This window comes from Phaenicophaeus curvirostris, chromosome 2, assembly GCF_032191515.1.
Source record: "Phaenicophaeus curvirostris isolate KB17595 chromosome 2, BPBGC_Pcur_1.0, whole genome shotgun sequence".
Lineage (NCBI taxonomy): Eukaryota > Metazoa > Chordata > Aves > Cuculiformes > Cuculidae > Phaenicophaeus > Phaenicophaeus curvirostris.
Window position 1 is genome coordinate 82150108 of NC_091393.1, and position 72089 is coordinate 82222196.

The following is a 72089-nucleotide window of genomic DNA, read 5'->3' on the forward strand; positions in this document are numbered from 1 at the left end:
AAAGAAATCTGTATGAAAGGCCAGGAAGCCACTTCTGCTTGGTTACTCTTACACTAAGGATCAAAGCAGAAAGGTATCTCATTTCCATACATAACTTTGAAGTATTTTATAAAGAAACTCAGAAAATTGATCCTAAGAGTAGAGCTTATTGGGCTGCTTTGCATCAGAGGAATGAGTAAGAAACCTATAATGTCTCTTTGCTGGAAGATGTACCAAGACTGTATTGTACAGCCAACTTCTTCATGTGTATCTTGTAATTTTTGGTTTGTAAAGACCAAGAAAGAGTGGGACAGGCTTTTTATTGCCTTAGGATCATTTTTTTTCCTCTGCTGTCATAAACCTTCCATATGCTTCTACATCCATGTCTTGTTTTCAATTTTAGTGAAGGTTTTTATTTGGAGTCTCGTAAAATTATAATTTATTGCAGCTTCTTTTTATAAAATGGAGAGGGAAGGAGGGAAGTGTTGAGATAGCATATGCAAGACAGTCCCAAGGAATGCATTTGTGAATTTAAAGGATCGGTCAGTTTATCAGGCTCTGCTTGAGTTTATGGCAAATACTCTTTCTCATTCTCTAACCTGTGATCATGTATTCTCCCTGTATGTATAGGAAGGCTAAATAACTATCTAAGTGTACTAATATACACTTATTTTGAGGGTACAGAATTGAAGTGCTGAACTCCTAGCACTGTTAAGTAGTCCATACTAGTGCAGAACGTGTATACTGAAAGATGGTGTGGAGAACCTGCCCTCCCAATGTGCCACATCTGGCACTGCTTGGTAATAACTTCTCATGTGGTTTATTTGTGCATTATTGTCCTTGAATTCTACTTAAATCAGAAATAGAAATGCCAGCTTATTGAGTAGCTTCTAGTTTCACCAGCATAAAGGATTGCATCTCTACTACACAGAAAGTCATAGTCTTGTAGGGCAGAAACCAGAGCAGAAGGTCCTAAGATGCCAAGTGAACATACCAAAATCAACCTTAAGAGAGGTCTGAGAAACATCCAGGAGCACAGTGAACTCCCAGATCTATCCGCTTCCTGTGCACATGGACTCCTGCATGCAAAGGGACAGCCCAGTTGGGTATATCTGGTGGAGAACAGAGCATTGAGTATGCTTGAAGATACATGGGCTCACACCATCAATAGTTTTGCATTTTTACATTTGCTCTTTAGTTGGATAGTGAAACTGGTCTGCAAATTCATATCCTTCTGTTTAAATATGAAACTACCTTTTTTCAGATGCTGTTTGCATCCACAGCAGAATGAGGGGAAATCAGGTGGGAAGGTCTTCTCTCTATACAGTGTGCACCTATAGCAGATGGTTCTCACTAACTGACTGTTGTGGACTGACTTCCATCAGTGCACATCATTTGTTGAATACTCATAACAAATGCTCTCCCAGATAGCAGTGGTACATCTCTAGTCACTGAAGACAACTGCTCCTCTCCTAGGTCAGGAGCAAAGGGTTTGCCTCTGAGAGAACCGGAATACTTCCAGAGTTGAAACAGACCAATCCATGTTCTGATCCAGAAAATTAGGATAAGACTAGAAGTCTTGTTCTAAAGAAAGATTTCTCCATAAGGGAATAAAGTGTATCCCCTACACACTACCAGCACAGTTATTCTTCTTTGTTCATTTCCAGTGGTAAGTTAATTGTCTTAAATCAAAATCTCATGCTTCAAGTAAGGGAGAATCTGGGTGCTATTGTGTTAACTGTGGTTCAAAGTTTTGTGTAGCTGAAGTTTAAAAGTTGAAGTAGTCACTGACTTCAGGAGAATGAGCACATCTGTTTCAGCAAAGAACCACATCGCTTTTATATAACAACAAAATGCACTGAAATTGCTTGAAAAACAAATATCCGGAGTTAATGGCATATTGCATAACCTCTACAGAAGGTATCATCAGAAAAAAATGTCAAGTTTAAGAATTTTGTGCAAACAACATGTATGCTTTTGTGTATGTCATATGTCTGATAGAAGTGGAACATGTAAATACACACAAGTGAGTATTGTCTGAATGTATTCCTCTCTGTGAACCTCTTCCCACTCTATATATGTTATTGTATGCGTTAAGGTGTGTCAGTAATACACTTGTGTGGTTTAAATATTTGGAGAGAAGATCCTCCTGGGAAATCTCAGCCTGAGCACTGAAAGAGAAATCCAAGTCCCGTAGCACATTCGGAATCTGTTCTTGAACAGGCTGCAAAGAAATTTGAGAGAAGCTCTGCTGGAAAGAAACTGCTGGGCACTGGACCTTTTATTCCCTCTAAATGAAACATAGAAAAGGCTTTTAACTGCCTTTGCTCTGTAATAGCTACTTAACCTTTTTCATTAACATTAAGGGGAAAAAAAAAGAACATTCCAAGCAAAATTCCTGTTCAGAGTGAAAAATATAAATTAAAACAGAGTGCGCAACACACCCCCTTTTCTTTCCTTCCTGTTTTGTTTGGTGTTTTCTAGTTCTGCCTTTTGAACAGCTGAATGGGGGCTGGGAAAGTGTTTACAATATTTTCACATGATTGAGATGGCAGAGTTCTTGCACTCTGTGAAAGGCCTTCTGTTTTCAGATGGCATTCAAAGTTTACCATCTTTCCAGACAAAAGGAAGAGAGCCCGTTGCCAGCAGATGAGTAATGGGCATGGCCTCCGCACAATACCTCCTATCCAGTCCTAAATCTACATGGTGTTCTTAGGCTTCCCGGCTTCTCCAAAGCAACCTTTGTCTCTGCTCTGAGAGACCAAAACTGTTCATTGGGCGAGTGGGGATGCAGCCAAGGGGGGAAGGCTCAGTGACAACAGTTGCTCAGTGCTCACTGCCCAGTATCTGCCTTCTTATTATGCTACTATAATAGTTGGAAACCCATCAACAATTGGGCATCTTCTATACAAATATGTTGCAGACCATCTGTATAATTTTTAGTTCCAGAATATTCCAGAAACTCACTACATTTTATGTTTTTCTTTTTCTTGTTAACCTGAGGGGCTGCCCTGAGATAAGTGATTAAAGCAAAAGCCTGACATAATTACTTCAGAACTAAAACTGCACAGGACTTGTGAATTCCTTTACTTGTTTTGTTTTTTGTTATAAGGAACTTGAAAGAAGCATTTTCCACTGTTAATAATTTTTATGTTTTATTAAGTCTTTTTTTTGTTAGAAAAAGTATTTTGGTGAAAATGATTGTTAAAATAATCTTTCAAAATATTAGAGTAGACAGTTCTAAAGTTTTTCCAGAGAATTTCTACACTTGTTGGTGTTATAGAGGCGAGTAGGTATTTTTTTTTTCTTTCTCTTATAATGTTTCCTAGAGCTTGTCTGTTTGGAATTTATCTATGTACATATATGTAAACGTAGATTGCATTATGTGTGGGGCTTGTGTGTGTGTCTACCTGTGTAAAAGAACTTGCATTTCACTTTCACATACTATAAAGCACACTAAGAGAAGCTTTTTAAGAATTAAAAAAGCACTCATTAACTGCACTTAATTTTGACTGTGTACTCAGCTAAGAATTGTCAGTATTAAGTTCTTATTCTTTCATGCTAATTTGATGTTGCACAGACACTGATTTATTGTTGTCGGGGAAAATAGAAGCAAAGACATAAGAGGTGCTGGATTTCTTAAGGATTGGTTGTAGCTGGTATCAGCAATTTACTGCTTAACCTGTAGTAACCCATACTGTGGATAGTCCTGGGTATACAAGCAATGCATTAAGGGTATTAACAAAACTATTTTCTAAATTACCTGAGTAGAGTTCCAGGGTAACTAATTATATTCTTTGGACTTTTTTTTTTTTTAAGGAGTTGGCTGTTTAAAACAGCATTAAAATAATCTGGCTTCATTTCCTCTGCTGAAAGAGCAAGTCAGCTGAAATTTGGACTTTCTGCTGGAAGAGGGGGGAAAAAAAAGAGGTAGTTTTTCTTTTAAAGAGCATGACCATACACATTCAGCTTTGCTGCCTTTAAAGGGGACTTCCCTGTTTTAAATGCCCTTGAGCACAGAAATACCAACACCTCTTAATTGTTTAATATATTACAGCCTAAAACATTTACAGAAGTGCTTTCCAAGTATTTCACTGTTCCAGGTGTTTGGTCTTGCACCTCCTAAAATAATAGGCTATTTCCCCTCAGTTTTCATGTGCTTGGTGCCACAATGAGACATATGCTCTCTATCAAGGGAAGGGGAAATGAGGGAAGTAAGTGGGACTGCCTGACATTAGGGCTTGCTCTTGTGGCATACACAGACCTCTATGTCTTGCGTCACACAGCTTGTAAAGAGTGAGAATATAATGTGGCTTGTACTTGGACTGTAAGATCCAAGGAGAAAATATCATATTGCTAAGCATTTTAATGTCATTCTACACAAAGACCGCCTATCACTGTGTCCTCTGAGCAACACCACAAAAAGAATAATAATTCTAGTAATCAGCAGTGCTGAACATCCACCAGTCGATGATATAGCTATCTTGCAGCCATCTTAGAGCTATGCTCCAGCCTATACTCGTGTTGAGGTGGCATGTGACCGTACTTTGGACTGAGGAGAAAAAAATTATTCCTAAAAAACCCACAAAACCTTATTTTGATTTAGTTTGGGCAAAGTAAGATGCAACAATTTGCTTAAATAGTGTAAATAACTTATTTTTCAACTTGTTTAGCCAAATGAACTGAGACTATTCCCCGCTTTAGAAATAAATCTCTTCATATAGAGCACTTAAGGCTCCCTAGGCTGTGAGACTCTGCTCTGACATAACAAGACCTGAGCTACTCTGTCAATCTTATTTTCATGTTGCATTTCTGCTAAGAGTCTCGGATGCTGCCTGCTTGCAAGCTGTGCAATTCAGACGCTCACATGTCACAAGCACGGGTAAACTGAATACACTGTCATAGGCACTGACTGAAACTGGGCGATCAAAGGGACTTTGTCTGAAATATCTATTCAAAAAGTCTCCCTTCTCCTTCTTGAAAGTCTTACCTACTGTGCAAGTTAAGGCACGCAGTTTAAAGAACTGGGTCCTGAAGCCCTTCTCCTACTAAGTCCCTGTTAGGCAGCAGCAGCTGCACACAGTTTCCAGTAAGAATCTGGAAGGAAGGTGGCTCTTGCTGGCCCAGGGAGGAGATAATGCAAAGTTAAACAATTGTGTAAGACTGAGGACTGAATCTTTCTGTGGCTGCAGTTTCAATCATGCACTTGCCTGCTAAGTTGTCTGCCGTCCCTTTGAACCCATGTCTCCCATGTGACAGAGCAGTGATCTGGCTGCGGAGCCCCTAGACTAATATTGTTCTTTTAATCTCACAAAATTGCGTTATAAAAAGAGTTTGATTTACATGAGAAATTAAGTATAAGATCTGTCCTCATAAAGACGTTATACTATGAATGCTCTCTTTCTGCTGCCTGCAAGAATAGGTGGCTCAAGGGTGAAAGGGTAGCATTTACATTTAAATACACCTATTGGAATCACACAAACAGAAGGCTAAAACTACTGCTCCCTCTCTAAATGCTTTTAGAGTTTGCTGCTTTTTTTTTTTTTTACACAGCAACATCATTCTTTTATTTTTTCTTCTTCGATGATCAAAAACTGGCAACTAGATCCTTAAGATGTCATAAAATAAAACCAAGAAGATCTTTGTGGCAGCAGGATAAATGGATGAACCTTTTCAAACAAATTATTTTACTTTTCACCTGGACGTGCCCCTCAGATGGCGAAATCCAGATATGAACCAGAACTTTCTCTGCTGTAACACTAACTGGTAGTGCTGGCTGGATGTGATGCTGTTTACATTTCCCAGAGAAAGTGAAAGCAGTATTTTTTTGTGTCTGCCAAGCCCAGATTTACCCAGTGATAAAACAGAAAGCTCCTTACCACCTGGAGAAAACAGAAACTGAAACAGGGTGGAAAACACACGGTAACAGGGTGGCCTGAAATGCACCCACTTGACTCGGGCCAGGGTTTCTCCCCTTTCTTCTCTGACATCTTTTTCCCCTCTGCACAGTGATAGAGGCTTACAGGCTGGATTTGCAAAAATTCTGGAGCTGCCTTTGCTTCTTGGGTCTTCTGGTTGCCAAAAAAAAAAACCAACAAAACAAAACCAAAAAAAAAACCCACCCCAACAAAAAAACTGTGTGTTTTCCTTGGATTTTTCTACACACATTTGATGGCTCTTTTATCATGATTTTCCACCATCCAAACAATGGCCAAAACCAAACAGCATGTATAAATGACTTAAAATTACAATGTAGCTGGCAATCACAAATCAAGAGCTGCATTCAGAACAATTTTTGCACCGTCTCCAATTTGTCTTAAATTACCACATACATATAGCTAATAAGACTACTCATTAAATATGTTCCAGATGCCTCTGAATACTTAAGAATTTAAAGTTCAGATCTGGATATGGCATTTTTTTACTATCTAGCTAATATTTATTCCTTTGAATATGTATGTGAAACTGCCATCCTTGTATCTAATCCTGTATTGTGGTGAATCCTAAGTCACTCTTTGCAAATCTAATCAAATGACGGGAACTTCAGAATCTCTTCTAAGTGAAATGAAGTGACTAGATCTCCAAAATGCGTGTAAAGAAAGAAGAATTGAAGGAGTCTGTATCTCCATATTCACCAGTCCCTTATGGTTCATTTTCAAAGAGCATTTTGTTTTATTTTTTTAATCATTCTGGCCTTTACAACACTGTGTGGCTATATAAAACAAAAAAGCATGTCCCTTAGACCTCTTATCAGATAGGGTAAAACAGCTAAGTGAATGAACCTCAGTAAGACACATACTCTAGTATGTCTTCCTAGCTATCCTGTTATGAGAACTGTTGAATAATTTTTCCCTATATACTTTCTTCATTTTTTTTCATAATTTATGTCAACCACTTATGAGTCAACCTTTTCTCCAAACTGAGGAATCGTCTGCAACCTGAAATCTCCATGTAGAGAAGCTTTTCAACACACCAAATAATCCTTGTTGCACCTTGTTGCATCTCGTTGCATCTCTCCTCCTTCTGCTATGCTCTTGCAGAAGTTCGGGGATCAGACGTGTACTCAGTGTTCACCATGAATGTATAAAATGGCAGAATAACATCCTCTGCATTGTTCTTTCTTCCCTTCCACAGGACTCCTGACATCCCATGTGCTGTGTGCTGAGCATTAGCCTGATGTTTTCATGGATATTAAAGGTCCATTTTGTTCTCCTGGCTCATGGATACACAGGACCAAATTACCTGAATTCAGAAGATTTTATATCCTTTATAAAGCAGTTTAGACAACATATATTGCACATCTGTGTAGTTTAATCCTACAGTGCAATGAAAGTACTCCTGAGGGAGAAGTCCCTTCCAGCCAGGCAACAGTTAATATTATGTACCTCAGCCCATTAGGAATTCAGGCAAAAAATATCTTCTGAGGTATCTATCTGATAGGTAATAATCTGTTTTGTTTCCCTGGTGGGTGCTGAAGTGTTTCTGGGGCAGCAACATGGGAAATTCCAGGTCAAAGGAGGAAGCCTGTAGTTGCTTTTAGGTTCTCATGTCATTAGCCTACACAAGCAGAAGATGGTCCAAGTTGCTGTTTGAGAATCAGACATCACCATCCTAATTTAAACAATTTTATTGGATATGGGTCAAGAAATTTATGCTAAAAGTTTACTATCACTAAGTCATATCAAGAATAGATCAACTACAATCAACTACTCATTTCCTAGCTTGAGGGTGTCATTTCACACCCTGAATAAATAAAATACAGCCTGACCAGACAGAGGCTGTGAGACAAGTGCAAGCTCTACTCAGAGGTTAACCTGATTTCTCTCTCATGCCAGTTTTACAGTAATTTACTTCCATTGACTTTAGTGGAACAAATCCTGATTTATAGCATTGCTTCAGAGGGATTTAAAGCTGATTTATGCAACAGCAATGCTAGAGCCAGGTTTTTGGGAGTAAAGCGTGCTTGCATTGTGCATGCCACAGCACTATCAGTTCTGACACTCTAAAGAAAATATTTATTAATTTTTGATATGTGGACAACCCACTTTCAAGAAAATATTTAGGTTTCTTATTTGTTGTCTTACTTTAATGATTTAATGCCAATTAAATTTGGAGGTGGAGGGGTTTGTTGGGTTTTTGGTTTTTTTTTTTTTTGTTTTTTTTTGTGATTTGCCATTTACCAAGGTAATCCTGAAGTTTCAAATCAAGGTTAGAAGTTTACAGAGTCCATATTTGTGTGTAATTTTTGTTTGGAACAGATAACCTCAACTTGAAATTAAATTTCATAAGTTCTGTCAAGTGAAGAAAACCAAACCAAACCAAAAAAAGAAAGAAATAGTTATTTTAGAAACTACTTGGAAATTTGTTACCTCCTGTCACCTCTCCCAAGTGTGATTTTGACTTTTCTCACAACAGACTAGCATTTCATCAGTTTGACACTGTCTTGCATCACTGTAGGAGGCCCTCTGTGCTCTTTATCTCTTATTGACTTAATAGTGTAGAGTAGATAGGGTAAAAAATCTGAGTGAATGAACCTGAGTGAGGAAGAGGATTCGTGTTCTTAGCTTCACTCATGTTGACAGAAAATGTATTTTTACTGTTGGAAAGCTAAGTAAGCCAAACATGATACACTTGCAATCCACTGCTGGGTAGTTACAAGTCTGCCTGTGGGAGTCCTCCTTTAGGAACTATAGCTCTTGTGCACTAAGGATATGGAAAAGCACTTGTGCTTTTGATGTCTCTCTGATTTATCTCCTAAATTGCTGAAGCTCACCTTTCACAGTCCTTAGCAGCTAGTCTGTCACTAGGAAGCTGTGGAAGGATCTTATCTTTGAAAGCCAGCCCTTATCTTATCCACTGCATTGGCCATGTTCTTTGGAGAAGAGATCAACTAGCCTTCTCCCTTCTCTTCCCCTATAAAGGGATCTGAAGAGAGGCATTACCATCAGGAGTGCAGTGCAGCAGCGAAAACAAGGATTTTTTTTTTTTCCTGAGAGATGTTATTGCTTCTCAGTTCACAGCAGTTCACAGCACTTTAAACTAATCATCTTTCCAGAACACGTAAGCCAGCTGAGCCCAAGACTTGTATTCATGTTGTGATAATTTAATATTTTGAGTATTTCTAGTAGGGCCAGCATTTTGCAATATCATCTTACGGACAGTAATAAATAAACACATACCCCTTTGTCTCCCCAAACCCAACCTCCATCATGGTTATAAATCTGAAAGGTCTTGGGGACATCGAGGCGTTTATACATGTCAGGCTTAGCACAAGACAGACTTTGCTGAAAGAACCAGGTGGCTGTGCTCTACTTCTCTTCCTTTTCCCACCCAAAGATCCAGACTTTTGGGAGGGGAAAGAAATTTTTTCTTCTGTGCCTGGCTTGCTGGATGAGAGCCACATAGTTGTGGTCTATTTGCTCAACATTAGCTGTGCTGCCCGAGTGTGAAAGTAAGCATGGAGGGTAGATTCTCCCTGACTTCTGTGGGATCTGGAGCAGATCCATGAGAAATGCTACTGTTTTCAGCACTTCCCTTGCTCTGCCTAAGACCAGGCACACTGAGATATGAATGTTGTTGCAGCTGCCACATACTACATTTAAGCCACATGTTGATAATTATTGCTTTAAATGAGAAGCTCTTTAAAATGCTTGTTCACTTCCATCTAGAACCTACTGTTTTTTCCTATGTTACTAAAAGTGAGAGTTCCTATTTTTTATGTGAACAGTGTACCTGGAATTTACAGAATATCACAGTTTCAATTTATAAAGAAGACTATCCAGTTATCCATTTATTGTGCAGATGGCTTTATAGTAATAGAAAACTAGCCCCTAATTTGTTGAAGCAAGCTGGCCTATTCATTCTTCAATTATTTGTAAAATTTTATATTGTGGTTTGTGTATTACTTCTAGGACTGCTTCAGTCCTCTCCCCCCAAAACAGTGCTTTTCTTTAAAAAACAATGGGCTGTGTTGCATTTATGACAGCTGCATGGTCGAATAATGTTAATCCTGCCACCTTACTGAATGCCATGTCATACTGCCAATGTTTGATTGTTGGTTTCAGCAAGACTGTAAAGGAAAGGAAGACCTGGATACACTGACTACACACCAACTATTAAAATCAGAGACTTTTTCTGGAGCCACCTGGTATGAAAGACCCTAAATCCAAACAGCTAAGCTCTTGTACTTTCCAAGTCACAGTGGCAACATCCAAAATACCTACTGGAGATGGTCCCTGATCCAGGTTAATACCCAAGCTGTGCTTTGGCATTGTCCGAAGGAGTACAAGCAGGCTTGGGCAAAAAACTGTGCCAGGGACCAATTTAGCAGTATGAATGGTTTCAGGCCTGTACCTTGTTGGTCTATTTAGCTTATTTAGTGTCAGAGTGAAACTTCAGTAACTCTGCCAGGAGTCAACAGAAAACCCCTCTTGGCCTCAGTCACCAGAAGTCACTGAGAAGTATAATCATCAGTTTGTTCACCCTCTTCATGCTCCCCCTTTCCCCCCACTTCCATCTTTTACCAAATGTGTGCTGAAATGAATATTTTTTAAAATCTTGCACAGTAATAAAATTGGGTTGTTGCCTGCTAAAAAACTTCATGTTAGTTTTGAACTACCGAGAATATTCTCATACAAGCTGAGATTCTGGAAAAGCCAGCTTCAGCTTTCTTCCCTGATGGAGGATCTCCTATAGCTTTCAGCAAGTAACTAAGATCTGCTATGACTCAGCACCTCATTTGGATAAAAGAATGAAGAGTTGTGAGGTATTGAGATACAAACATACCAGGTGCTTGAGTCACATAAGCATGCTAAACTGATGTGAATGTAAAACTCCCTTTGATTTTTGTGACAACTTTTTTTCACATGTCTGGGAAGGGAATTTATTTTAAACCCTGCAAAACAGACATGAGTGTGTTCACCCCTGTATCAATATCTTTTCTCAGCCAGAGCACAGGGCATGGGTTTGGATAAGCCTGAAGTGTCCTGTAGTGTGAGATACTTTGGGAAGCTGGTGCTCTGTGTTCCTAGGGCTAACACTTTTGCATCTGGTTAACCCATTTAACACTGTCCTTCACAGTACAATATTCTATTTCTGCCTGCAGCAATATAAATAAGAATCAGGCAATTCATGCTATAATTTTTTCCTCTATTCTAAATGGCAGTGAAGGCCAAGTTGGTTTAAAAAGCTTGACATATAAAATGATTATATTAGGCCATGCTGCCTTACTGAGACTACAGAAAATTACCTACATGCATTGAATTAAACCATGATTTTCCAATGATCACAGCAGCAGCAGCAGAATTGGGACATTTTAATCATTGCGTTATCAGTTCAGTAGGTAACTGCTATACTGAATTACTACTCAAAATGAAAAACTATGTTGTCTTATCCAGAAGGTTTCTGGTTTCTAGCACTAGCGTTTACTTTTCTTAGAGCTCAGACATATGATTGAAGCACTGAAGCTGATAAGTACTGATTTCAATGACATTTAAACTAGCACATTTTTTGCCTCAGCTTTACTATAGGCTAAGAGTGCTGTTAATGCTGTTATTTGATGTGCAGCACCTTGTTGAACTGTGAGAACCTGATTGTGTGATTTTGTCCAATTTTCCTGTTGGGTTAAAAAGCCTCTTTGTTTCTTAATTGATCTATTCATGGACCAGCCTCATAAAAGAGGCTATGGAACCCTATGTGTACATAATCATACCTGGCACAGGCAGTGTGAATCTTATATAACAAAATGTTATGAAGAAAATAATATCATTCTTGCCCAGAATGATTTACAGAAAAAATAATAATTTTTTTCTGAGCTGGATTTTGAAAAGCAGGAAGCATGTCAAAGCAGGGGAGGAACATTTGACCTAACCTACTTTTGGTTGCCTTTCCCTTCTTTTCACATGTTACTTCTCAAGCTTGAAGCATGCTGCCATGGATGCTTGTGTATGGCAGTGGCTCTGCTCAGGCCTAGTGAGACCATTGCATCACCTAAGGTTTGCAAGGATATAATGTGTTTATTTTTACAGTCTGGTATGGAGAGAAGCTGAGCAGGCCTTGCATTTCCCTTCCACTGATAATGGAGGTGATGAAATCTCTGGGTGCATTCCAGGTGAAATTCTTGACGGCTGCAGGTTAGAGAGCTGCTTAATGCTCCTCAGGAAGTACAGGCAGATTCCTTTGATCTGCACTGGGAGAAAGCCTGGTTCTCCAATAAAAAAAAACCACCCAAATGCAAGAAAACACCACCAAAAAACCCAACAGAAAAAACCCCAACACCATAGTTGAAGTCACCTACGTAAAAGGTAAAAAAAAACCCAGTCTCAAACCAAGCGGTTGGACAGCCTCTGGAAATGGACAGAGGCATGATGGTCAATCCAGTAAGGAATATTTCTGTGGTCTTTTTGTGGGCAGAAGGGTCCAGGCTGTGCCTATGTGTGAGTGGCCTGTATTGTGCGAGGATGTAGCCCTGTGGACCATGCTGGTATTCCCTGCTGCTGGCAGACAGTATTACCACAGGCTTGATGTTTGTTTAAACTTCACAGGTTGTGAGCTGTGCCGTGCAGACATCACCTCAAGCTTTATCTCAGGCTCTTTTTGACCCTCTTTAGGTTTTTAAAACTGTCTCCTTTCAGCTTATATTCCCTCTCTTAACAATTCTCACTCTTTTTTTTTTTTTTTTTGCCTCTACTTCTACGACTGAACTCACTTTGCCAAACTCCCCACTCCACCATCTATCCATCCCATGTGTTTATCTTTTCTGATTGCTGAGGTACATTATGCTGACCTGCCTGGACAGAGCTCCTTTATCAGAGAGATAAACATGATGTCCCCCTCACATAGAGTTTCTATCATGTGTGACCTTTCATCTTGAACTGCCATGACCTTGTTTTCATTAATGATGTACTGTGCCGCTTGCAGAAGCCAAAAGAGAAAATCTTTTGTTTCTAGATAGAATACTGCTAAAGGACATGATACGGTCTTGTTTTTAATCCAGCTAATTAAAATCTGCATGTGCAGTGTAACTGAGAACGCAGCCTTCGCCCACCACTTTCCCACAGGCAGGGAATAAAGGCCTTTAGTGCAGCAGCAGCTAGCCACCCTTGGATAACAGAGAACAGAGACCACAATTCATCCCAGCTTTCCTTATCATATCCGCAGAGGGTTTTCCCCTCCCTCCCCCTTCCTCTCCATGGAATCACTTACTGTAGCTATGTGCCTCTATACATCAGTTCAGAATGTAATCAAATTAAAAATGTTAACTTACATTTATCTATGCTCCAGTAAGCATATATATATGTATATATATATAAATGGAATATATATATATATGAATGGAATATATAATTTATTCCCAGTAAGAAAAAGAAGAGAAAGAAAAAACAAAAAAAAAAAAAAAAAGGAAAAGAGAAAGGGAGAAATAGGGGGGAAAAAAAAAAAAGAAAAAAAAGAAAAAAAAAAGAAAAAAGAGAAAAGTGCCTATTTCTAATAAACTGTCAAACCTATTTATGTTAAAACTGTTCTGCAAAGTTCCAACAAAGTAATACAATTTAGCAGTTCACACTTACATATGTTCGTTATGTAGGCTTTTTTGGATTTGCTGGATGGCTGTGGTTATTACTAAGTCTGCCTTTTATGTATGTACATGAAGAGGGTACCATGGAATATTTCTGGGAAACAGTTTCTTGGTTAGTTTTTCATTTGTTGCTTTTTGTTGGGTAACTGAAGTGGGGGAGGGAGGAGGAAAGGGAGATCATCAGGGTGGGAAGAAGCAGTGAGGGCAGAAAGGGAGGCACTGAAACTGAGCCTCCACCTATTTTCTCTTTCAAGTCATGTTTTATATGATGATGATGAGGTCAACAGGGAGCACAAAAATGTGCCAGGAGATTAAAAACTTGGAAGGAGGTTGTATGACATGAGTAGAAAATACATTCCTGTGCATGTAAAGAACCTCTGCCCCTAATTCCTCCAGTAAAGCACACAAACAGGCTTTCTGTGGGCATTCCCTGGTAAACCGCACAAAGAGCTGTTCAAACAGCTGTGCCTTCAGCTAAACACCATCCACAGGCTGCTGCAGAAAATGCTGATTTTTGTGTGTTATCTAACCAAAATTAAGTGAAGTGTATTTACAACTAAAAAAAAAAATAAAGGAAGGGATTTTGAGTCCTGAATAAATATGCAACATCTCAGGAAATAAGTTATAGTTTTACTTTAGTTTCCTGTAATGAGTTATTAATATGTATGTTGTACTCAAGGAATGATTAAAGAGATATGGAAAAAGCAGTGTTTTGAAATCTAATAAAACTTATTAGGTGAGACCAGTCTAATTACAGCAACTAACACCATGCTTTTTAACACTGAAGTATTTTAAAAACAGACAACAGAATTATTAAAACGCATCAGAAGTACTATGCTGCCTATATATTAAAAGATGTTATGTTGATCAAATACAACAGTGCTTTTCATCATAACTTGGTTATCTTATGGTGACTTCTATAAGCACAAATAGAGGTCTGTACATTTTCCTGCATTTAGTGGCTATGGAAGGATAACGTTAAATAAGATGTAGCTACAACGATACTTATATAATGCTGATATATTATATTTATATAACACAGCATGAAATTACAGCAAACATGAATTTTTATGTACTCTGGAATTAGTGTCTAATCAGTAGAATGGTGATGGCCAAAAAGACATTTATTTGTATTTTAACAATTTAAGATTTTCTTTTCATGTTTGAGCAATATATGCAATAATTGCTCTTTGATAGTGACATCTGCTTTGACACAGTAAAATGGTCATTAATTTCAAGTCATGCATTTTTTTATAAAACGAATGCTTGCTTATTGCATAAGCATTATAAAATTTATGAAGCTTATGTTCCCTTTAAGTGTGCTAATCCTAATAAATATAGCGACTTTTTATTGTTACTCAGCAGTTTTCCTTAAGCATTAAAATTAATTTGTATTTTGCATGAGCATTTGTAATTTTTACCAGCAAGATGTGATGTTAAATATTTTCTTGTAACTCTGTGTAACTAATAACAAAAATTAGGGTGGTGATTATTTTTGTGACTCCCAACTGTTGTTGTAGAGCCCTTCTTATGCAGAGGGCACATAACAAGAGCTGAAAATACATCACATTGCTGTTAGTCACATGAGATAAATAGCATGGCATAAATTCCCTCTCAAAATTATCGAATGGTGCTGAACATCAGGTCATGCTAACGATCAGCCTTAATTGTGGGGCTTAAGTCCCAGATCTCCACAGTAAACATTTAATATATTGAAAATCAGGATTCCTCCAGCAAGTTCTTAAACCACCTACTGAAATCAAAATTGTATCTAAAAATTTTAGCTTTTGACAGGGCCCGAAACTGGTTAGGAAGTTGTTCTCAATACACTTAAGAAAAAATGGATAGGAATTACATTATTCAGTCTTGCATGTGGGACCTGAACTATAGACATTTTTGTTTATCTATGTTGTCAGGAACCATTTACAGGTATTCCTCGTCAGTGACAACATGGAAAACAAGACTGTGGTAAGACAGCATATCTGAATTTTTATATCAAATAATTTTCAAAGTTTTTAAGTTCCATTTCAAAATTTATCTCAATATTTTATATTTTTGTAGTTTGTATCTCTACTTTTTATGTCACTATTAATTTTCTGCACAGCAGATATATACAGATCTACCAAAATTAAGAGCAAATTCTGTGTTAAGGAACGCCAAAGATGGCATTTATTTAAAAAGTTCAAGAATGGATGTAGAAAGATCCCTTTAAAATGACCATTTTTCTTTCCTATGCTAACATCATATCAAAGCAAGTTCTTAAATCAGCACCAAAGTAATGAAGAGAGTAATTGTGATTAAATTTCTTTTGACACTGCAAATTCCTCTCACAATCCAATTCTCAGATTTCAGTGCATCCCTTCCAAATAAAAGCCATCTAGCCCAATTGTGCATGAGTGTTTTATAAGGTTAAGAAACAAATGATCCATTAACTATGCCCTTTCTACAAATGATGAAGACCATGGCAGTAATGCTTCATCCAAAGTGATGATTCAAGGAGACAGCAGGAGGCAGCTGCTGAATTGCAAACAGAAACGTGAGTCACCCTCTCTCTGGCTATTAAACAAAACAACAAGACAGTTAGAAATTACTTTCCCTACCCCCAGAGTAGAAGATGGGAGTTCATGAGTTCTGGCAAAATAACTAGGTAAGTTTATTACTAGCAGTAAATGGTAAAAGGGACCTGTGCAGAGTGATGTTGTAGCCACACAGGTCTGGAAATGGAAGGATAACATTGGTCAAATAATCATGCCAAAGTCAAGTTTACCTACTGATAATAATACCGTGTGAATGAAAAATTAGTTGGGAGCTTGGGATATAGTCTACCGCTAGCGTAGTAATAACAACAATAATTCCAATAATTAGTTATTAGTAGTGAAAACAGTGACAGCACTTGTTAGTCATAGGTAATTAGTTATCAGCAGTGGGAAGCCTGTGGTAGCAGCAAGAGCCCAATGGAAACAGGGGGTAAGTGCTTATTCATGGTATTGTAAAGTCTTCCTTCTGCTCATTTATCCTCGGTCTTCAGCATAACACTGAAACTGCAGTGCTTCCTCTCACTTATTCTCCATCTGTATTAAGAAGCCTTAAATCCTTTTAAAAAAAGACCTGAAATCTGCTTTTCAAAATGGGAGCTTGATGTTGTTGCCATTCATATTGGTTGGATCAGCATGCCTACTTACAACAACACCCAGGTCTTCAGCTTTCCCTGCAAGAAATTTTTTTCTGGATTGTACGTTCTTCTGAAATCAGGAAGACAGTTTTTGGACAGGTAGAGCATCCAAAGTTTAGTATTCTGGAATTGTGTCCACTAACAACTTGCCAGAGTTTGGACGTCTCAATCTGTTCACTGCCTATGAGGATGACAGTAGTATTACATTTAGCATCAATTCAATAATCCAAAGTAAAGCAAAGTAACATGCCTTGCACATTTTCTGCTACCAAGAGATTACCATTTACTGCTATTGTTCTCTAGAAATACATAAGCACGCATATGTAGCTTTTTAATTCTTTCAAAAGAAATGGGAGCTGGATTACTAAAATAATTCATGATTCAACCAACTTCTATGACCTTTTTTGTACACTAAAGTTTGATTCATTTCTCTCAGACAGACAAGTATTATGCATATGCATGATTCAACACTTCTACCTTGCTCCTTGTCACCACAGGAGGTTTGGGATAATTTTGTTTGCACCAGGTCAGGTAGGATATTGGTAGCAGGAGCTCTTTTGCTGCCACTGCAACACTTTTTGGATTCCAAACAGCTGAAATGTGGTAGATGCATTCCTGAGAGCTTCAACATATTCGGAAAAATGGAACATCTCTGAAAGTTTGACTCCAAAATTTAGCCATTGTCAGATGTGGCATAGTTTGATTTTCAGAGATAAATATGTGAGTGCTTAGAAGGAAATACTCCTGAACACTGTTGTAGTTTGCCTCTGAAGACACCTTTGGGAAACACATTGAAACAGCCCACAGGTACAAGGCACACATAAAGCCTACAAGCTCTTTGCCATGTGGAAAAGCCATTCAGTGACAGCTAAGGATGAGATGAAACAAAAAAAGGCTGAGTTCAACAAAACACACATATGCACTTTCTGAATGAAGTCAACAAAAAGGTCAAGAGAATAATCCTGGGTAGAAAGCAATATAGTGAGAAACACATTAGAAGTAATTTTCTGCTGTGCTTCTAATCAGCTTCTTGTTTTGAGAAAACGTCATTTCAACCTTATTTTTTCCACCTGCAAGCTAGTCACCTTGATTATCCTAATACTTAACATGTGCTCTATTACTTCACCATTCTTCCTCCCAGGGCTACCTACGCTGATACATGGCCTTAGTGTTTGAGAGTTTAGGCTCAAGATACTGCATGCTTTGCTTCTGCATTACAACATTTTCATTCCTATTTCCTTAGTTTTATTCCCAGAAATCTAACAAACTTCTTAATTTTATTTTTAATCATCTGACATTTTTTCTTCAGTAATTTTTTATTCCTCATCTTCTGTCTCAAATGCTTTGCTTCAGACAGCAGGACTTTTAATTTCTAACCTTGTTTTCATCTGTATTTCAATGTATTTGAAACTTTCTGATTTCAGTTATCACAGTCAGACATGCTTAGACATGCTTTTTTTCAGAGGCTCAGCTTTTCACATCATGTATTTTGTAAAAGATTTTCATTTTGGTAATTACTATACCAATGAGTGGAGTCTGTCTCTTGCATTTCAATCTGATAAATTAAAAAAAAACTTCGGGGACATCTGTGCCACCTTCAAGTCTAGTATTTAATATCATTCTTCTTTTACCAACAACCAAGATCATCGTTGGTTTCTGTAGTGAACGGTATCAGCCATTCAGGCTAAGCTGAGGATCTAGAGGGAACATAGTCTTAAATGCAGTGAAATTAGACAGCTAATGTAAAATTTCTTAGTGCGACAAATCATAATACACTCCTGTGAAATGTGTTTTAAGAAGTGAGAAGTGCTATTTAATCATGCTTTGAACTTAGTATACTAGCTGACTTTTCAACTCTGACCTTGACTTAATGAGCTGGCAAAATACTGTTCATTAAAACACTTCTAAATATTAAAAAAAAATCTTTATATGTTGCCTTAATGAAGATGATAGCATAATTTTAAGCACATGTGAAACTCCCTCTTCCATTTCTAAACCTTTACTTCCTGCTGAAGTCCCTGGGAGTAAGGGAATAAACCACCTCGCCCATGAGGTAAAGTTGCTGCTCTTCTTCTTACCATAGCTCTGTCTTGCCTGGTATCCTGCTTTGTCTCTGTCATGTTCATTATGAAAATAAATCATTCTTTGTCAGCATGGTGTTGGTAGATCTAAATAACTCTTAGCAGATTAGTGAGACACACATTTTCTTTGCAGTGATCCTGCTGATTAGATTCTACAGTATACTTAACATCTAGCTATTTTATTATTTTTCTTTTAATTATCGTTTCAAAGTAATGCCCTGAAAAACCTGTAGAGACTTTTTTCTAAATAAAGGTACAGAGCTTACTAATTCCAGTCTTCTGGAACAGTGGTCATTTTCATGCAGTCTAAAATTTTAGTTTCTTCACAACTTGCATGCCTTCTGGGTACGGTAATTTTTTTTTTTTCCATATATTGGCAATTCAAAATCTTGGCTCCATTTCGTTGCAAAACCAACTAAGCAAAAAATAGTCAGCAAGAAGGTCTGAGGTTAGTAATCCCCTGGTGTTCTGAGCAAAGAAAACTTATGCGGGAAAATAATTTCTCTCTCCAATGAAATGCTTGTTTTTCTAACTGCTTTCTTTAGGCCTTTCTGGTCTAACACAATCACTGACTGTTGTGTGAGCCTTTTACTTCTGATGGACTTGCTGATTTTTTTTTTTGACCCGGTCTCAGCTTTTGATAAACCCACCAACCCATGCCCTGGCTTCCTCTTTTTGATATGCAGAACACATGTCAGAACAACTGGCATAACTTGAGATGAAAAATAGTGAGAGAACCTATAAGATGTAAGAAAGGAGAAGTACAAACACCAATTCAGAATGAGCTTTAGGATATTAAAGTTGAGATCCTAGAGATGCAGTTGTCATGTAAATGATTTTTTTGTTGTTGTTGTTACTATAAAATTCTTTGAGTTGTAAAAGATTCAACGAACACATGGCTGTTTCTAATTAGTGGTGGCTGTCACTAAAATGGATATGTTGCTGAGTGTTCAGTTTCTGGGAAATGTGGTTGAAACATGAGCAGCTCTGTCAGTGCAGAGCTTAGAGTCAGATGTTTTCAGAGGGGATGTTCTCCATTAAGTAATGACAGAGAACCATACGGAACACATTACAAATTGAAATACTGATTGATGAAGTGCCTGTGGTCAGCTTTCTACGGAAATGTGAATTTTGAACGTATTATCACATCAGCATGGAACCAATCTCACATAGAATCACATTCTGTTTTAATTTCTTTTTTGCTTTGCAGTCTTACACATGCTGTTCCAGATCACATTTATAGTGAGCAGAACCTCATACTGAAGGAAATAAAGCATCAGGTTTGAGCTTTGGTATTTCATTGATTCAGCCCGGTTCACAGAAGCCATATAAGTCTGAGTTTGTTCACACAGCTGGTAAACTCTAAATTCTTTCTCCCCATAGAAAACTTCTCCCCTCCTTCCCAAGAGCTGGAAGAGGGAACTCAGAGATTGCTGGAGCATGCCAGTGTTAGGGAGGGAGAAGTGGATCAGCTGGTAAGGCCGAGTGGGTCTCGTACAGGTATAAATTTATAAGTCTATAAAAGCTCAGCTTTGGCTTCCAAAAGTCAATGCTTTCCTTTTCCCACTTCGCTCTTTTGCAGGGATTCACTGTGGAAAATAAAATGGTTCATGCTGACTCCAGGGCAAGATTGCTTGGTTTGTTTGCATTCAAGTTACTTATTAGGCTAACTTTTAAGTTCAGGTTTGTTTCAGACACTGTGACCTCTTCTGTTTTACACAGAAAGCAAACAGGGTTGGTCATATGAAATGTCTATAGCTATTCACTGTGTACATGGACTGCATGTGAAGCGAATGCATGTCTGAGTCACAGCACATTCAAAGATGAATACATTATCAAATGGTAAATTTAGAAACTTAGGTCAAAATATCTAGCTCTTTTTTTTTTTTTTTTTGCCAAACAGTTCTTAAATGGTGATTCAGTAAAAGCCTGAGCAGGAATAGACTTAGACGCATATTTAACAGTGTTACGAACACTTGAGCCTTTCTGTGTCTGAGATCCCAGCATGAGATTATTACAGTTCTAAGGCACATCAGGTGTGAGAGCCAAGTCTTGCTTACACCTTCCCTTACACTTAATGGAAACTCACTCAAGTGAATAGAGTTGGTTTACACTAGCACAGCTGAGGCCACAGGTTGGACCAGGTCCTAAAAATCTGAACACAAGGGAAAGTCAAATGTCTACTAATGCCTAGAAATGTGAACAGTGGGCTGGCTTTAAAATTAAAAACAAGCAGTGAGAAACATCAGGCTCTCACGGGAAGCCTGTGGATAAATTTTAAAGTCTAACTTTTCATAACAATTGATGTCAGACAATCAGGATCTGATTATTGAGAATTGTTAAGAATGCCCAATCCTTAGCTGAGTTATCTTAAAACTAAAGCTTTGAGGCTTACAGCAAAAATTATAACAGTTTCCTTAGCCTTCTTAAATACAGGTGAGGGTTTTTTGCTTCCTTTTCTTAAGAATTAGACATGGCAAACTAATTCCAAGGATCTGATTTCTGCCCCTCAGACTTCTGCAGATGTTCTTGAAAATGCAGAACAAATGTACCTTGCTTATAAGTAATTTGTTAGTTTTCACTTTTTGTTTATTCATGGCAGAAATCTATATTGGTTTATATGCAAACAATAGTTTTTAAGTGCTTCATTAATTCAAAGGATAAATAAATCTGAAATGAAATCAGGAAATGTAGGAGCAGCTATTCTAAGATATCAGATTTTAAGCTATCTGTAACCTTCATAATTATTTCAGTGTTCTTTCTGTGTTATTAAAATATAATACAGATGTTATAATGACCATAATGATCAATAATTAGCCGATATTCTACTACCTTTCAGATATTAAAGTCATTAAATACTAGAAGTCGTTTTGATAGTTAGTCATTGGCAACAGATACAGACTTTTAATGGGCCTGAAGGGCTTCATGGCAGGAGAAAGGCTGAGAGAGCTGCAACCATGATTATCTTCCTCTTGCACGGAATCCTTACCATAAAGAAAGACCTTATCACTTTTCATGGATCTTCATACCAGAGCTATGAGCTCTGCTGACAGAAAAGTCTGTTGCAATGGTATTTTAGGTACTGTGCAGAAATGCATGTTTGGGCTTAGATGGGACATATATTAAGAAAGACTCACTCAGCTAGTACCTGGTATTAGCCTCAGATCTCATGTAATCCTGCTGGTTCTGGAGTATTCTGGATTGAATACTCCAGAGTCCTCACTGAAACTGCTCCCCTATCTTAAGATGAGCAATAGGAGTGATCCTTATCTAGGCAGAATTGCAGCTCAGATAAGGAGAGGGAAGTGCTGATGACATTTTCTCAATTTTTTTTTTTTTATGAATCTCTAGTGATATGTTACTGTGGGACATTCCCACATTTCCATAGTACGCTGTTTGGCCTGGAATAGATGATTGAGGCTTTGGTGCTGGAAAGATAGTTCTGGGCTGAGTGCCTACTAACAGGCACACAACCACATTTCATAGAATCATAGAATCATAGAGTAACCAGGTTGGAAGAGACCCACCGGATCATCGAGTCCAACCATTCCTATCAAACACTAAACCATGCCCCTTAGCACCTCGTCCACCCGTGCCTTAAACACCTCCAGGGAAGGCGACTCAACCACTTCCCTGGGCAGCCTGTTCCAGTTCCCAATGACCCTTTCTGTGAAGATTTTTTTCCTTATGTCCCACCTAAATCTCCCCCGGTGGAGCTTGAGGCCATTCCCTCTTGTCCTGTCCCCTGTCACTTGGGAGGAGAGGCCAGCACCCTCTTCTCTACAACCTCCTTTCAGCTAGTTGTAGAGAGCAATGAGGTCTGCCCTCAGCCTCTTCTTCTCCAGGCTAAACAACCCCAGCTCTCTCAGCCGCTCCTCATAAGACCTGTTCGCCAGCCCCCTCACCAGCTTTGTTGCTCTTCTCTGGACTCACTCAACATTTCCGATGTTGTAGCCAGAAGATGGGGTTTGTGGCTCTTGAAGCTGCTCCAAACCTGTCCTGCAAACACTGGGCCATGCATTTGAACTGCTCTCCTGAGCTGGAGCCAGCATTGGTGTGAATATGTGGTGAACAAATTTAGAGTTGAAGAGATATCAACCAAATTAGTTATCTGCCAGCTGAGGCCACCTCTTTTCTTTAAAGGACTAAGTAACCTAAAACTGATGTATTAGATCAATGAAGCAGCAGTTCTACCATGGATCAGATAAATTAATTCCTCTTTCTCCCTTCACTGAAAGTTTCTAAGCTTCTAGTGGGTTGTAAATCAGGGAATTACAAATATATTTATTATTGAACTTCTCTTTTCCAGGGCTCTGTTCTTGTATACATGAATTTACCAGCATAGTTTTGTGTCAGATAAAATTCTCAGACAGCATTATACGTATTGCTATAGCTCTTGTTACCATTTTCCACAGGTATGGATTACGGAGTGAGACGACTTGCCAATATAATCAGGACTATTACTAATTTCTATTTTCTTTCATTATTGTATCTTCAGAATGACTTTGTTCAATTCTGTTCTTTTGAGGAGGATTTCTTTATCTTTAACTTGCCAATTCTTACACATTTCACCAGCCTTAAAAAGAATATTTTTAAAATGTTCAAGTAACTTAAGACTCTTTCTCTTTCTCAGATGTGATCTGGTGCTCACACGTGGGTCTGGAAGTGTTATTACTTGCAAAATTGTAATGAAACTGGTGTGATTTAGGCATCTGAAGCTGCTGCAACTCATGGTCTCCTACAGAAGTTCTGGCACTAGTACAACCATTCACATTACTGGTATGTGTTTTTATTGAAAAACATCCCAGTACAACCACGTTTGTAGATATAAAGGCATCCTATGTTGTTGCTTCTTTATATTGCCATTTCCTTTCTAGATTGAAATAGGTGATACTGTTAAGAGTACCAGCATGCCTGCATCAATATTAAATACTATATTAACTATACCTGACGTTACTGAAAGTTGTGAACATAGGCCCCTAAGTGCTAGCCTGTTTTGAAACCAAGATTTAAGGTCTAATTCCATATGACTTCTTCACTTTATCTTTAGAGTGAGGCTTTTTGTCTCTTTGGCCCTCTTGAAAGTTTTTATAGTTAGGTTTATGCTGCCAATTTGGATCAGAATTCTGACTTTGGGTAGGACTTTGGATATTATTTCTGTCTCATAATAATGATTTGACAAAGATTAGGAACAGTGCGAATGAAGGGTGATGCTCAAAGATTTTGGAGCAAAAGCAGCTCTCACAAGAGATCAGTTCACACTAATGTACTTTTATGGGGCTTATTTTGAGCTTCCTTAGAATTTCTGAAGCAGTCATTGGAGAACTAAATAGCATAGCTGCATAAAAGTAAACAAATGCTTTTAGATGTGGTGAGCAGATCAGATTGCATATGAGTTCTAAGAATGTACAAAATTAAGTCAGCTTTATTTAGCAACAGAACGCTTACTGCACAGTGGTAGCACCACATGTGACTTGTCCTCAGTGTCACTAGCCAGAGATTATTAACTAGAGAGACTGGACACAGAGGTTACTGTTCCTGGCCTTGCTGAGAATACCAGTAACATGCCTAACCACTGCCAGTCATGCTGTTTCTCACTTCACGTGTTGGTCACAGGGGAAAAAAAGAACAACCATCAACATTTTGTTGTCCTCTACTAAGTCTCATTGAAGAGCACCTAAGCATCACAGCTACTGGATTTCAACAGGCCACTTCTGGACTCCTCCCACCAGAACACCACAGCTGAGTGTTCCCATCTAGCCATCAGAGAGGAACCTGAGTGTACTGATTCAACAGGAAAACTGGTTTGGACTCAAGCATCCTTATGACAGTGACAGTGTCAGCCAGTCTGTATCATGTACTAATCTGCAGTCTCTGTCTTATAAGAATATTTATTATGTAACATTAATCATTACTTTTATTCAGAGTGCCATGAAATTTCCACCACTTTTTCTTTCCTGGTATGATGTGGGACACCCAACCCCACAAAAACACATTATTTTTCTGCTGTCTCTTGGTATGGTGCAAACCCCTCTTTGCTAGAAGGGCCAGCAGTTGTTGCAAAACCCATCATGCATTAGACTATTTTGCTTCCTTCTGTATCTCTAATTTTGCACTGAACTGTCCTATTACTGGAAAACATCAAAAACAGAAGAAAGAGAGTATAAAGCAAAGGTAGAACTTATTTTTCCCAGGGGCCACTCGGCTCCCAGGAGCATGTTTTTCTGAAAATGATCTCTCATTCTTTCTTGCTTACTTTAAAGCATACTTTTCACACGAATTAATCAACATGTTTTTTAGCCATTTCTCATCTACTGCTGAGGCAAATTAGACTTGCTGATGTTGTTTTAGCCTAGCCCTGAAGCAGCATGAAAGGAATGATCGAGAGAGAGAGAGCGCGCTCATGTTCTGCTTGGCTCTTCTTCCATATCTTCTCTGGCCCATTCAACAAAAAGAATGGGTTTGATTGGCCTAGAAGGCACTGGGAGATTGAAAACCTCTCTGTAGTACCTTAAAGAATCAAAATTACTTAATTAATGTGGAGGCCATTATGTGCAGATACCATATGAATGACTAAGTGGACTGCCTGAGTTACAGAGGAGGAAAGAGGAGAGGATATCTGAGGACAGACCTGTCAGGGTAAAGGAATCCTAAACAATGAGGGCATTGGTTTAAGATTTGAGGAAGAATTTGAAAAATAGAGCCCTGAGACTGAAATTAAATGAAGCATGGGAGAGTATTAGTGGAGATTAGCGGTGCTGTGAAGGAACCCAGAGCAGACTGCCAATCGCCCCTAAGCACAGGCAGCTTTAACTGGGCTGCTGCAGACAGGAATTAGGCAGTATGCTGCTGGAGTTTGACTGAAAAGTATTTTCTTGAGCAATGTTGAAGAGTTTCTTTTTTTTTTCCACACCTCTTTTTCATTGACTTCTGAAAGTGAGCATGCTCATTTCAGCTGCATTGGGTTTTAGGGGTTTTTTTGGTCTTTTTTTCCTTTTTTTTTTTTTTTCCCAGGCAGACTTATGAAAGAAGCATTAAAAAGTGTCAAGATTTTAAAATACACACGGGCACTCTCAGTGAAAAAGTGAGATTCACTTAGCAGCACAAGGTTGTCATCGCGAATGTACGTACTACTTCAGATGAGAAGAGGACAGAGCCTGGTGAAACTAATGAAATTAATGGGTCTATTTATAGTTGAAGATGGTGAAGAAACTGATGAGATGCTCACATATAGAGTGAAAGGGATGGATATTGGTTTAGTGAAAACCACTAGATATTTTTTCTGAAATAGGAATGCTTACAGTGATCTAATATTTTTTAGAGTATTTGAGGCCATTTCAAGATTTTTCTCTCTAGAATTTATCATCTTAGACATAATTTCCAGAAAGCAGTACCTTCGATAGAACCAGCATCCATGGGAGAAGAACCAGCTGAAGGCAGTAATGTTTTGGAAGATGTTGGTTCCCATATTTAGTTTCTTGGCTTTGGTTTCATTTGCTGTCTCTTTGAAACTGTATTAACATACATTATCTGGAGTAAAAATCCTGACTTCTGGATTTCAGTTCCTACCACTTTTGCTACTAACTATAAACAGAATTGTTAGTAAAAGCATGGGGAAATCATCTCTCTGAAAATACTTTTATTGTGTGTTAAGTTTTCTGGGAGACAGTGGACTAGATCTTTAATAATGTTTGTAAAACTATCCACAAAAACCCAAGGTGAGACCTGCCAGAGTCTGTAGGAAGTTAAGGATTATACTTAGACCACGTCCTTCAGTTATAACTATTGACCCTGATTGACTGCATGGATTGGTAGAGCCTAACAGCCTTGGACAATAGTCATTCCGCGCTTTGGCGCTAAATGCTACTGTACTGTGATACCCAATAGCTGGTTGTATGAGCATAGAATCATAGAATCACCAGGTTGGAAAAGACCTCTTGGATCATCAAGTCCAACCATTCCTATGAAAGGAATCATAGGTATCCATCTTTGGAAAACTGCATCTTATCTTCCTCTCCACCTTTATTTCTGAAGACTGCAGGTAATCTTGTGTTTTACAACTGTAATTCTTAGTCACTGGAGCTTAGCCTTCCAAGGCAGCTCCTGCGTGCCTCTCAGGTGCCAAGGGAACCTGCCTCTGAGGAATGGACTGAAATGCTTAAGTTGCCTTGTTAAGAGCTCTACTTAAAACTTCACTGGTGTATGTCCCTAAAACAATTAGGTGCTTCTGAGAAGTGGGTGGGGGTGGAGCCCTGACTGTTAATAATCTAAATAGTTTTCAAGTAACACCAAAACTGGAGCCTGGCTGCTGTTTTAAATTGGGGTGTTAGTGGAATCCACACAAATGGTGCTTCATTGCATTTCAGAAGCAGATTGGATGACATTTTTCAATGTTCCCTCTGCAACAATTGTTTCATTCCTCTGCAAAAGAACAATTTAAATAATTGAATTTTCCCTCAGGATAGGAAAAAATACACCCTCCCAGCCTTTTCTTTTCTATTTTCCCTTCTATTAATTTAATTGAAACCAAAATTGTTTGGAATATTAAATACAATTGGAGGCCTCCCATTACTAAGGCTAGAGCTGTGTGGGAAATACTTTTCTAACCTGCAAAACTTTTGTGTTTTCCTAAACATTCCTGTTCTGCTCTGAGATAAAACTAGCCCTTTTTAAAGGCAGGACTATGTGTGCTTGTGTTTATATATTCATCTTAGCATTATGAGAGCAGTATGTAACCCCTCAGAAGTTTCAGCTTCAAAATACGTCCTTTTTTTTTCCTGACCAAAGAAAAGAAAATGTTACCAAAGAAAGTGAATTGTTCCATGTTTACATTCTCTACCCAGAGTTTGAGCAGGCTTGCTAGCAGGGCATTGCCTTTTGGCTAAGTGCTCGACAGGTCAATATGAAGGCCATTAGAAGTCTGAAATTAGTAGGAACCAACAGTACTTAGACACACACCCCCTTGCCCAAGTACTTAGCCACACTGCCTTCAAAACATACCTTGCAGTCCTGGTTGAGCAAGAATTAAATTCCCTTTTGAAAGCCATGTTGCCTTAGAAGACTTGAGACTCACCAGGTACCAGTTCTATAGTTGTCATGCAAAACTTCACCAGTAGTTTTCCAAGCTAAGCCTAACCACCTGTCCTAATAGAGTAACAGCTAACAAGAAGCTTAGCTGGACTTTGCAGTGAAGTTGTGAAGGTGTGTTCCAGCAGTCGGCTACAGGCCCAGCTGGGAGGCAGAACTACCTGTTGTGCCACAGATTAGGCCAGTCCCTGATGGGATATGAATCTGGGCACAGGAAAAACTGGTCAGAAAGCCCTCCAAGACAAAAACCCTTGACCAAAACTGTTGTGTGTTTCTGTGTATTTTTTAACCATGTTAAAAAGAAAATCTCACCATATAAGTGAGAAACAAAGATGAAGCTAAGCTTTTTTCTGCTTAACATTAGTGCTAAAAAAGCTGACAGGGGAATTGAACACCCTCTAAACAGTCTGAGTTTCTTCTGGTAACAATATGTAACAATATGATGCTCCTGCTAATTCTGAATTGACCATGGAGTTATTCAACATATCCTCTTGCACTGCAGGACTGATTGCTCAACATGTGGCATAAATAGGGTTCCCATCTGAGTGTGACTTTCTGTTAATGTGATGTATTATGATCAAGTTTTGCCAACTATTAATCTAATCAGCACTGGAGGACACATTTAGCTAAAAATGCTTTTTCTACTAAAAATGTTGCAGGCAATATATTCCTGAACTGTAAGCTATTCCCATTTCTCCACTCCCATCTGAATAAAACACAATAACTTTTTATTGAAAGATTTTTATGTTACTTCAAACAGAATTTAGTCCTGACACTGCTTCTAAATTAAATCTAACTACAGAAATGTGATTTCGTTTTAAGAGGTTTTTCTCTGTCCTTGCCAGTTTGTAGCAATTAGAATGCCTTTGCCTTAGAGCTCACACAGAAAAGCGACTCATATTACTTAAACTTTCAAGTCTTCTTTTTCATGTATGAACCACAAATATATTAACTTTCAGTGATTCACAAATTAAGCTCATAAAAATAAAGGCAGGGAGGCTGGTATCTTCATATTTTCTAAGAGCCTGGGAAGGGCTTTTCTCATCTAAAGAAACAGAAGAACAGCTGAAGTCCCAAGAAAAAATGGGCAATGCATAAGATCAAAAACTACATAGTTCTTTTAAAAGATTCTGAATAAATAATCCATTATTAAGATCTCTTTTACCGGCTGGTGCTCCTTCTAATTGATTAAACTACTTAAGGAAGTATTTCACTGCAATCATTAGCATAGAAAGCCTGATTGTTTATGCCTTTTGATCACTGATGCTATCAGGGAAGAAGTTGGATTTTAATATTCTTGAGAAGGATGAGTAGGGTTCTGATTGCCATCCAGGCTTCTTGGTTGTAACAAGATATCTCTAAGATCTTGAAGTTTCATATAGATATCATCTTATTTCCTCTCATCAAATGTTTTCGTAATAAATGCCCTTTTTGTACCATTTATAATATGCTATCCAGTTAGCTCCTTGGGAATCAAATGACTGAGACGCAAGGGGGAGAGAACACATTCTCCTTTTTGTAGGCAGCATGAACTATATTGTGCTCTGGAGATAAATACTAGCTTTGGGATTTTTAATGAAGTATCTGACATTCTATGATTTGGTGTCAGTGGCTGTAGAAGCTAACTTGTCTACAATCTGCATTTTATCTGTTTGTATTTGACCTACGTCAACAATGACAATCTGCATTTTATCTGTTTGTATTTGACCTATGTCAACAATGTCTACCAGAGCAGCGATAATGAGGTATTTATGCAAAGAAATGTATCACCTATTTTTGATATGGCAAGTTTACTAGCATGTTGTTTTGCTCTGAAAACTGAGAAGGAATCCTCTCAGGTGAAGCTTTCCTACATTTCTTGTGCTTCTGGCCTTACGACCCCGTTGCTTACTGAGTTTTGGTTTTGGATCTTTCAAATAAGCCCAGAGGTGAGATGTGCACCATGAAGAATGTAAAATTGAAAGCTGGGTGGTCTGAGAATGTAGTGAAAGTACCTAAAATAGTCCATGACATTTGTCATTGGTTTAATTCATTCTTGGCATCGACAGGTATCCTAATAGCACTTGGTCCTTAGTGACATCTGGTAGTAGAAATCAAAGCAGTATGGTCTTTAGCTCAAATTGCTTACAAACTATAATTATGATGTCAGGGATATGTAGTTGTACCTTTTCTAGACTGAAACCAGTGGGAACGTCATATTAAAGAAATCCATTAGGAGTGTACACATGAAGCTGAAATTTTGATCTAGAAAGAAACTGTACCAGTTGTGCAGTTGCTGCCTGGGATAATGAACAAGAGTAAAGCTGATTTTTAAAAGTCTGTCAAAGCTAGCATCAAAGCATTCTTTGTTAGGTAAATAGACAGGGGCATTTTATGTTAATCTGCTTCAGAGTGAAACTAGAAAGCAGTTTTTAAAAACACAATTTAGTGAATTCAAAACCATGTTTTGTGAATCATTATCTCACATTATGCTCATAGGTAGGCTCTATTATTTGGGCTCACTTTCAAAATGCTGATGGGAGCACACCCACATAAGTAGAGCTGAGTAAATAATGAAACAGCAAATAATTTATCTGATACATTTTGGTTAGGTTCAGAAAGTTCGCAAGAAAATTGATTTGGGGGCTAATATTTTACACTGATGAGCAACTACCAGGTCCTGGAAATAAAAGCTGTGCTGTCTAGCTGTTCTCTACCTACGTGTGTGCATATGCAGGCCTGGCATGCAGACTGGCGTATGCAAATGAAACCTTCAGTTCTGGAAAGCCATGTCTATCACTCTCCCCCTCCCCCAAACCCTGCTTTCTGCTGATATGTTTGCCAGTAAAATCAACCCTGTGAACATTTGCAGACACCAATCATAAAAACAGGTCAGGCACAGCAACAGTTAATGATTAATAAAAAAAATATTGAGTCACAGAAAATAGGTTCCCCTCCCCACCCTGTCCCCTGTCTCCCTGGAAGCATTTTACTAGGAAGGAAAATAATTTAGTTATAACAGCAGTTGTAATTTAGTCAGTGATATTAGATTTAGGCAAAATTCACAAATTCAGTTCCTTATTTCTGCTTACAAAGACTTTATAATGCCTTTTGGAGAATCCTTTTTAAAAGGTCTTTGAATCATCGTAACTTTGCATGAAAAAGTTCAGGAACAGTCATTCAGTTTCCAGTCATGGCCATTACAGTTTAGAGCATAAAGGAAAAGAAACCTGAGGAGGGAGGCTCTTTCAGAATGAAAGGTGTTATAGCTGCCCACTCTCAGCTATTTAGTCAGAAGTCCTGTTTAACACTGTCCTGAGTTACAGGAATTCTTCATTTAGCAGCCTATTGTCCCCTCCATGTATGTGGAAAGCTCCAGTCAGCAATCACAGGAGAAGAGACGGTTTCATGAGGTGAGAGGGAGGTTATCCCTAATTATAAATGTATTATATTAGCCTTTTATTTCAAACTGTTCTGCTTACATGCATGAATCAGTCAATATGCTACATGACTCCGTACCCAAGTTGTAAACTTATGTGGCAAAGAGGAAATTCCTAGCTCCAGGAAGTGTCTATAATATTTATTCATATAAAGTTCCTATAGTCATCAGAACAAAGGATAATGCTTAACTTGCTGACTGCTTTCTCTGGTCCACAATTCAGTAATGTACAGAGAAATAGATGCACATACTGCATGCTTAGCAAAGAGGGATTAAGGCTGAGTGTCTAAAACATTTGGGCAGTTCTCTCTGCACTCAGATCCATCAGTTACCATTACAATAGGAATAAATATTTTTAATATACATGAGAAAATGTTAGAAATCTCTCCTACACCTCGAAAAAAAACATTTGTGGGCCTGAAAATTTTCTTCTGAGTACCTAAAATGATTGTATCTCACCATGCAAACCCTGCCTCAGAAGTATCACAGGCTATCACATATTTCCAAATTCTCCTTTCAGAGCAGAGCATATGTATGTCTCCATTTGCTTCAGCACTGGAAATCCCTAGTTTTGAGTGGGATCCATAATTAACACTACTGCAACTGTTTCTTAACAGTTTTCTGTGCAAGGGAACACAAACACTGTCTTTAATTCACTCTTAAGCTCTGTGCCTAAATTAAGACCTATCACTAATTTTGACCCAAACTGAACATGGTTATCTTACTCTCATCAATGATTTCCACACAGTAACAGCTTTCCATTACTTTCCTGGGCAACCTCATAGATAACTTTCCCATTTCTTTATTTTTCCTCAAAGAGGAAGAAGTTAAAAGGAGTTCTTCAGAATAAACTCTGGACTTGTACACAGTCTAAAGAATTACAGCTTCAAATGGTAAAAATTGTTTGCCATTCCATGAGCTAGCCTGAAGAGACAGTTTACCTGTTCAGTTTACTTTTTATAAAAGAGCAAGCCAGACTACAGATGTGTTACCTGGAGGAAACGCAATGGTCTGAAGATTTGCAGAGTGTGTTCTGCCGATAAAGCACTTGTCCTAAAGGAGGAGATTTGGTACCTTGAAAGGCAGCATGTGAATTTTATGAACTTGATAGGTTTCTTTGTTTAATTGAAATAAATTATTTAGCTAAATTGCAACTTTTATGGCTGACAGAGCTGCAGCTATCACATAAGAATTTCTGCATAATCGTTGTTTAAAGTAGGTGTTCAACGATACGAAGTCCAACACACAAAACAGAGATGGTCCCTGTAACTCTTCCTATTTAACAAATTACAAAAAACCAACTATTTCACTTGATCTTTGGGATCTCTTCACCATAAGCCTCAGTCAATTATTGAAAAGCTTTTGTCATAGATTCCTCCAGCTTCACAAGAAACTTGATATTAATTCAGTGTTTGCTCTTACTCACCAACATTATCCAACCGAGGCTAAAAAAATATCTATATTTTCACATGCATCCACTTGTAATGAGAATAGCTTTCCAGCTGAGCCTTGTCTTACTGTGACAGGTTAGAAGATGTTCTATAACCATTTCTTTGTCTCTCTTCTCCCACCATTGGCTCCAAAGGTATAGTTAGTCTTTTTTTTTGTGACAGACTAAATTCTGTATTCTTATTTCAGTGTAGGAGGTTTTTATTTTTAAGAAATAGTGGTTAGACAGTGGTTACATTCTGTACCATTATATTTATTACAATTTTAAAACTTTGACTTAATCAAAATTTCATAGTCTCATAGGGCTTATGATGATTTATGCTGCTTTATATTGTGTGACTAGAAACAGACAATAATATGTAATGTGGGTCTTAGAAACTAGTCTGGAACCATCAGCTTCTCTTCAGGCACTTTAAAGTGGTCTCAGAGATGAGTTGGCACAAGCGATCACACTATGCAATAGAAAATCAGTCCAGGAGTTGCATTTAACAAACTGATATTTTAAAAATTATCCTTTTCCCTTGACCAATTGCTTAGTCACATCTGTTTGGCTACATCCTTGTAGTCTACTGAAACTGATAGATCAAATGTTTGCAATTAAGAATTCAAACCCCTCTGGTTTCCCCAGCTCTTTATTTTCCTCACAAATTTCCAAGTGATTTAAAGAAATACATTTATCCCATTGTATTGTTTAGCAGTCCAAATGCATCAATCCCAAGCTGAAACGGTTACTTTTTAGGAGCCCTGTAGCTGTTGAAAGTACATAATTAATCTTTTAAGTGGGTATCCTGATTTCATTCAGGACGAAACAAATACGAGACCATATTTTTAGTTATGATGTGTGAGGCTTAAAAATTAGCAGGGATAGTTGGGAGTTCTGGTTAATATCACCATTTCTAAAAGGTCTGCCTCTGATCTTTTCAAACAAGTCACAGCTAAAATTATTATCATTTTCTTTGCTCTTCTATTACACCTTTTCCATCTCTCTGAGTGTACTAGCAATAGGCTGACAGTTGCATTTCATTTTGCATTGCATTTCTGCATCTCCTAAAATATGGTATTGTCTGCTTCCCCTGAAGATATGCAGAAGAATCCCATGTCTTCTTTCTGGTCTGATTACATATTTAATAGTTAGGCTTCATCATCAAAAACTTTTTTCTGATTACAAATTCAAGGTATGAAACACAATGCACAAATTGCTATCCGTTAAATAAATTTTGGCCTGTACACTATGTAATTAACTCCAGGAGTTCCAGATTACTTATTGTACTAATTGCATACGAAGAAGCTAATTATATGGCTAGAGTTGCTTGTTGGTGCTTGTAAGTTCACAAAGCGCAGAACCTCCTTTATCCACACCATGATCTATCTCTACCAATCTACTGAGGTTTGATGATTCAGAAGCAACTTTTCCTAGGGTCAAAACAGATCACTGGAGTATCCTCAGAGATTAAGTCATGGCTTTTTCATATCCTGACTCAGCTAGGTTTCTGATTCTAGGTTCAGGATTGCAACTCCCTTTGGTTCCTCAATTAGAGCATGGCTGTTGCAAATGACTACTGTGAGAACCGTATTTTCCATATAATTTTATTGCAGTCGCTGAGATTGTCTTGATACTAGTGCATTGCATGAGAAATTTGGAAAGTTTCTGTTACTAAAATAATGGGGTGATATCATAGAATAACCAGGTTGGAAGAGACCCACCGGATCATCGAGTCCAACCATTCCTATCAAATACTAAACCATGCCCCTTAGCACCTCATCCACCCGTGCCTTAAACACCTCCGTGAATCAACCACCTCCCTGGGTAGCCTGTTCCAGTGCCTAATGACCCTTTCTGTGAAAAATTTTTTCCTAATGTCCAGCCTAAATTTCCCCTGGCAGAGCTTGAGGCCATTCTCTCTTGTCCTGTCCCCTGTCACTTGGGAGAAGAGACCATCACCCTCCTCTCTACAACCTCCTTTCAGGGAACAACCTCCCTCTGCAGGGAACAAAGATGAAAGTCAGTATTTTCAATAGGATATCATGATGAAACTGAAAAAAAAAAAAATTTACACAACATTTCAGGTGATAACTGCCTCTTTTATTTTCTAAACAGTATTTAGCCAGGTTACTGTCTTGGATCTGAATATCACAACACTTAAAGTGAGACAACAAACAGCTGCAGGAATACCCAGATCAAAGTGCAAAAGCAAATATATACCTTTGTGCATACCTCCTTGATCTCAACACCACAGAATCAAAGCATCTTAGTATTATCTAAAACCACCACTCCTTTCCAAGATTCACCCCAAAGTTGAAAACTTTGGAAAGGGATGAATTGCAGAAAGTTCTTGCCTCATATTGTCATTGCAGTCCTGTACCTGCTCAGTATCTCTGGTCTACACTTTACCTCATGAAGAATGAAACTTTTATATAAATGCTTACTTTTACAGAGTAGAGGGCATATCTAAAGGAAAGATAATTGCTGTGAGGAATATATACTTTCTTCAGAACAACTTTTGTACTTTAGGTGGAAAGTAAGCACTATAAAAAGAGGCAGCAGGTTGGAGATACATATGAAGAAGGTAAACTCTTGCATTTGTTCAGTCTGTGTTCAAGGTAATTTCCCCAAACACTGAAATGCATTTATGTAATGTTGTCTAGGTGTGGACTCGCTGTATCACGTGTCCAGTATATTCAAGTGGTCATCCCTGTGTTCTGGCAATTGATTTTTAGAAACTTCTTTAAAACCTGATGATCTGGGCCCTCAACCCTATGACCCTGCAGGAGAAGACAGGATTATCTAAATGAAGTTTGAATAAATAGCAAGTAAATGTGAAAGACTAGTGGCTTTCAATGATTCCATTCCTTTCTCCTAAAAAGAGCCAGCATCATTTTGTGAACATTGGGATTCCATGATTGAAAACACTTGCAAGGCGGTGCTAGCATGTTGCTGTTTGCATCTAAACAATAATCTAGATCTCACACAGTGACGATTTGTTGTCAGCTATTTTTCCTGCACTAAACAAGGCTGTCACTAGCAGCCCACAGCTAATTAACTCAAGTATCTGGCATGGGAATCTACATTATAGCTATCAGCATAGAACTGAAATACCTCGCCAATTGGACTGGTGCTCTGGGGAGATGAAGAGTGTCTCCTTGAGGCAGAAAAGAAGAAACATGGATGTTGGTAAACATAATTTCCACTCTCCTATCCACCCAACCACTTTCCCTCCTCACCCCTCATCCCCCACCCCCCACCAAAGAATTTTATCTTTCAGGGTTTTTAAAATGAATCTTGAAAAAAATATTTTCTGTACTCACTGAGTTGAGTGCCTCAGACTGAATATCGTTCACTTGTCCTTTTAGTTCCTTATTACTTTATCTTTCTCCTTTTCGAACTTTCTGGTTTACCTTTAGCCTGTTCTTAACACACAGAACTGGATTCTGGCATCATTTTGCTGTTAATAACTGCCTAGGTTCCTTGATGAAGCAAGATTGTGAGATGCCTTGCTGCTCAAACACTTTTTGGTGCTCTCTCAGGGTACTGCTGGCATCACGTGCTCATAGGGCAATCAGAATTCAGTAATAGCAAAAGTTTTAGGAATTCAGCACAGCTGCTGAAGCGTTGCAGTAGACTGGAAGAGTTGAGCTGCCTAAGATGAAAAAGGTAATGAGAAGATATTGAATTAAGAGGACATTAATGTTTTAACACCTTGTCAAGGGGCACACATTTCAAATTTATTTTCCTGTATGTCTTACAGAATTAGAAGAAGGCTCACCTGGTTTTGTCACTACCATGGAATTCAAGCAGAGCTGTGAATTCTCAGTCCATTTAAGCATGGAGCCTGAGTCATCTTCTAAGCAGGGAAAGATGCTGCAATAGTATTCTCTTGCCACTGTAACAGTGAAAGTTAATTTCTCTCTTTTTTCTTTTTTTTAAAAAAAGGCATGATCATGTGCCTCATAATAAGCAAAGAATACATATAGTTAGGTCTATGCAGAAAGCCTAGTTTAGTAACATAGGCAGGTCCCAGGAGAGTTAATGGAGACATATATTTTTTTAATTAAAGTAAATTAGATCCCTTCTGAGCAGACAGGCAAGAGCTGTTGGGTCCATACCTTCTAAGGAATTTAAACATTTGACTTACAGGGTCATATTTACATACCAAAATCAAACACTTCTGAACACTACAGAGAGTGGCTTTACTCAGTAAGAGGATCTTGAGAATCACAAGTCAGCCAGAAAGTATGCAGAAGAGAGGGCTCCTTCTGAAACTTTGGCACTTTGCTAAGTGTGTCTCTGCAAAATCAGGTGTTTCTCACCAAAGTTGTGGTGAAGTGATCTGTTCCCATCAATCTTTTGTATAGCAGATGCTGGCAAAGACTTAGAGTTCAAAAGACATTTCTTACCTTCCTAGCCAAAAGAGTTAGACGTGAATAATTCTGTTAAAATTGAATTTATTATGTAGAGAGGGAACACAAGATTCATTAACTTCCAGTATCAGCAGAGGGATAATGACTCCCCAGTCCTGCTAGGGACATACTGTCTTGGAGCAAGGGAAGCCTGAATAGTTGTTTAAATCAATAATGAGCATGTCCCCAGTTATAATATGATTGGCTAAGTTAAGAATTCTCTTTTGGGGCTTGGACCATTCTTCAGTTCTTAAGGAAAGAGTCTACATGGTGCTTCAAAAACACCATTACAGCAAACAACATGACTACTTGCTGTCAGTTTACTAACTCCAGTAACAATAATGCAACTGCAGCAGCAATGAGCTTATCTCAAGATCGGAGCATATTTTGCTGAAATCAATGCTATGGTAGGCTAGAAGGGAAGAGAGTTAGTCCCTCCTTTGCCTACTCGTCATCTCTTCTACCACTCCAGGCGGCCTGTTATTCATAGCCCCCAGACGTGTGGTGCTAAACTCTGTATGACATGGGCCTGATTTATTAAGATCAGTCCATTTTTCCTTCAAAGGAAGCTGGATGGAAATGGTTTTGTTAAGTCGCACATTTGGCAAGTCAGAAATAGACGTGAGGCTGGCTTTACACATACACCTTGTCCAGATTCAAAATTATCTCAACTTCTTGGCCAAATTCAAACAATGACTAAATGAAGAAGGGAAGCGGGGAGCGGAGGGGGAGGAAAGACCAAAACCAAAATAAACCACCATAAATTTGAACTCTTTTTGTCTTGCTACTGTTTAATTGGAGGTTGACACAAAAATTCAGTTGTACATCTCTGGTGGTGTTAAATTACATTTATTAAGAAATAACTTTTGCAACAATGTGTACTCTTTCTTTTGTTCACTTTCACACTGAGCTATAAGGTCTCACAACAGCATTCTTTTTCCAAGTTGCTGCTGTGCAAGCTGAGCATTTATCTTCAAGTGAATTTCTGCTTCTGCTGGGCCTTCCATAATATTTTCATTTTCTTGTTTTCATTTCCCAAGCACTGCTTTCATCCTGCCTTGGGTCATTATCTATTACTCACTTAATCCACTCTAGGAGAGTGGCAAATGAGACTGGCACTGAATGTATGCCTCCTGCTGATTCCCAGCATTTTTTAATGTCATAATAGCACAAGGGGATATTGTGAACATATAGCTCATCCTTGTAACATGGTATATCTGTAAGCTATATGGAAAATGATCATGAGTAAGTCCACATCAGGTACAGGTCCTATCTGGATGAAGTTAAAGGAGGTTAGTTTATATGGAGTCTGTCAGCTGCATGTGTCAAACTTGAAACGATCATGTTCAACAAAGCCTGGCATGCTGTTATATTTTTATAGGATTTTTTTGTGAGAGGAAACTTATAAAACTTCTTCTTATAACAGTAAAAAGAAATGTTGCATGCAACAGTGATTTTAGAAGGTCCTGTGGTTCCCATTTGCCTTCGATTGCTCTCTCCCATGTACATGTCATGCATGTATAGGGCAGGCAAAAGACTCTTCTATAGATGCAAGCGTCCCAAAACTCAGAGGCACATACTCCTCTGAAAGAGATACTGCCCAGTTTCAGACTGGCCACATTTGGTGACTATCAGGTCTAGGTCTATTAAAGCCTCCAAATATCTTTAGGAATTGCACATCCTGTCCAATGTGGATGTGATGTGAGTCAGTCGTGAGACATGCTGTGTGCGTTATGAAACTAAAGAAAGTTTCAGATCAATGTGCACATCAGGGTAGTACGTACAAGCATGCCTTAATACATATCTATATCTAGAGACATGTTGTGAAGTGGTTTCAATAAGAAGGCCCAACAACATTTTCATAGCTTATGTTGAGTTCTCTATCAGAATACTGAATGATTTAATAAATTTTTTTCAAGATGAAATAGCCATTCTTCAAACAAAGTACTACACACTTAATAGCTTAACGCTAAGGAAAGCAAGATGAGGGCATGCCAGTAAAAAAGAGATTCCTATTTTGTTTTGTTTTAAATTTGATTCCTTTCACAAAGTGTGTTCTGGTACTCTGCTGAAAGCATGATTTTGCCAGATTCTCAGCAATTTCCAGGAAAAGATACTTTAAAATATGCTGTTAATTTCATCCAGAGAGAGAGAAATATAATCGGTCTGAACAAAGATGAAACAGCACAATGCTCCTGTGAACCTATGATTGTCATTGTATTTGCTGTGTGTCATTACACGTACGTGAGTACTGCACTGCAGTAATTCCAAGAGCTAAGAGATCGTGATCTGACATGTGTCAACATCTTTTATACCACTGCACTCAGGTTTCTGCAAATGCAGGACTCCAAATAGATGAGCTGAATCAATGAGTTTATTCATTAAAAAAACAAAGCAAATGCTAATTCAAGAGTTCCTGTACTCTGCAGTTACAGAACAAATGGCAATGCCCTTGTCTAGCTAACTTGATTGTGTCTAGTGCTTATTAATGTTTTAACCATGACTCCTAAAAAGGAGCAGTAGGTATAGTTCCTTGTGTTAACTACTCCTTAGGGGAAAATGACTGTGCTGAGCAAAAGTAGTGCTAGTATGGCCCAAGAAGTCAGACATGTTGCAGTCTCAGCAACAGCACAAGAAATTCAGTGGGAGTGCAGGCAGTTTAAATATAGGAAAAAGCTAATTGCCAGTAATCATGTGATTACTTACAACTACTTAATATAGCTTTTAAATAAAAAATTAAAAGTATACTGTGTTCAAACACTGATATATCACCTTGGCACAAGGATGTACTTTTGGTAGAAGTATAGAGTAAACATACAGTGAATGGAAAGCCACTAACTTAAGGAGCTATCAGTCTTGGGTTTATTACCAGATGCAATCAGAGAAGGAAACAAACAAATAGATGGGAGCTGAAACAGAGAAGGATGTGGGAACAATCATGCAAATATGCTTTTTCATGGATGTGCTGTGCACACAATATCTCAGTGAGCAAGGGGGCTCTGGGAGTCTCCTGCTTCATATTGTGGCTTATTTAGGCACAACTCTCGCAGACTTCAGAAAGAATTTTGACTTAAACAACCAAGGAGGAGAAATTTGGGATTGTCACAAAATGATGATTGTATACATATAAATTATGTGCTTCACACTATGCTGGCTTAGTGTTGCAAAGAAAAACTAAGCTTAGGAGAAGCTAAACAGCACCTTTTTATAATTATGTATCTTTTTGATTTAGCTTGAGCCCTCCTCTTTCCTTCCTTTACCTTCCACTGCTCCTCCCAAAATAATAACACATTTTGCCAAAAATTTTAAGGAAGTCTCTGTTGGATTGAGGGAGTTCAGAGAGAGAGCGCTAATGGAGTTTCATCGCATTCTTCTTTCTCCTGCTTCCACCCCCTTCCCCCCCACCCCCCACCCCAGCCACAGATTTTCTGCTTGTGATTTCTTTCTTTGGCTTATTGCACAACATGGAGGTGTTGAGGCAAAAATAGAAGTTAATGGTACTACCACTGTTTGTCTCTATTAGCCTTTACATGTGAAATGAAGGCATTTTGGAAGAGAACCAGACTGTCCAGTAAAACCTTTCACCCTTGTAAACTGTACATTTGTTTTGACTTTGGCTTAGATCCCAGAACTTGTCACAAGCTGTATTATAAAGCTGTAGTTCAGTTCTCCTCAGTTAAGAAAAAAATTAAAGAACAGAAAAAGAAAGCAAGAGACCTAGCAAGAAAGAAATGCTTTTGTTCATTCTGAATGCTTCTCAAATTCTGGAGAAAATATACTAGAAAAAGCAATTAGCCAGATAATTGGTCAGCATCAATCATTAGAAAATAAATGAAATTTATCTAATATCTGCAAAAATTATACGTCTCCTCCTTATAATAGTCCAAGATTGACTAATAATATAAATAATAAGGCAGCCACCAACACTCAAGTATGTTATAACTTCTGAGAAAGTAGAGGCCTACTGCTGCCAAAGAGAAGTCTACAGATTAACTGCACAATTATATGGACATCTGGAGGGAAGATGCCTGCTGCACTTCAAGAGGCGATTTTTTTTTTAATAAGCTTTCCCAAAGGGGTAATTCAACTTTGCATGAATTCACTCAAGGAATATATAGAGAAAAAAGAAAAGGTGGAAAAGGAATATGTTACATAATTCTAAAACTCTAGGTCTCACCCTGCTTTCGTGTATCCTGTGTCTCTCATGCACAGCACTCCCTTCATTCAGGAACAAGTACATGTGAGAGCAGTGTATGATATACACAATGGTAACGGGGCTCAAGGGCACTGCTTTATACTGTAACTATTAATAAATTTTTAAAACCTGTCACTGCAGATTGAACAGCTAGCAAAAAGACGTGTTAGTTTATAGGGCTTTGTTAGAATTTGAAACATGGTCTTGTAGCTAAGGGACTAATTTGAGGCATAGAAGATCTAAGGTTGACTCTTGCTCTTGTCAGTTATTTCCCATGAGATCTTTGAGTAAGTTTGCTTGAACTACAGGTAAAGAATGCAAAAATAAAATTATGAAGAACTTGCAGTTACCAATAAGTGGAAATCCAAAATGCAGCATGAAACTAAGCACCCAGTGCCATATGGATTAGCACATACTCTGTGAAGTGTTGAAGGTGAAATTGTTTTAACAGTCAGCAGGAGTCAGAGCCTCTAAATATCTGTCTCTCAGTGCCTTACATTTTTATTGCTTTCTTTGAGGGGGAAGGGTCACAGAATCGGGCCATTTGCATAAGCAGAACCAGATGATGAATTACATTTTTAGGAATTTTGTTCCTCTGAAAATTTTAGCCTAGTAAATCATGAGGACACAGTCTGTGGTTGAAAGAAAACTATATTAAGATTACAAGAATACTATATGTCACAGTTCTATGGGAAGTGGCTTTTCATTGTTTAGCATAAGAAAAAGAAATACTAATAAGTCAGGATATGTGTTTTGGATTTGTGCTGTGTAATAAGCTCCAAATAAGAGTTTTATAACAAACCTTTCAACATTGCACTGAAGCTGAAAGTACATCTGTTGGAAAGTCCCAGAGTGAAAAAAATCAGGTAGCACAATTAACATTCAAACTAGATTAACTGTCATTTTAATATAAAAAAAATTCCCACCCTATTTTTTCATGCTCCTCCATCCAAAAAATTTGGAAGTCATCACTGGAAATACCGCCTCAAAAATCTTTTTCTGCTTTCTATTATTCAAACCAAAGATATGTGTACTTGTTTGAGAAAAATAAGAATGAATCTAATTTTTCCTTAATTCAGAAACAGATCCAGATGAGGATTTCAAAATTATGAGAACACTTTTTTTATTTAGATTTCTGTGCATTTAAGTGGTGTGTTCTAGGAAAAATGCTGATTATTATCAAATGTTGAAGACTAGGTCACAAAACCCATTAAAACTTCTGGGAAAACTACAAATAATTTTGATGTGCTTTGAATCAGGTCCGTTCTGGAACAGTCCCTGAACATAACACATGGCATGGATTGAAACGCATCCTATGCTGCTCCCACGGCTCTGTTTATCATGGAAAACCGACAGGTATGGTACCACCACATAGTTTGTTCCCTTCTTTGTACTTTGTCTGGCCCAGTTTTGTCAGAGACTGACCAGCTTCTCCCAGTTAATGACCAGACTTTCTTCAGGCAACTGTTTCAGACTCAAGGGTCTTCCAAGAGATAGCATGGGTATGGGTTTAGGTACAAAGAGGAGAGCTTGTTGTGTGAGTCCAGATCTTGTTAATGTCATTCATCCTCAGAGCCAGAAAGTGGTTCTGGACACATTAACAGACCAAAGGCTTAGCAGAAGGGAGGCCTCTGTCAGCTTTTATCCAAAAAATTACTTTTTTTTTCAATGAAGTTTTTCTGTTTTCAGCTGGCTTTACTCCAAAACACTATTTTTGTAGTTTTTCATTTCCCCTCTCATTTCCTCTAACCTTGTTCAGCATGTGAGTTGATCACAGCAGCAAATGAGTACGGAGAGAGCTAAACCATACTGCAATGAATAAAATTATAAAGAGTTCATACTGTCTTCTGCAGGTCCTCTTCTGTGTGTATAAAATGCCACATATGAATATGTTTCCAGGAGCCAGCCATAATGAACATTCTATGAGGAAGCTCAAACAGACTACCAGGAGTTTACTTCTACAGAGCTTGGCTGCCCTTGCTTGAACATTAGTTCGTGGCCTACCATCTGGGCTGGAAGGGAGGGGACAATCAGCAGTGCTAACGCCTCTGGGCTGAGCTGCTCCACAACTTCCCTTGAAGAATGCACATCCTCCTGTGCTTTACTTCTGTACTACTTTCTAGTGGATTTGTCTTGCCCTTCCTCAGCACCAGGAGCTTGTTGAGCCCAGTAGTTCTAAAAGCCTCATTTTTCATGAATGCCACTGAATGGGATTTTTACAATGTAAAGTTTGACCAAGATTTTTGATATCCTGAAAGGAATCCCTTTTACAATGAGTGGCATTACATTGAAAGGACAACTATGTTCTCTTGGTGAAGTGAGATCAGAATTGGGGTTTCTGCAATTTTTCTGTCCACTGTAGCTTTGATATAACACAATCCTCCTGATGGTTTTTTTGCTGACAAATAAAGGCATTCGTATGTTGTGCTCTTACATTCTTGGTACTAACTGAGGAAACAGAACAATAACATACTCTTATCAATACAAGCACTGCCCTGGGAATTGACTAATTAACATAAAACTCAGCCCTGCAGGGACATTTCCAGGTTCATTTTTTGCTGCCTAAGCAAACTATAGCGTTCAGACTGTTAACTACTTTCAGATGCTCTTTGTCTTTCAAGAAAGAAATAAAGAACATCCACGTTGCTTTAGGCAAGTTAATGATTCTACAGAACATTTACCTTTTTACCATATGCTTCACAGCAGATTGAAATCCTGAAGGAGCTAGGGATTATATACCATGTGTAGTCCTTTGGCAGGAAAACATGCATTCTGAACTAAAAGAGAATGGCTGAATGCGACATTTATATTCATTGTTTTTTCCAGAACTATATACTGAGGATGTTTGATTTTACTCAAAATAATCCCAAAGCAGAAGTTTTGAAGGCACTTTGATTTCTCAGGGTCTCTTAAGGTTATGACAAGCAGTTCACTGTGACTACTGAGAAAACTAGAGAGACTTGCATAACCACTTCTGTAAAGTTAGAAGCAAGTCTGGCCTAACTTGGCAGAAAAATGTGTCTAAAATTTTGAGAAACTCATAATTCTTGGGTTTTGTGTGTAAGCATATGTGCTTGTGTGATATACTTACTTTTCATTCACATCCTTTTCCTTGGGCCACAAACCAAAAGCTTCTTCTCTGGAAGAACTGGAGAGAAAAGACAAAAAAATATTCAAATGAAATTAAATTAGAATTGCACAGGTAAAGAAAACCTCACTGTCAAAATTCATCTTCTTGACATCTGAATATTATAGACATTTGTCTGCCCTCCTTGCATGGTTTGCCTATTATCAGTAATTACTATTATTTTTCTATTCTAAACTGACATGTCTGCCCTTTGCTGCTATTTATGTATGAACAAAATCACATTCTGCAATTCATAGAAATAATCTGTAGAAAGTAAGAATAGAAAGTTTTTCTCTCAGAGCCTTTGATAGGTTCTCAAGTGCTACAGATAAAAGCACTCAGAAGTTATATTTGTGTTAGCATAAATACTTTCAAAGTGTTTTGTAAGGGCAGAAAATTAAGCATAAGTGCAAAGTGCAAGTTTGTGAAAACTGATGCCATGGTACATGCAGATACGTGCAATATTCATAGATCTGTTTTGTATGTATATCTGCTTGTTGGTGCATGAATACTCTAATTTTGTAAGAGCTCTTCAGGCATGAAGAGCACGTGTTTATATATAATTATGTGTGCCTATAGGCACAAGATATTGAAATTGCTTAAACCTATCTGATCCTGCTTCACGAAATTTACTCATTTTTAATAAAATTTTACATGATGTATGTCTGCCTACGCTTTTATTTTTCTTGCTGCAAATTTCAAACATATTTGTTTAAAAAGGAATTAAAAAAACCCTAAGAAAATACATACTGTTTCATGCTTAATCAGATACCCTGGAAATATTTGTGTCACTGTGACTTTTAGGTTTCAGAATACTGAAGTGGATTGACTGGGGGGTAACTTTGAAATGAACTAGAAGAACTTAAAGGAATCAGAAAGGTGGGGAAAAGTGATATCTGATGGGGAGCCAGGAGACAGCTAGGACTAACCGGGTGAGGTGACTCCTAAGAAGAGAGAAGAGATACATTGTGAGAGATGAGTGACCACAGGATGAGGAGTCAGAGACAGGGTAAAGGAAAGGTTCTTGCAACAATATTTTGAAGAGAATGAGAGGCAGTAACCATCAGTCTTGGGGTGATCAGAAAAAAAACAGAACAAAACAGCCTCTGCGCGCCTCTAGCCACTTGGAACTCTATGATCTGTGAAAATCACTGAAGATCTTTATTTCTTGTTGTTCCCATTCACATCAGTACTCACAACTTATTACTCTTGCCATGTACTATGACAACTGTCATCCCAGTTGTGTGATCTGTGTGATGGATTTCAGTATTTCCAGCACTGCTTATTCTGAGAGTCAGCAAACGCAAAAGATGCCAAACTATGCTGTTGAAATCTTAATATTCTTTATTTCTATGCAACTAGATACTGCGCTCATGAGCAGTATATTAACTTTTCATTAGCTTAGTCTGCCTTTATTCTTCTGAAAAGCTTAAGGAAAGATAGGCATAGGTTTTATTCAACTTTTCCCTGGAGACTCTTCCCTCCACAGAGCAAAAGTGACTCTCTAATATATCTGCAAGAATGGTAAAACAGAGGGAATGCTGCATTTTGCCTTCATTGTCAGGAAGTGTCAAAAGTATTAATAGCTCAAATTTTGCTAGCTAGCTAAAATTCTCACACTGCAATCTTGTGCATCAGCATTTTTTTTTATTTTTACCACAGATGGTCATTTATGTAACACTGTTGGAAATTGTGGCTATGTTCCACAGCAACAGGAAAATGGGATACATCTGCACAGTGTGGGGAAAAATACAAATGAACTAGAAGCTATGCAAACATTTAAATTACAGGGAAACAGGACTGAGATAAGCCCTGAACTGCATGAGCAGGAAAAGAGTGTCAGCCTCACCCATGCCCTGAAAAAATGGTCACATGTATGGACTACTCTATTGTACTGAGTGGAAGTTTGTTTATGTGGGACCTTCCTTCCATCAGGACTTCCTCTGAGAGGAAATGTTGTCACTATTCAGTAGGGGTCAATTGTTATGCATTCAAAACTCTAACATAAAGTAGTATCCCTGAATGCAACACAGTGGAAAAGGACAAATAAGATTTCTCCATTTACATATTTAGAAACATTTACAAGTTATTCCTGCTCACCGATACATTCAGAAAACCAAGAAAGATCAAACAAGTCTTCAGTAGTATTACAGTTTTACAGCTACCGCAAACACTTATCAGTATTTGATGAACGCCACAACTTTTTTCAGGTCTACTAATGCTCTATGGGAATGTGTTTTAAGCGGAAGTAGGTTAAGAAGTCTGGAGCTGTAAAACCAGGGTTGTGGTCTTATGGGATTACTTGGCTAAACCTGGCCCATGTTCTGGACCAAAGCGCTTTGGATCTGAAGAGCATTGGATGCACATTTTTCTGAGGCCATGTTTGCAGCTTAGGTGTTCCCTGAGTTTTACTTTATTTCTCATGATAAAACAAGAATAGTGTTTAAGATAAAAAACAAACAAACAAACAAACCTATTCATAGAGTCATAGTATGGTTTGGGTTGGAAGCAACCTTAAAGATCATCTATTTCCAACCCCTCTGCCATGGGGAGGGACACCTCTGACTAGACCAGGCTGCTCAAGCTGCTATTAGTGTTGCTTTTCCTTTGCTGTTTTCGTTATGTTGTCAGTCAAATAAAATAACTACAGAAGAGACTTATGAGCTCTTGGAGTGACAATGATAGAATGGCTGAGGTTAGAAGAAGCCTCTGCAGATCACCTCGCTCAGCTGCCTGCTCAGGTAGTGTCAGCTGGAGCAGTTTGCCCAAGATAGCATACAACCGGGTTTTGAATGTCTCTAGAGGTGGAGACTCCACAACCTCTCTGGGCAACCTGCTCCACTGCTTGGACACCCCTACAGTAAAAAAGCATTTTTCTTTTGTTTAAATGGAATTTTCTAAATTTCAGTTTGTACTCATAGTCCATGTGCTTTTGTCAAGGTCGTGGTAACTGTGCTGTTCTGACAGCAACCATACTGGAAAGGTATGGACACCAACAAGACAAAGTTACAATTGGAATTCTTTGTTCCCCACTCAAAAGGGTAAACTTTTCTCTCTTAGATGAGTAAACTTTGTCTCTAGATATGCATTGCCTCACACTTTTATATCCATTTGCCATTAGACTGTGGGACACCTGAAAACAAGAGAAAGTTGGGAACTGACCAAGGTCTGGAGTAATCTGCAGCATATATTTATGTCCTGAAGAAGAATCACAGCCACAACCAATACTGACAGCCACAACAAATACTGAAGTTTCTCAGGAGCCTGTTTCTTGTAATTTCCAAGTCCATGAAGTCTTCTTCCCTACTTGATTTCTATACTGAAAATAAGTTGCCTATCTACTTTCAAATGAAGTTTCCTGAGGGTGTGGTAAAACAAACAAGAGGGCAAGATGTCATTTAGTCTTTTCAGTGAATCACTTAAGAATACTCCTCCAAGGACAATACATAAAATAAAGGACAACAACATAACAAACCGGTTTCAACCTGGTTAAAGCTCTGTTAGATAAAGCACCGTAGTCTACAAGGTGCTTTATTCTGGCTAGAGACCTGGTCCTAAATGTTTAAGCTGGTTCTTCCCCGCTTTCTCCCTCCTTCCCTCCACCCCACACATGCAGGGATTACCCAGGTTTTCAGCCTTCCAGCAAAGGAATAAGTGGAGGGGCTTTCACGTACATGTAACCTTTCTGCCAAACGCGGCTCTGGGCCGTGTCCAGGCCACCAGCCCCTTGCATCACATTTGAAAGAACGCCGCCTGTGAGGCAGAAATTCCCACCATGAGAATCGCTCCTCTGTGTGGCACAACAAAGGCCACCGCATTGTCTCCCCGTTAAGCGGGTGTTAAAATGCGCATATGTTGCCAGGACTGTTGCATATAAGGGTCTATTTAGGAATCAGTGGTTTTTCTCGATGGCTGACTGCTCGGAATCCTCTCGTATTAGCACATTAGCACACATGCAGGCCTTCTTATCAGATTAGCTACAGTTGTCACAGATTAGCTCACCCTGTGAAGGAGCTGCAAAGGTACCTTTGACCATTCGTTCAAAAGAGCTAGAAAGATTTTATTTTTACTTGCCTTCAAACATCAGAGTGCAAAGCAAATTAAAAGGAAAGTTTCTCTCTTTTTCCATCTCTCTCTCATTTTGGTAACAGGATAACTAAGGAATAGGTAATAGGGTGGACTACACAGAAAGACATTAATGGATACCTAATACGTATCTAGAAAATATTTATTTAACCCCTTAAAAGCATTTATGTGTTTTCTTTCCTCACCAATGCCAACAGTCTTTTGAGAAATGACCTTTCTGAAACCCAAAGTTAGGTTTTTCTATGTTTTGCTTCTCCATTCCTCCCTCCCCCTTCCTTTATTTATTACAGTTAATTTGAAGTGTGATCACTGTTCTGCAGACTGGGGGAGGGAGAGGAAAAGACTTGCCGGTTACATTATTTATTTAACCCATCTTGCTCCTTAAAAGGTTGTGATAACCGGCAAAATAAACAATGACTTAAAATACCTTCAGCATGACTTGCGGTGTGCCTAAGCATTAACTGAGCCTAGAAAAGACATAACACCTTGGAAGCATAATGACAGCAGAGATTTCAACAGTTTTCTCTGAATGAAGGCCTAGAAAGTTACCAAAACACATAGCTGAAATTACTGGTTAGCATTCACACCTTTAGCACAAAAAAAAATTATGGAAGGAAACTGCGGTGAGGAAGGAATGCATAAATTCCTTACACCTCTGTGTTTTCCAGGGGTGGTATTCCACATCATTGCTACCAGCTGTAACATTTCTGTGCTCAGTTTGAGCTTGTTTGCAGATTAGTTGTGTTGCTTGCATATGGAAGACTGAGGGGACAAACTCAAGCCAAAAATGCTTTTCCTGGACTGGTATTACCTTTATCCTACAGGTGGGCTGTAAGAGTAGACCTGCAACCTCTACTCACTGGCCTGGTGCAGAATATTTTATCTAGGAAATGAAGAAGAAATAAAGAACTGAACTGGGACTTTTTTTTCTGTTTATAAGTAACCAGATTACATTATCATTAGTAGGACTTCAATTGGTTACTCTTCATTCGGGTTCTCCCATAAATACCGGAGCATGGTCTTAGTGATATTCTTTACTAGCCTGTTTCTCCACAGAGGCTTAAACCTGGATGGTTCAATGAAGTACTTAGTTTGTAAGCAGTAGAAGGTACAATAGATCATTTGTAAGGCCACTGGCACATTACTAGAGGCTGGATTTTTGGTGCTTCTAAACAAACAGCCTGATTATGTGTCCTTAAGTGCATGCAATCATACTCTTCTGAGACTACATCTTCAGGTTCAGAGCATGGACTTTTTCATCCTGGAAAAATTTCTGACAGCTAAACCCTAAAGTACTCCCAATCTAGTTGTGACTCACTTTGTAGATCCTGTTGAAATGCAACAATATTTCTACTGCAGTATTTTTTTACTTTATTGTTTTCAAATTCTAGTGCCACATCAAGGAGAAAGGGCTATGAAGGATGTGGCAAAACTATCCCTTAGAGCCCTATGATAAGAAAACTTACAACACTGATGGTGCTTCCCAGCTCCAAGTTATAAACAATTACAGCTTATGATCAAGATAGTGATGCAACAGCAGTAACAGCAAAGCGGGGTGTATGTGGGAGAAATCAAGCAGTTGTTCCCTGCTTTTGCTTTAAGCGGTTGCATCTTATTAGCTGATGAAAACAGTCTCCATGCTATAAAGTTACCATAAGAGTTCATTATGGCATCTGTTTCTTCTTTGGTTGGTTAGGATGGTAAAAACCTAAATAATTAATTTCCTGTGTTGGTTTCTGAAAAAAAAGCATCAATGTTCATATTTTTATATTTCTACATGTGCCCAGTTCAATAAGGTCATTTAAAAATTCTGTCATTTTATAAATATATACGTGTGTATGTAGGTATATATATCTGGTGTTCACTGATTTGTTCCATTTTTAATTTCTCTTTTGAAAGGGTGTGATATGAAAAGGAGCAGTGAAAGTAGATTTGTAGTTCTCAATTTGTAGTTCTCAAATTGATTGTTTCCCTATCAATCTAGATATGATTTTCTGTGTTTCTGTGGAGTATAGTTTTTCAGTCCTCTGCTGACACCTTTAAAATGCACCCATTGTGAGTCTATGTAGATTACACACTGCCTTCAGTCTTTAATCTGAATTTAACAAAGATATTTTGTTGATGATCCTTCTGTTTTATCCCAAACAATAAAATAGCTGCACAGCTACATCTCTTTCTCTTTCTTAATAAGCACATAGGAGTTTGAGTCAGAGTATGAATCTTCTATTTCCATTATTCCTTGTTACTGTATTGTCCCAAGTGTCACCTATCTCTTTAGTGTGACTAGAGTCCCAGTTTGAGAGGCCATGTTGAATGTGAAAGTGCTGATTTTCACACTATCTTCTTCACTTAATTAACTTGAGTGTTGTCTGCAATATTTTGTTGCTGAGGACACAAACTAATTTCCATGCCCCTAAAGCAAAATCTACTAAATCTTTGATTTTGTCTCTAAATGATGGAACAGCCTGTCTTGCTTGCCTTGAGCAAAAGAGACTTGAATACCTGTGGTATTTTATCATTTGATTAATGTAACTGAGTCCCTGACAGCTAACTGCATCTCATTTCTCTTATAACATTATGGCTTTCTCCCATTCCACAATCACAGTCAATGTGGCAGCCTGATCTGTGAGTTACCTATGCAGTCATGACAAATAGCAAGTAGGGTCAGGTGAGGAATCAATGCCATTGAGGTTGCTAATAGAGAGCTGCTGCCTGCTGTGATCTGTGCATGGAGAAAGAGCAAGGCTGGACACCACGTTCTCTGGCAGGAGTTGAGCATCACTGCCTCCCTCTCCAGGTCCTGTCACCTATCTGCTTGCTTCTGTCACCTCAAGCATTCTGGCATGCTAGCAAAGAAGCAACTTGACGTGTTTGCATGACACACAGCTTTGACTCTTCTTTAGTTCCTTGATGCAGCTCATAGAAGGAACTTTTTTGCATTGGTCATTTCATGACCTAGTCAAAAGCAATGCACAATTTTATTTGAAATATCCACGAACTTTTAAAAACTCATTTTTATCAAAATAGAAACATATTATTGAGTTTTTTGAGTTGCCCTTACTTGTTTCAGCCAACATGTCCTTATTTTAATACATTGGATTAAACTCAGGCTTAATCAGTCATGAATAGTAAATAAAGTTTTTTACGTACAGGAGAACTGCTTCACTTACAACAATTCTTTCCCATGCTGATGAACTCTGGCAGGTTCCATGGCTGCTGACTTGGTCTGGGAAGTCTTGTTCTAGTTGATAACATTGCTTATTCTGAGAATACTGGCTACATAAATGCTGATGCTTGGTGTGCAGATTTGCATTCTAATACTCTGAATTCTCTGTAATGGTGTGCAAGGCTGGTATGCTGGCTTTTGAAACACAATGGGAATTATGGTTACGTGTCTCTGGGTCGGCAATTATTTCCATGTGCTTGCCAAATGAACGCAGGGAGAGAAGACTCTCCTCTTGTTTAGTCTCTGTCACTGTCTTTGGTGCTATATTGCATTTTAATATAAACCTCCCCCACCAACACTACCTCAACCCAGCCCTATTAGGTGTTTGCCTGGTTTTCATTAAAACACTAGTTCATGAATGGTAAAGTTCACAGGGCTGGAGGGCATCTTTTCTGAAGCTGGAATCTTTGGTAATAACTTGCTGCACTTTTGGGAGTATTTGAAGTAACTAAGCACCTAATGAATGAGTACCTAACAGTAGAGTTAGTCAAACTACTCCCACTATTCTTTTCTGCTAATAGAAGTAAATAAATAGTAAATGTTTTTTCAACCTTTATGTATTGTTGGCAGCTCAGATTCTGTATCACACTTGTGTAGGTTCACAGGGCTAAAGGACGTCGTACTAATGTATGGTGTCTTGTCTAGCTATCAAAAGCAACAGGTCTGTAGACAGATATAGGCTTTTCCTTCTGTCAGAACAGGCTGTGCTACAAAAATAGCAGTATCAGAGCAACAGCTGGCTTAGTCACATAATGCTGTGCTATATAGTCTGGATTTCTTGTTCTCATTTCACTTTCCTTTGTTTTAAACACAAAAAAGGAAGCCCTTGGGGGAAAAGACTTCTAAGTTTATTGATTGACCAAAGTTAGCTGACTGACATCAGCAGCCTTTATTAACTGGAGCTTTAACATTTCTTTCTCTGAATGTGACATTGGTGCTGGTACCTCTGTTCAGCCACAGAACTGGTACCAGACAGACCCTGATGCAGGGCAGCAACCTTTCTTACACTGTTTTTCCAACTGTTATATTGGTATCTGCCATGGTCTATCCCTAGGGTTAAAAGATAAATCACTCTGTAAGGTCATAAACATCCTAGACTCTGCCCATAACCTGCCCAATTAGGTATCACTCTGTGCTGTGTTGCTTCTGTTTTAGGAGGTGGTTTGAGATCACTAAACTGTTCTTCTCATGGAAGCAACAAGCATTTGCCAATGCCAACTCTACTATGATTCAAAATCTGTGGCCTTTACCAGAAACTGATGGAGCTACTGTATGGATGGAAAAGGAGGGAGAGCTGGACTGTACAATGTCAGCTCCTCTGTCAAGTGACAAGTACTGCTGCTTATCCCACTTCTGTTACACTGGACTGTGTTTGTTGAGGGAAGTCCAGTTACTGAGCCAGCTGTACCAGTTATCTTATTTCAATGCACTGTTCTTACAGAAAAGAAACTCTGACATCCTGACCATCCATATCCATATGTGAAGTGAGGAAAAGCTGTGGTGAAGAAAATACTCCCTGCACTTACAGAGCAATATGTAAATTGTTGCTGAAAAGGACGCTTTTTAGTTAATAATGCTACCCCCAAACTAGGCTATATTGCTCTTGTTAAAAGGGCAATTTCTATTGCTTTGATGGAAGATCACACAACAAGTTCACTAAAAGGAAGAATGAAATGAAGAATAACACTAGAAAGTTTATCCATGGTGCCTGTAATACTGTATATTGGTGATGGATGACTAAATATTTTTAAGTCTCCACAGCATTATGCAGCTCAGCAGTGCGATACACTGTCTTTTCTATTATGCGTTTTATGCTGAGCTGTATGAACAGCCATCTGGGTTTCTAAAGCAGAAAGTTAAATATTTTGTCTGTAAGGTCACTTTTGTTATCACATGTGGTATTGCAAGGAAATTTCCAACTTAGTTTCAAAATAGCTTTGGCAGAACATAAGATTCAAGCCAAGAAAGCCTCCTCCACCTCCTTTTTCCCAGCTTCTGTCAACACCCAATCAAGGGTCGGCAACCCAAACCCTGCTCATATGTAGCTGGCTAGCTCAATTTTTTAGTTCTCCAGGGACAAAATCAGACTTCATTGCTAAGATAATGGCCCTCCTTTCCTGCACTGAAAGAGGTCTAGAAACCCACTTCTTAGATGCATTGCACAATCTAGATTTTTGCTTTCTGTACTTGGGTTAGGCATACAGCATATATTTCAGTTAAAAAATCCACTGTTCACAACATGTCTGGTTTGTTCTTTTGACACAGTTTCTTGAACACAATTTTACTTGCCAGCTAGCTGTCAAAAGGTTAGAGAAAAAATTAAATCTTTATTTGGATAAGGTGTACTGTCTTGGATACTTATAGTGGAGCTCACATTTTGCAATAACTACTTGAAGTTTTTTCTCATACCATATCTAAGGTATTTTGCTGTAAAATTGTCCTTACAGGTTTTTTTATGTGTCTGAGTCTCTGTCAAAAATAGACGCAGGGGTATAAATTGCATTCTCTGTCCTATTTCCTGCCTTCAAAGAATCTCTGTAGACTAAAAACTCACTAATACTCAGGAACAGGTATGTTCAGGACAGATGCTAATCATTGCCCTTATGGATATGATCACTGACAAACTGCAAATAACTATTCACACAAGATCACAAATCAGGATCCTCTTTCCCACTCACCAGGCAGTGTAATCTGGATACAAGTACTGAATCCATGAGCCTTGAAGCTTCCTTATGTCTGGCCAGGCTCAAACAGCTTTTCTTGGCCTTTCAAAGACTTCTTGAAAACCTACCTTTTTTCCCCCCTCTCTAGACTTCAGTAATGCTGCTGTTTCAGGTGTTTCATTTGGAGAGACATCTGTTCATGGATTTTAAGCTTTCCTCTTCTTTCACAACTGCCTCATCACTTAACTAGATGGTCATAGAGACAAAACCTAGTTTTAAGAGAAACTGAGTATCAAAGTGATCAAGAGGAGTCCTAAATTTTTTGTTATTTTACTGATATTGCAGAATAAAGAGCACCACTTCTTTTCTTTGCTCAGTTCTGTAAAAAAAACCAGCTCTGTACACAAGCTGGAGTGCAGAAGCTAAATATGGGATGAAACTGAACTGAAACTGGCTGCAATAGTGAAAGAAGTTTAGGAAGAGAAAGGAAAGGAGTTGTTGGGGAAGATAATAGGTAGTGGCAGAGCTAATTTATAAAGCGTCTTTTTAAAAAAAACAAAGGAAAAAAACCCTGCAGAAAAAATAAAAAGGATTGTAGTGAAGAGGGTTGCTATAGTGAGACTAATCTTAGGACCTAATCTGCCAGTGCTCTCAAAGGCTGGATGTTCCAGTTCAGTGAAGCAAGATGGCCCCCTGCAGTATTGTTAGCCCCTCACAAAGAAATTTTGCTTCTCATCTAGGAACAGCACTGTACAAACCACTAACAGGTCTGCTGTGGTTTATCATTAGTTTCACTCAAAACACAAGGTAAGCATCCTTTACTTTGAAACATCTGTCAAAAATAGAAGTCCTCAGTTACCAACTTTTCTCCCTAAGCTCCTGAACAGTCCAGACTTCAGACTGAAACAAAATTGGTTTTAGAGCAATACATCTGAATCCCAGGAAACAAAATTACTGTCTTAAACTCATGTGGTATAGATTACAATGGGGTAATATTAAAGACTGAAAATGAACTTTTGCTGGAGTTATGAAGCCAGGAGAAAAGTAAATCTTTATGAATGAGAAGGCAAACTTAAAAAAAGAAAAAAAAAAAAGCATTCTGCTCTACATGCATTTGGAATAGGAACTCTGATGCGTATTGTGTGCATGAAAAACTTTTTATTTCTTCCATGCTATTACGCTTCCCAGACAGTAGTGAGAATAGGACAGCATACTTTGTTGAAAAGAAAATAAATATTTATAATATACTGGTATTTTGGTAACATTTGGGGCTATTAGGTTGTTTTCACTGACATGCCAAATTACTGTAAATTATGTTCTTTGTAACAGTACAGCAATTTAATGCTTTAGAATTTACACATGTCATGGTGTTGTGTATGTATAATCTAAATACATCTGTAACCTGTGCCTGACAATATGCTTAAAGCATCCATCCAGATCACACATTGCAAAAGACAGGAAAAGAAAGAGCAGATAAAAAGGGACTAAAATACTTTCTTACCAATTAAATACAATGGTTCATAAGGTTCATGAAGTCAAATGAACTCCTTTCCTAGTCCTATTTTCCCTCCTTCTTCCCACTGCTTTGTACGCCTCTATGATTTCTTTTGTTATTATTTGCAAGGCAGTAACACTATGACCAGTTCTTGACAGAGAGATGTGCCAGATGACCAGAAGTAAAACCACTGGAAAAAGAAGGCTGTCTCATAATGATTGTAATTCACACTTTAGGTTGCTCCCATCAGATTTCTAGCCTAACTGAGAAAATCAAAATTCAGCTAGAGAAATTTGAATGAGTATGAACTTAAATAAAAATTGATTTCCTCTTTACATCTCAATGCTGAACTTAACACATCACTCACATAAACCCACCCAGGCTCTAAAGAATCAATGTTGTGAGGTCTGTGTGGCCTTCTACAGACTGCTTTGGTATGGGAGCTTGGATTGGTTTTGACCCTGTGACACTGAGTGGCCAAGAGCTTCCATGCAAGCACAATGGTGCTGTTAGTGCCCATTACTAAAAGCCTTCTTGTTTCTTTCAACTGCTCACAGGCCTCCTAAACAATGAAAGAAATCCATACATCATTAATAAGGACATTTAATTTAAATTCTGTTTTAAGAAAGTTCTCAGATATTCTCTTAACTTTTTTTTTAAGTTAAAATAGTTGAATTCTGATATAAGGCAGAATCTTAATGCGAAGGACTGTTGGGCCTTATGGTCTTATTTAGGAATGCCTGGAAACAAGCAGGAATTGTAATCATGGAGTAAAACTGGAAAGCAGTACTGGTACACCAGTAAGAAACTCTCATGGAATGAAAGTTTGCTGAGTTTTGTGATATGACAGCTAGTGAAGAAAACTCAGTGAGCTTTCCTGTAAAATGGTCTCTTTTGATTCAAGGTATTTTATAACTTCTACATTTCTGCTGAAGGTAACTTTATTTTTATTTGGACTACATGTATTCAGGATTTCTAACAGCCATTTGTCACTCAAAATGGACTAGTTTTTCACTAAAAAAGGGAATTACTAAATTCCTACAGAAAGGTGATGCGAAAGAAAATGGAACAGGATAGTTGCTAGTGAAATTTCATTAACATGCACATTAATAATTTTACTTCTATTTGTGAACAGTTGACACAGCTAAAAACCAGACAGTACAAAATAATCAGGGTTATCTGTCACATGAAAATAACGTGAGTTACTTTTGCCTAAGCTCTATCCTATAGTCTTTGGTGGAATTAATCACTTAAGGAATGAATGCTGACTAGATATTTCAAAGGGTTTTACTCTGCTGTCACCTTGAATTTGAAACTGTTTTCAAATTTTGAGGGTTTTTTTTGAAAATAAGTAACAACAGCAAAAGATTTCAGAGAAACCTCTAAGCTGGACTGCATTTCATGAGAGTTTGGTTTAGGCTGCTAAAATCAGTCCATCAGCCACAGAAAGAGTAGAAGCAAATAATGCCACTTTCAGTGTAACATCTTTAAATATTTAAAGCCAATTCTAGTGTCTTTGTAGTTCAGAATGAGCCAGTATACTAGTGATTAAACAACTATTGTATCATGCTCATTCTTCACAGGTTCCAATAACCATGCTCAATTCCTCACTGAGTGTGTTTTGGTAACATAGCAGATATCTATCTATGTATATATCCATCTATGTACCCATGTCTGTGTGCATACACACAAATACAAATAAATGTATTTGGAGAGAGAGAGAGAGAGAGAAAAAACTTGGAAGACAAATTCTTCTTCTCATGCCATTAAATCTAATTGAATGCCTTTGAATTAAACAGTTCTTCTGTTAAACAAGGCTAACACAGAGCAGAGTCTGTATTTTGACAGTTAGAAATTCTATTATATAAACCGAATTATCACTGACAATGCACTCATGCACTTACAGCTCATGCATAATCCTTTTAAAATGAAGTGAATCAAAATAGCCCATAAAAAGGTTATATATATATATATAAATATATAGTTATATATGCATAAAGAGACATATGTATACACACATATTTAGAGATATGTATTTTATAGGTGTATGTGCAACTCTGCTCTCTGGAGTGTATTATGGCTTCCAGCAAAGGTAGCTGCAAAAAAATTCCAGAGACTTCTCTAAGGCATGTTTAGTGATTCTTCTACCCTAGGCTCCTTGATCTCTGTAAACCTGAGCATGGTCTTACCAAAGATCTCTCATTCAGTTTAAAGATTCTTGAATTATCTTGCAGTGAACTATTTTGCAGTGAATTGAGGAAGATGCAGCCTCAGGCCTCTGTGGAAACCTTTCTGTTTTGAGGGAATTCTGGAGCTTGTCTCTAAGTCAGGTTTTCACACTATACTTAGCAAGTACATGATTGTTTTACAAAGCACTGAAATATGATTTCTTTATCATAAATGTTTAGGCAGCCATGCCAAACAACAGGAAATTAAGGATACTTTTTTGATGGAATTTGTTTCAGAAATTTAGGATAGGAAAAAGTATATAAATTTCTGAGGACAAAATGATTCTTTGGAATTTGGGTACATCTGCATTAGCATTTCAGTGTGGGTCAAGGCTGTGCTTTTAAAGTGAACCTCTTTCCTGTCCCCCCCTGCCAGGGATTGGTTCACATAAGAGACAGCACAAACTGGATTCTTTTAGGATGTCATTAAGCCAGATGATGCAAGCATAATATACTCCAAACCATCAACTGGAAAATTGATTCACACTTTAACATTCCTTTGAATGTCTAAATACATGCATGTTTACCATGTACAAGTCCTTGCTATGTTTGTTTTCACAAATATTTAAGCAACAGAGCCTCATTAGCTAGAACAGTATCAGAGCCTGAATCACAAAATCACTTGAATGAATATGCATGAAATCACTATTTATTCTGCATTTAGAGTAATTATTCTTCACCTATATCTGGCCAGGAAATGGGTAGCAAAGAAACCACTCAACTAGTTCTCTTGAGCTCAAGTGAGAAAGGTATTTTAGGCCTGATTTTCTGCTGCTTTGCATGTTGTATATTTCTGCAAAATGAGTGTGAAACATCATCTGTTTTGAAAACATTTCACAACGGTGAATAATGCTGCTTCAGGAAGTTGTTACATTATACATCTGTCTATCTAATTCTTGCTTATGCTTATTATGTGAACTTTTGAGAACAGGGACATACTGGTACGATGGTACCAGGACTATGCTGAACAGAGCAGTATCTTATTCAGTGTCTGGAACTCCTGTGCCTCGTTGTAATATTACAGTATATTTTTGCAGTGTTCAAGATGCTGGAGACTCAGTCATCTCATATTTACAACGTTCTAAATTATAGAGGATGTATGTGGTCAAACTATATATTAATATAAGTGTCAAGAGCATACTGTTAACTGTGTTGTACAAACGGCAATCACAGATATTTATTCCATGAACAGAAGGGTAAAATTTATGGAATAAGACAGGAGTTAGGAACTATTTACCTATGCTCTTGTAAATACACATAAGGAATAACATTATGATTATGTCATACCATGACCAAAAATGGAGATTTTAGTATGGGAAACGTTATTTTCTGCTCCCTCCCTTCCTCTTCTCCTTCTCCACCCCCACTCTTTTGTTCTTTGCCATTCAATGTTTTGGTTCAAGTTAATTAAAGATTCCTGTTGCAGCCTCCTGGAGTGAAATTCTGGCAGTATGCCCAGTGCTGCCACAGTCATGTGTAAGCAGTCCCTTCCGTAAGCTCCATAACGTCTCTAAGAAACTACACAGAGAGGAGGAAAGAAACTGAATCCAGATGAAATGGGAAATCAGATATTTCTTCCACTTGTGCTGAAATCTGTGAAGGCTGCCCCGTAAGTTGAAAGAGAAGGGAATTCACATACTCTGCAGTCGTACGGAAAAGCACGTTTTCTCCCCCACCTCCTCTGCCTTTCATTGAAGACAAATCTGTGAGAAAGCTTACAGTGAGACTGTGAACTTAGTAATGCAAAACATGGATTCCCAACTTTGCTTTACTCTGCTAGTTATAGAAAGGTATAGGATAGACCTGTCAGAGGGACACAAAAAACAAAACAAAAGATTCAAAAGTGTGACTTGAGCAGATAAAGGCTCTTCCTAATGACAGGTTTACGAGAGAATTTGATATCCAAACCAACATTTTGACCTATGAATCATAATGAAAAGAGACTTAAGGCATTATAAATGCCCAACAGGAAAGTAAGTATGTCTAACACACTAAGTAATAACCACATCCTGAACTGCTTGTATTTAAAAGGCACATTAAAAAGATTACAAAAATGTATAGGACATAGTCATTTCTTAGATCTCATAAGCATAACAAAAATCAGAAACATTCCTGGAGAAGCACAAATCTGATGTATTTTGTGCTTGTGTGTCTTTGTCAGTTTCTGTGCTTGATTCTTAAAACATGACACTATACTTGGTTGGTAATTACTGAAGAAATCTCCTGTATTAACAACAGCATCATTAGAAAACAAAACTGTTGATATTTGCAGGTATATTTTACATAAAAATTACAGCTTGCTAGGTGGTAGGGTCTGTGCTCACTAGGGATACTTTGGCATTTGGTGGGATAAAGGAATAAATTGTGAAACTATCTGCAGTATTGCTTGGTTTCTATAAATATTTAATTTTACTGTCCACACCATCTGAATTTGTTGCTCTCCAGTGGCCTGTTTAGTTTTTCAGGGTTTTGGTTGTTTGGGGGTAGGTGGCATTACATGGAGTCTAAACTTTGTCCAGGGCAATTAATCTTAAAAAAGAAGTTTTAAACTTGACAACTGATTTCTATGTAAAAAAAATATTGTTAATTTATATATTGAGGCAGCGATTTCTTGGCAGGGAGAACAGCCTGTTGTAATGCAGGAGACACCCATTTGAGGTGCAGGCTTGGGACAGAAGATATGATTCAAGGTAGCAGAGTTTTAGCCTACGGTTTAGAGTAGTACTTCAGGTGAAGTGAAACCAATCATTGCAGCGCAAATTTCCCCAAACAGCAGGTTGAGGGGAATAGCTCCAGTTTCCTGTGACTAATTGGATGTTTTGCTACCATTTCTTTTTTTAAAGCAACAGAAATGGTCCAAAAAGCTGTCCAGGTGAAAGGAATAATAGATGTATGCTGATATGGGTATGTGCATTTCTTGCCCTTTCAAACCTTTGAAGTCGGGCTAGGGTCAAATTACTCAAGCAGAACAGCTCTGTTGACAAACATGTGATCTTCCAAAAACAACCTTAGTACCAGAGGTGCTGCTAATTTAAAATAACAGGGTGGGATGGGGTAGGAAAAAAAAAAAAGAGAGAGGGAAAACCAGCACCAATCCGCACAAAATCCAACCCAACTGCCACCTTCCCTGCAAGCCTCCTTTTGTAAGCCTGCCTTCCCTGCCGCGTGAATCAGCCATGGTTGGGGTTGAATGGGTAGCTTTTGTCTCCTCACAATGGCCAAGAGTGACAGGTTGAGCTAAATGATTTACTGGTGGAGATGATTTGAAGGACAGAGCTGGGTAGCCTTGGGAACACACACACAAGAAAAAGACAGTAGCAAATCAGCCTCTCCTCCCCCTCCAGCTTTCATGGTTTTGACTGAAAGATCACAGAGTGAGTCTCTGACAGACACAAGGACTATTGAGAAGCTATTTTTATTACTTATCCATGGCAGCCTTTCTTTGCTGAGAACAGACCTAAGGTTAATTAACCTTCACTGTTTTTTTCTTTTTCTTTTTTTTTTTTTTAAACATTTTTGTTTTCTTATTGGGGTTGCAAGCCCATAAGTTGGCAGGGTCACATGCGATGGGCAAAGGGAAAGTCTCTGTGTGAGACTTCAGCACAATAAAGCTCAACAAACTCATCCTTAGCCAAAACAAAGCTTTCCGCACAGAAAGGCGATGCATTGGGGCTGTAGTGCAGGCAGTTGCTCAGAGCTTGAGTCATCCCAGCTGTTGTCAATTGGAATTTCCTAGAAATAGTGCTCCTCCCCACCTCCCCGCTTTTGAACTGCACTGGCGTCGATGGTTCTTAGCGCCAATATGGATCCCAGTTTGTTTCCTCAACGCTGTTTGATCTGGCTGTGTGGGCAGGAATGAACAGCCTTGTCTGCATGAGGGGCCTACTGGAGCGCTGGCGTGTTGCATTTTTCCCATCCCCTCACAAGAAGGCCAGGCAGTCAGGGACGAGACGATGGTCAGGTCATGGGCTGGCTAGGGGCCTCAGCACCAGCTCAGGGCAAGACAGTTCTGAACCTCCTCTCTACCTGCAAAGTGGGGAGAAAGGCAGTTTGAGAAATCAAGTCAGCAGAGCCCCCAGATTGGCCGAGACTGGCAGGGAAAGGGCACGGCAGAGAGCAGCTGAATGAAAAACACCTGTTGGCTATCGTGCCTGCCCCCACCTTGCTGGGGCACCCACTGGGTCCTGCGGGAGGCTCGCCAGTCCAGCAGCCTTGAGTGCTCTTCCTAGGTGGCTCACCCTCCTCCGTGCACCCACGACCCACTCTGCCTCCATAGGATCAGCAGAACTACTTGTTGTCCGGGGAAATGGGCAGAATGGAGCCTGGCCTCTAACAGGGAGCAGGAAGCCCCGTGGCACCCCAGTAAATCTATTGCAATGCTTTCTTCTGAAGCTGCCCCTCCGAACATTTGCATGGAAAAGTGAAAACTTTTCTTAATAGAAAAAGGGCCTTTTCAGGCAGTTGCTGTGAATTTACCTGAAAAAAAAATCCTGAAGGCAGATCATAGAAGATAGTCAGGTTAAGTTTATGGAACTCGTAAGAACTGTATTACTCAAAAGAGGCAAAGTTCTCTTTCTATTCTGTATTTCATTTGGTGTACAATTCCTAAAACACAGTGAAATAATACATCCTGTCTCAGTTTATAATTTGCAACTGTCATGCCATTATTTGGAACTGAGAAACAGATAACACCAACAAAATTCTTCAAGTACTACTGCAAATATGGTTTTTTTCTAGTTCCTCACATCAAATGACATCCAAAATCCTGTGAATCACATCCTCTAAATATGCAGCAAGACTTTATTCTGATATATCCAGCTAACTTTAAAAAAGTCAGTGATAGCTCAGATGTCTTAACTAGTTAGGTAAGAAATTTGAATAGTAAACCCAGTGTGTGTGATAAAACAGAGCATTTTGCTGGCTAGCTTTCTATCGTATTCTTATTTTTATAGTAATTGTAATGAAATCTTGCAGTAATTTAAAAGAAACTATATGAACATGATGGCAAAGAAGCATTTCATATCAGCAAATTTGAAAGACATGATTTGATTTAATGGAGAAGTGAAAGGATCTATGAAATGGCAACTTTAGAGAACAGAAGTGTTTACTGTTAGTTAGTTGCACTGTAGAGTTGTACTGTAGTGTTGCAGTATGCTGTCACATGATACGTTTCTGATGGTCTCTTGAATGCTCAGTTGCAAATAAACACTTCTGTTTTAAAATACAAAGAGCAAAACAAACTATATCTAAAAATGCAAGAAGGAACTATGGTACTATTTTTTCTGTGAAAGACAGCAGTGTTTGCAAAAAATGAAGCAACTCAATAGGCTTCCAAATACAGATTTGCCACTGCAAGGATTATGGCAAGTAAAAACAGAAAAAGAAATCTTTCTCTTCCATATACTTCAAGATAAAAAAACTTAGTGCACTAGTGTGCATGGGCAATGTTGGGATTAATTCCTTCTTGAAATCCCAGAACAAATGTACATCTTACATATTGAGCAGGATGAAAGATATAATTGGAGGCTCAAGAGTGGTCCTTCTAAATGTAGGACAATAACATTTATACTTGCTCAGTTACCAATGTCATTTATATTAGGTTCTCACGTTACCACTCGTGTTTGCCTGAAATTAGTATAAATTTCCTACAACTCTTAGCCTTTACCGTGGATCATATGTCCTGTCCCTCCTTTTCCTGTGACTTTTCTCCTTACCTTTAGGTTTTTTTCTGTTTCCTGCACTTTTCCCAGCCCTAGTTCTATTTTCCTCTTCTCTTTCATTTGCCTTTCCTTGGACTCCTTTATATGTTTCCTGGTCTCATAATCCTCCTGAGTCACTGCAACTGTAATTGTGTTCAGAAACCAGAGGGTCTAAGAGTTGGCTTTGAAGGCAAAGGTGTGAAAACTATGTAAGGGTGGGAAAGGAACACCTGTAGGATGCAGGATACCCATTTTATTCTTTATTATCATGCTATGCAGCTAGCACCATGGTTTTGCTGCCTCTTTCCTGTTTGTCCATGCCTGATGAATGCTTTGGCTGACTTCAGCTGAATAACTAGATACAATCTGTTGGCAAAAAAAAGCCATAAAACACAGAACAGGGCTGTGCTGAGTTACCCAAAGAAGGAGTGAGATGGAGTCACTGACAGTCAAGGAGGCAGAGTACAGTATGGGCTGTATGGGCTCTGTACTGCAACTTCCCCCAGAGAGCTGAAGAATAAAGTCTTCTCCAGCCACCTGACACTCTCCAGTGGCATTAGGTGGCCTCTGATGCTAACATGGGACATGTGGGCTGGTCTGTTCCTTCCAGCAGGGCACAATCCTGAAGCACTGCTTGGAGTCAGCACTCAGTGCTTTGGTAGCACCAGCCACTTAGCTTTTCCCTGTGCTTAACAATTATTTCCTTCTAGCAGTTATTTTCAAAAGCCTTTCTTTACATTACATTTCTTCCATTGCTTTATAAGTGGTTACATCACATAACGAGAAAAAACACAGTGCAGCTTAGTGTAAGTGGGCCCTGTTCTGGCATTTCTTTGTGATGTGTCATGTCAGAAATGTAAAGAAAACAACATTGTCCTTTTCCTCATTTGTCTGAGCAGCAGTGGTCACTTCAGGTTGTCAGGCCATCTGCCTGCAAGATGTATGTAATTTATGAGACTAATGAGGCTTCTGTTCTAGAAGTAGGAGACAACATGTTAATGAAGTTGTACATACTTACTGGAGAGCTGCATGTGAGCTTAGCAGAAAGTGGGCTCTGAGTTAATGCTGCTGGGGTGGTTGCAGGGAAGCCAGCAAGGAAGGCCAGTGTTTGTAATCGCTTCTGGTTGAGAATGAAGAGTGATGAGGGAAAATACCATAATGCACTGTTTTGTCATTTCTGTAGATTTTCCTTTTTGGCCTATTGAATTTCAACTCCTTTTAAATACACATTTTTCAAAAGGGATTTGACAGAGACAGGAAAGGCTGAAATTACCTTTAAAAAGTAAGAAAAGAGCAAACAATTCTAGAGCTTGCTAGACTCGAGAACAAAGTTCCTCCATATAGTTAGCCTAAGCAAGAACTGACAAACAGGACCTGTTACAGCCGAGACCCAGGGCCTGATCGTGTTAAAAGGAATCACATCTGTGTTAGTTTTTTCATTTGTACACAGGAAATTATAACTCCAGCTCCTATTGCATCGGATGCTTACATATTGTTGCTTACTTTTATGTTCTCGTAACTACAGACTATTTGCATTAAAATGTCACACTCTTAAGAGCCTTGCCATTCCTCATGACAGGATCAACTACTTCTTGTTTTTAAAAGAAAACTTATCACTTTATTCCCTTGAGGATGATGAGCATGAAGCCCTGATTTAAAAGGCATATATGATTGTAGGAATTGAGAATGGCTTATTGATAAAGCATTCGAGGAGTTCTCGATTTCCAGTCCTGCTACAACACTACTGAGCTACCTTGAGCAACTCACTTCACATCTCTGCAACTCTGTTTTCTTTTTGATATTTTTGGTTTTTTACCTTGCAACATGCTGAAAGCTTCTCTATAGTACCCTGTGCAATGAATCCCGGTCTCATTTTGGTTGTCAGATTAAAATAGTACATTAAAACCAGTAAAAATAGTCCTAAACAGATTATTAACCCTTTTCAAGGCCCCTCTATCTTAGCAGACCACAGCAGCTTACTGAAGCATGTGGCCATTTTTCTTGAAATAGTCTATCAGCACCTCAGTTATTATGGATTTCTGCTGACAGAAAAGCCTTAGGTCAGTCACATCCATCATAAAACTATGATGCAGTTTTATATACATTTTACAGCTTGAGGCCACAGGTAGTTGGATCAGTACAACCAACCTACGAGTAAGACAGTGACACAAAGAAGTAACTGGCACAGAGGAAAGCAAGAGCTTTCTATGGAATGGCTCATAGGGAAAATACCTAAGAGCATATGTAACACAGCTACACTATATGGATCTTTAAAGGCAAGGAGAGCTGAAATGAGAAGATTTAGCGGAAACAAACACCTAGTCTATGAAAATAATATTTTGCAAGATGTACAAAAGTAGAATTTGTTCTGAGTTTCCATACTTATTTTCTCTGCATAGACGAAATATTCCTATACTGTTGATCCAATGTATAGGGTTAGCAGTTCTTCAGCTATCAGGGCTCCTGCTTTTGTAGAAGATACTATGCTCTGTATCGTAGCCTTGTCTTATCATCCACACTTTCTCAGGAAGTTCAGGTGTTACAACAGTACTATTAATTGAAATGTCTTGCTTCTACTGATATTTTGCCTTATTCTGTGAAAAAAAGTTGAGATCATTGTGATTGCTACATATTACAAAAGACATTCGAATGAGTAAGACTGTGGTGTCTCTGAATCTAGCATCTAAATAACACTGTGCTTTATTTGGTGGCTCTCTTTGCCAGGAAAAGTGAAAACCCCCAACCTCTCTCCCACCCCAAACCCCCAAATAATGATAGCAAGGGAAAGAAAGTGCTTGCAAGACTGCTTATGAGTCCAGAGTGTCTAATAAAAGATGCTTTTAATTCATTGTACAGTATTTCAACTTTATTTCATTCATATAAGATCCTTTCTTTTCCTCAAAATTTTGATTAATGTCACAAACTGTAAGAGAGATACCAAAAATTTTAAAAGGTTTCCTTCGTAGGTCTAGCTTTTGTCTCTGAAGAAAACATGCACCTTGAGGCTAGACTTATTTAATTGGATGTTCACTCAACCCATTAGAGATCTATTTTAAAAGGAGACAAATGGTACCCCAGAAGTGCTGTTTCTCTCCATTCACTATAAAGGCAGAATAGATGGTTAATCCAGATACAGACAGTGACCAAATTAATTGACCAAAATACTTTTAGAGGAGCTTCAGACAATAAATTCCCAAGAGATTTGTGTGAAGTTAAATGAAGGCTTGATTCAAAAGCCTGTTACAGTCTCTGGTCATCCTTTATTACCTCTGAAAAAGTCTACCCTTAAGTCAGTCAAAGTAGAAATGGAGATAGGTTAGAGTTTGTTATTTGCCACTTGTTTTCTAATTTCTAAGTCTTTGTCACCCTTATGTGTCCTGTTCCTGTTTATCACATTTGTGTGCATCTGTGCATGTGTATTCATGTGTATGTGTGTACATTTGTGTAAATGCAGCACTGGCTCAAAACCTTTTCAGGGCTGTGGACTGAATTGATTTCTTATGCTCCATGGATGAGGCAGGGACAAGGCTTAGAGGTCAAGCCAGAACAGGAGGAGAGCTAGTGACAAGCAGCAGGGGACAAGGGTTCTTTTTCCTTTCTCAGGTATAAGCAATGGTGCACCATTATGCCCTCCTCAGCTGCCTGACTCTGGCTGAGACTGGAGTCAACCTACAGAATATGCATGCCCATGGGCTCCATGAGTGCAGCCATATGGGTATTTTTAGTCCTAACATACTGCCTTCTCTGTTATTCTTGGAAGAAGTAAGGATATTATACGTTTTTTAATACTGAATGAGTTTTTATGTTAATTTTTTTCTATATCATAAGATTTAACATTAAAAATCAGGCTGTCTACTTAGTTGCCTGTGACAGCAGCCATAGATTGACATGTCTAAGTTCTTCCAAGGAAAGATGCACTGACTGCGTATTTTTCTGGGTTTGGGGGATTTTGTTTTTCAAACAAGATGACTAAAAGTTCAGCTTTTCCCTGTCAAAAACTCATAAAACTACTAATGGCAAAATTCCCAGGAGGCAGAAATGGAAGAAGGAGTGTTTCAAGGTTGTTTTTCACAGAGTTCACAGCACAGGCTGGGAACACTATGTATCTGTTAGGTGACCCTGTAAAACTATATTCTGCAGAAACTCACTACTGGCTTCACATCTACATGGTCATACACATATATAACATGGGGTAGTCTGAAGGACATGTGCTTTCCTGTGCTTTAATTGTATGACCTTATCCACACCACAGACTGACTGATGTTTCTTCACCTAATATCTTAAAATGCTTGAGAGGAAGACACATTTAATGCCAGAAATAATTAACTTATTTTCTAGGACAATATAGAAGAAGTTCAAAACTTATAAAAAATATGTCTAGGAAACTATGTACTTTTAGGTTAAAAAACTGTAGCATGAAAGTTTCTGTTCTCCCAGTCCATATTAACTTCTTTATGACTGTCTTTTCTTGTTTTAAAAAAAAAAAAAAACAAAAACAAAAGAAAGGCCAGAAAGGAGTCATCTTAGTGCTGAAGAGTCCTCTTTTTTTATGCATCAAGATTCAGCAGGTGACAGAAACTTCTCAAGTATGTACTAAGATAAGGTACATTTCCCCAGGTGCCTTGCTTTTCTTTCCCGTATTATAGTGGGATTATTTTGCTATCTAATGGTATTAGGTTTTATTTTTCTTATTTCAAATAATCCAAAAGACCATAAATTTGGGATCAAATTGAAAGATAGAAAAAAAAATTAAATTCTGCTTTATTCTCAAGTTTTTCTTCTAAGCTTCAAACTATTTAGCACCTAAAACTCAATCTTCAGATAAGGAACAGCAGTCAATCACTTCGTTGCTTCCGATTTGATTTTGCATAACACAGCCTGTTGAGTTCCTTTTTACCTGAGAAGGAAATGATTAAAAAAAAGATTAATTAAGCCCTTACTATATTATTACTAGTAATCCTATCTCACACTTACATAGCTTTGTAAATACAAAGTTTGTTGAAAGTTTTTCAAATTGCAAATGGAAAAGGCATCCATCTTAGGGTCAGGAAGAGGCTGCTTGAAAAGCGTTTGATTTTGTATTACAGAAAGGTTTAGAACAGGATGAAACACTTTAATTTGAAATACAGGCACTATTTGGGGAAGAAGGCTGTTTTATCTTTCATAATATTTTCTATTTCCATATTTTTACTGTATTTCATGGAAGAATCTCGTCTTCTGCAGTTTTGTGGTGGTGTCTTCTACCTTCTGGTGTAAAACTCATTGATAAAGTTAATGAAAATTAAAATATCATCAAACAGCAATATAACCATTTAATGATTGAAGTCTTTGGCCTTCAGTCAGAAGATATGCTTTGCAACTTCACGTATTATTTTTACCACTTGGACATACTCCCAAAATAGTCCCTAAGACAAAGACCTAATGAGTGACAACATAATATCAATGATGTGTAGCAAATGGAGAATGACAATCATATTAGTGGTATGAAACTAATATCCCTCCAAGTAAAAAAGACACTAGGAGACGAAAAAGCACTAAGGAGATGGCATTAATATCAGCTCAGTGTTACAACACTGGTTTTTAACCAGACTCCACTTCTATTAATTTTTTACTGGCATTTCCAAAAAGAATAAGATCATTTAAGATGAGATCCTTAATGATCTGAAAGATAGTATTCTACATATGAGTAAGAAAAAAACCTCAGCTAGGCAGCATGAATATTGTGTATTGACATTTTATAATGGTTTCCAGAAACTGGATATCTAAAGCAATCTTCCTTACTTGGAACAAAATAATGAATCATAACAATATCAGAATACAACACTTGTAGTCTGCAGACAGGAAGGATTTCTATATAATTTGTTTATGACAAATAGATAATATATTAATAGCAATATCTTTTGTTGTGGAGACATTTTCTAGGGAAGAAAGACTTGATGCTGTGGGCCTTGTTTACATCGAGTGACTCTGAGAAGACCTTGAAACACAGAGCTAGCTCGGTGGGAAGAAGAAGCAAATGAGAGAAAAACAAAAGAAGAAAAACATCAACATGGTTAATTTTAGTGTAACTTATTTGTTAGCATGTGCAGTTGTTTGGCCAATGATACATTTGTAATAGCCTCATGGACAACCACCTTTAGCCAATAATGCACTGTAGATAGCCTCATGGACAGCCTGTTTTGTAACCCAAAAGAGTTTATATAGAAACAGCTAACTCAATGAAGGGTCTTCGATCCATCAGATTGAAGTCCGTGTCTCAGTCCTCTCATAATTTTATTGTTTCCCACTTCTAAATCACATGCTCAGAGGTCCTAGTTTACAAAGTAAAAGTGGAATGAATTTTAATCCTTATCTAATTATATTGTAATCATGCTAAATGGTCAGGATTGGGAACTGACTGTGCTGACAGTTACATGATGAGAAAAAAAAAATTAAGTGAATTCCTTTGTGTTTTGCATCATAGGAAAAATCTTAATATTCATGTATACCTGAGGATATATTTTTTCCTTTTTATTTATCTTGCTTCACCTTAGCTTTGTCTAAACAACTGTCTGTCCCTGGTTTTGTATACAAGCTGACGTCTGACCTGCCACCCATTTTCTGTTCTATCAAATTTTTCTTATGCCCCTTTTTAACAATAAATATAATCAGCTGCAGTATTTTCTTGTAACTTTCTTTCTCTTTGTGACTCAGTATTTTTTTTAATATATAGACACACTTTCAGTCCATTTTCTTGATCATAATAATTTTTTTCTTTGTCACGAAGTGACCTCTAGGGCTTCACAACTGCATTCTTCCATTTCTCATGGAAAATAAAAACAATGAAAGGGATGAGGCAATGTTATACTGCTAGCTCATGAAAAGGGAGGATGAAATTTTCAGTGAGTGAAACACTGAGCTGAATACAGTTTTGTCTGCAAAGTCTGACTGGGCTGTTCTTTGTGTTCACTAGTAGAAGAGGTGCATCAAAATGTCTATGGTAACCTGAGCTATCTGAACTACCCGGATCAGTATCTTCATTTGAGCAGAGGATAAATTATGTGAAATACTATAAATACTTCAGGTTCCAGAATTTTTGAGCATGTTTTTGTAAAACCAAAATCAATTGATTGACAATCAGGGACAATAACAATGTTTTTACCAAACTGAAATATATCCATGAAATTTTCAGGGATAAACCTAGTAAATTATGAACTCTCACACACCAATATAAACTTATTCAGAGAGAGACTCCTGTGTATCTGAAAATACCACTAAGGTACAATATAAACATTTCAGTGGTCCGAATGCCCACAAAACCAGTAGAACATCAGAAGTGACTGACCCTTTGCATTGGCACCCGTTTCCTGAGTAGGCTGAAGAATTCTTTTGCTCTTTCTTAAGTAGCCAAAATGATGAGACTGAGTGCCGAAACAGGCCAAAAGGAGGCCCATCTCCAAGATGTGTATCCAAATCCCCTCAGACGTCAAAAAGGCTAGAGCTTTAAAACACTAGAGCTCATGGTCATCAAATTACGTCATCGCTGGGATGACTGTGGTGGAACAGCTCACAGTGCTGAAAGGTTGTGATTGATGGGTACACAGTATTCAGTACAAAGAGGAAGGGAAGACAATAGGGGCATCACCCTTTAAGTGAAGTAGGAACTTGGATGTATGCAGCTCCTTTGTGAGATGGATGATGATCTGGTTGAGAGCTTATGGGTCAGGGTAAGAGAAGGAGCCTGGAAAGGTGACACTGTGGTGGAATTGTGTTAGAATGAGGAAGAAGGTGAAGCCTTGTTTAAACAACTCAGAATGTCTCTGTATCATAGACTCTGGTTCTTATGGGGTCTTTTGCTTTCCCTGTTATCTGCTGGAAGGGCAACAAGGCAGGACACATGCAGGTACAGGCACTAAATGAGCCATCCAGGGGTGATGCACAGCTGTACCTCCTATTCTAACAAGGAAGAACAGGTTGGTGTGTAATATTTAGTGATAGCCTTGGCTGTAATGGCCATGAAATAAGAGTTCAAGATCCAGACGAATGACAGTAGCAGATTACAAACTGAACTTCATGAGATTAGATTTAAGCTTTTACGAATAAGCTTCTAGCTTATTCTGGAAACTGGTAGATGGGATCCCATAGGAAGAAGCTTCAAAGAGCAAATGAACTCAAGAAATTTGCAGGTCCTGAGTGACAGTATCCTCCAAGTAGAGAAATGGCCCATCCTGATG